The sequence below is a fragment of the Rhineura floridana genome, chromosome 3 (genome assembly GCF_030035675.1).
Source record: "Rhineura floridana isolate rRhiFlo1 chromosome 3, rRhiFlo1.hap2, whole genome shotgun sequence".
NCBI classification, from domain to species: domain Eukaryota; kingdom Metazoa; phylum Chordata; class Lepidosauria; order Squamata; family Rhineuridae; genus Rhineura; species Rhineura floridana.
Window position 1 is genome coordinate 150554452 of NC_084482.1, and position 55391 is coordinate 150609842.

At 44.5% G+C, this 55391-nt stretch overlaps 1 long non-coding RNA gene and 1 pseudogene across 1 annotated transcript; one reads left to right on the forward strand and one right to left on the reverse strand.

Moving 5' to 3' along the window:
* Positions 1-4152: 4152 nt before the first annotated feature.
* On the forward strand, positions 4153-54192 carry LOC133382332 (uncharacterized). The gene is made up of 3 exons (XR_009761907.1): positions 4153-4293; positions 52085-52175; positions 54120-54192. It is a non-coding gene; the product is annotated as an uncharacterized LOC133382332 (long non-coding RNA).
* On the reverse strand, positions 19656-19772 carry LOC133382576 (5S ribosomal RNA; annotated as a pseudogene).
* Positions 54193-55391: the final 1199 nt, after the last annotated feature.

The following is a 55391-nucleotide window of genomic DNA, read 5'->3' on the forward strand; positions in this document are numbered from 1 at the left end:
GTAATTGACCTGAAGGCACATAACACCAACAAATATATTGATGGATTTGAGCAGGGAAATATATAGTTAACAGAATAAGGTGGGAAACAGGAACAATCTCTCAACAATGGGATAGGATCTGGAGTCAGATTGAAAGATTGACATTAGGTTTATCAATTCAATGAGGCACAATATAAATTATTAGTGTGGTGGTACCTAGTGTCTGCAAGATCACATTCACTCAGTGACCCACTTCAGATGCTGGAAATATGAAGTAGGGAATGCACATTTCTTATATATGTGGCAGGAATGTCCAGTTGCAACTAGTTTCTGGAGACAGATAGTAAGGCTCATCTCAGTCGTGAATGAGGCTACATTAAAATTCACCCCAATGCTGAGCCTCTTCAATGTGACTGAAGATGAGGTGTCTATGAATTTGAAATCATTATTAAGGATATTGCTTGTAGTAGCTAAGACAGTGTGGGAAAGAAAATGGAAATGTTCTTAAGGCCCTTCTGATTGGGAATGGTTAATGAAGCATCTGGAATTAGCTGAGATGGATAAATTAATTGAGTTGATTTAAAGGAGAGAAGGAAGCCTGGGAAATTTTGTTAAAAGATGATCCTTTGTTGATTTTTGGAAGGTAAGATATGGAAATGTACGGCTTGAAAGAATTCTGTTTTTGTAATAACTAATATAATAAATAAAATCATATATATTAAAAAGCTCTTGAAAGGTGGATTGTAAATATAATTATAATTTTAAAACAATTTTTTTAAAAAACCTAGTTAAACTCTATTGCAGTCGGACTAGACATGAGTGTGTTTTTCCCAGGAAGGAAAAAAGATTCTGATAGCTAGTAATTATAATCAAAATACACAGAGCCCTGCCAGCTTTCAGCTACAATTATTAATAATTTATAAATGTTATACATTATAAATTTTGTTTATATATTTATTACTATCAGTTCCCTATAAGATGCTGTGGGATCTAAATATCATCATCCAATTATATAGAAACAGGGGCAGGAGGAGGCTAAAGTCTATACACAAGCTTGCCCCCTAAAGGAAGTTGATACTATAGTGTCCCTCACCAAACAGCATTGCACGTATGCATGCATTAGCACGTTTCTTTCCTTCAAGGAGCTGAAGGTGGTGTGCTTGGTTCTGTCCCCCTCCCCATTTTAATCTCACAACCCTGTGGAGTAGGTTAGACTGAGAGGGAGAGACTGGCCCAAAGTCACCCACTGAGCTTCGTGGCTGGGTGGGGTTTTGAACCCTGGTCTCCCAGTTCGTAGTCTGACTTTCTAACCACTACACCACACAGGCTGTCCTCAATTGCCCATTGTTGAGCTGGTGTTAGAGCAGTAGCGGTCAGTGAAATGAACTGCTCTCCTTTCCCAGGTGCGATCTTCACTCTCTGTGTTTACAGAGCACAAACCCCAGTGAAATGTCTATAAAGGAGCATTGTGTGTGCAGGAGGAGGAGGACCAGGGGCCTCTGGGCCTTTTGAGTTTTTCTGAAATCTGCTTTCTCACACCAGTGCTGAGAAAGGAGAGCGCTTGTATGCTGGCTCCCAAACAGCTATAAATATGGCTCTTAGCAGTTAGCCTCCAGCTCAGACATGGGAATATGTCAGGACTTGGTTGTGGCATCTGAAATGCAGGCTGGTGTCATGGCACCGGACATGAAAAGGCAGAGATTGTTTTGCTCAAATAAGGCAATCAGCTCACATAGGGCAGGACCTCAGGAAGAGCTCCAGATTCCCAGGCTCATGACCAGTAAGTCGTGATGGCTATGTTCTACCTCCAGTGTCAGAGGCAGCAGTGGCTTCTGAATACCAGCTGCTGGGACTCACTAGTGAGGAGAGTGCTGCTGCTCTCGGGGGTCTGCTTTATTATTGTTACTACTTCTGCTATTACTACTATTATTAATAAATAATATACTGCTTAATGCCAAGAAGGCTTCTTGTGGGTTTAACATAGGCATCTGGTCAGGCACTGTGAAAACAGGGTGGTGGACTACGAGATGGGCCATTAGCTTGATCCAGCTGGGTTCGTCTTATGTCCTTATGAAGGTCTGTTGAACACTTAAAATTCTGGAGTCCATTTTCATTCTTCTCCTTGCTTACACTTTGAAGGCATCCTGTTGTCTTCCTCTCAGACTTTTTCATTCATTCACTCACCTAACTGATTCCACATTGCTTCACCATTCAGTCTGCCCCCTTTCCTCACAGCTCTCTCTGTACATCTTCTTTGCCCTGTCTGGAAGGGAATGTGAATAAAAGTGAGGCTGAAAAATAAACCAATACTCACAACGTGTCAATTCAAATTCTTGCCAGCAGGGGGCACAACAGTTTGATTCATGGAGCACTTCACTTGTTACAATCAGTAATGTCGTGGCAAATCCAGAAGTGCAGGGTTCCTTCATGATAATCATGACACGCCTCCTCAGCCACATCCCCTGCCTTCCTCTCTTGCTTGCTCTTCGTTGTTATCTCCACACTCCTCAGTCCTTCTCGCATGTGCCTTCTCCCACAATAGCAGATGCCCCAGGAGTCAAATCAGCATGAAAAGGGAACCTGTGTGTTATTACTGAGAAGAGTCTTCTCAGTGGCTCACTCACCTCCCTTCGCTCTGATTGGTTCCAATCAGCACAAAAGGGCAAGGAAGCATGTTAGAAGGTTCTTCTCAGTGGCTAACACACTTCCCTTTCGTGCTGATTGACTCATAGGATGCTGGAGACATAGAGACCCTGCTGGGACCCTGCTCCCAAAAACGTAAAGGGTTTAAGTCCCCCCAAGACCCTGGATGACCACCTGTGATTAAAAGGTCTCCTTGGAGGAGGGTCCACACACATTCCCTGTTGGGGGGGGCTTGGCTCTCAAAGTGTGGGAGCACATTAAAAAATAAATATAAAGAGTTAACATCATTGCACAAACTGATGCTTCACACACCTAGGAGGGCTGTGGCTGAGTAGCAGAGCACATGCTTTGCATGCAGAAGGTCCGAGGTTCAATCCCTGGCACCTCCAATAGGTCTGGGAATGTCCCCCGCCCCGAACCCTGGAGAGCTGCTGCCACTCAGTGTACATAAAACAAAGCCAGATGGACCAATGGCAGTCTCCTATGTTCCTATGGAACCCTAGAGACTGCTGCCAGTCAGCCTCGACAATACTGAAGTTGATAGACCAATGGCCTGACTTGATATAAGGCAGCTTCCTCCATTCCACTGGGCCCAAGATAGTCTTAGAAGCCACAGAAAAACCTTGGTAGGCTGAGACAATCCTAGCTTGATCCAGCCTGTACATCATGGCCTGCAGCCTGCCTTCCTCTTCTTGCCACCAACTTCTATCACATGATCCTATGGCAATGGAGATGCCCCCGTCCCTAAAACAATTCCATGTTACTTCACAAAACAGACATTCAGACCTGGTGGATTCTCTTGTCTTTACACCAGAACTCTCATACGCCTGATTCCTAACCAGTAATAGGCTTTCTACTTTGTCCAGAAAAAAACAGTTGCTCTGACCCACTTGCTTCTTAGATTGACTGTTGTGAACCTAGGAAGGGCCTATTGGAGCCTGCAGCCCTCCAGATGATGCTGGACTGTAGCTCCCATCATCCCTGACCATTGAGGCAGATGGGAGTTGGAGTCCAATAACCCCTGGAGTCTTTGCAGCAGGGCATGAGGGAAGGCAGAGCACAAAGCAGCCTGTCCGGCATGCCTGTGAGTGCATCTACTCCGGGCAGTCCTCTTCTGTTTGGTTTGAGCTGTAGCTCGGTTTATAGCACAACCATATGGCTAAGTGTTCCTGGAGGCAGTGGGGGATGATTTGGCTCATGTGGCATAAATATGGGCTGACCTGCTGTTTGTAACTTTCAAAGGCAGAGAAGTCTGAATTTGTCAACAGCCAGATGCAGAGTCCCTCCCACATCCCCTCTGTTCAAAGAGATCCCTGTGAAACTTTTGCCAAGGTCTTTTCAACCCATCAACCCCCCCAGTTATATTCCTCTGCTCCAAATGGAGCAGCCCCTTTCCTGGCTCGCATGGCCTAGCTGCTTTCTCCATTAAATACCTTTGTAATCTCCATTTATCAGCCACACATACACAAACACACACAATCTGCCAAGTGCAACATCCAGTTTGGCTTCTTAGCGACTGGCCTGTCTGAGGACAGGGTCGCCTTTGGCGCCAATGTGAGAGAGCTCTGGCTTATGGATGCCTTTGAGGTTCACAAGAGAAGGAAGTGATAGCTTGATGGGGATTGCCACGCTGAGGGCCAGAAAGAAAACGTCCAGAAGCCCAACTAGCTGGTGAGCCTGCCTGTTGTTTATTTCCTTCCCGTGTAGCACTTGCCACATCCCCTTTGTTGGAACCATCTGGATTTGCTTTACAAAATGTATGATTTGCCTGTATTAGACATCTCCGACATAATGCATGATGCTCGCTTGTACTCTGCTTGCTGCAGATGATACTCCTGATAATACAGGCCAATTTGTTCATGGTGTTAAGGAAGGTTTTCTTTAGTTGGAATGCATGGGAATAGGTTGACTGTCAGATCCCTTCCATTTTTACTTATTTATTACTACATTTATATCCCATCTTTCCTGCGAGGAGCTCAAGGTGGTGTGCATAGTTCTCCTCCCCATTTTATCCTCAGAACAACCCTGTGAGGTAGGTTAGGCTGAGAGACTCGGACTAGCCCAAGGTCACTCAAAGAGCTTTGTGACTTTAGTGGGGATTTGAACCCTGGTCTGTCAGCTCCTAGTCCGACACTCTACCCACTACACAACAGCAGCTGCAGTTACGTAGTAACAGGGATATGGTTCACTGACAAAACTTTATGGAGTTCCATCAGAATATTTTACCCACATTCAATTGCTACATTGGGAGTTGAGAAATTAATGATAACTCCCAGCCCAAGACATTTTGCTGCCGGCAATGAAAGATAAGAATCCATCCATTTCTTCGTACAAAAGCTGACCAGAGTGGCAGCTGAATCTCACTTCACCACTGGTGTTGACAAGACAATAGTCACAATCCGCACCATACATTTAAAGCACATGGGAATCCTGCAAACTGTAGTTTAAGTGGGCTGGGAACTGTAGCTCTGTGAGGGGTAAACTACAGTTCCCAGGATTGTTTGGGGGAGGCCATGTGCTTTAAATGTATGGTGTGGATGTGACCAGTATCCTCCACCGCATTTGAGGGGAGCAGGATACTGGGTGATGTGGGGCACAGAGCACACACAACTTTGTCCTCTTATCACTGTCACTACCACCTGCCCTCCAACCAGGCCTATAGACGGGGGGTGGGCTGCAAAAACTAAATAAATTTATTAGATCCCCCCCCATTAAAGATTTTTTGGTGTCATCTACTTTTTTTGTCCCCACCCCCAAACTTTATGCTGGCTGCTGGCCTGCCTCCCGTGACTACCCTCTGAGGCAGCTGCCTCACTCTTCCTAATGGAAGGGACAGCTCTAATCAGTCATGTGACTTGTGCATTTATTTCATTCTGTTACCATGGTTTGTGAATGGACTGCTTTCATTCACGTATGCTTATGTCTTGATCTTTGTAAAAGGTGCCGAATCAGAGGGCCACCAGTTATATTGAAGATGCAATGTTCCTTGCTCCAGTGCCCTGCTAAAGTTTCAACATGAACTGAAGCTCCTTGTGAGCCTTCAAAACAAAGTTTCTGTCGCGGGATTTAGAGCAAGGAACCTGAGGGGTGGACTGCAAAGAATGAGCCATCACAAAGACACTGAGTGGGCTCTTAAGACTTTGCTATGTCAGCTCTGTGGGCCAGCTGCTCAATGGGACCTTGGTGCTATGACTCAGATCCTTGAAGGCTATTGAGTCATGCATTGCAGATGTTCAGCCGCAGCCCACCCAAACCTGAATAAATGCTTCAGGGATTCAGTATGGGAAAAGGTCAAAGCAGCCAGATGCAACCAGTCTGAGATTCAGGTCATATCTTTTTCAGTACTTCTTGCCTGTTTTTCTCCCAGTCCATCTTTGTGCTGCTTTTCCTGTGGAAAGGTGTGCGTATGGTGAGGGTATGTGGAAGCTGACCAATGTGCCACATGGGAATCATTCTCAAACAACAGAGCGCTGTGGGGGGTGGGAAGGCATCCAGAGATAGGGAACAAATTTTGTGCAGTCTAAACTTCCAGCCTAGTCAGTCCCTCCCAGGCCATTTATCTTAAATTAAAAGGCTGCATCACCCACATGCATTTTCCTCTTCAAAGCATTTCATGGCAATGCTGAAGTTCCCATTCCATCCTGTACTGGCTGCTCAGGGCTGCTTCTAAGATACATTTTGTCCTTGGAATCAGTTTCTGAGAAGACAACACATGTATATCATGACAATTACGGAAGGTACCCTCATTCCTAAATCCCAGGTCTTCCCTCCCAAAATGGTTGCTTAAAAAAATTATCTGAAAATGTGTATCCCATAGATACCTTATCCCAGATTTTATTAAGCCATAAACTGACTCTCAGGCAGTTTACTGGTAATTAACATACAATAAAACCAACAGGCCTGACCCACAGCAAACAATCAGAATGTTTATCCTTGATAGCAACTTCCTCACCAACCTTTTTATGGGAAGGGCCATAGCTCAGCAGTAGAGAATCTGCTTTGTGCACAGAAGGCCTCTTGGCATCTCCAGGTAAGGCTGGGAAAGATCCCCTGCCTGAAACCTTGGAGAACTGCTGCCAGTCAGTATAGACCATACTGAGCTCGGTGGACCAATTGTCTGACTCAGTACAAGTCAGCTTCCTATGTTCCCCAAAGGCCTGTGTGAATAATGGCTTTGCCTGCCTACACCAACTTGCAAGTGAGCTGCCTTGATGAGCCTTTTGTGGTATGGAATCCCACACAGAGGATGCCAACAGAGAGAAGGCCCTGCTCTTTACAGCTACCCAAGTAATCTTAGATGGCAGGGGTCTGCTGGGGGCAGTGACTTCCCGGATGACTCTGACGCATGTAGAGCAGGGATGGGGAACCTATGGCTCTCCAAATGTTGTTGGATTCCAACTCCCATCAGCCCCAGCCATCCTGGACAACCATCAGGGATGATGGGAGTTGTAGTCCAGCGATATCTGGAGGGGCACAAGTTCCCCATCCCTGAGGCAGAGGAACATTTGAGAAGAGATATTCCTTCAGATATCCTGACCCCATTTAGGGCACAATTCTATGGTCCCAAGGGAATGTCAGTTTTATATTTATTTTAGTTAGTTAGTTTTACATGGATATCCCACCTTTCCTCCATAGAGCTCGAGGTGGTGTACATGGTTCTTCTCCTCCCTCTCCATTTTGTCCTCACAACAGCCCTTTGAGGTAGGTTAGGCTGAGTGACTGAGACTAGCCCAGGGTCACCCAGTGACCTTCATGGCTGAGTGGGGATTTGAACTCTGGTCTCCCAGGTCCTACTCTAACTACTATAGCACACTGCCTCCCAATATCCTCCTCCAATGTCAGAGACAGAACTTCAGCTTCAGAGAAGAAGATCAAGGTTGGATCCCCCTTGCTTGCCTCTGATGACCTGGCCCAATCAACAATAGATTTCCAATCTCAGTAGGGCCAAAATGGAGGGACGTGCCAGGGGAGGAGGACAAGCAGCAACTTGGATCTAAAGTTGTCCCAGCCACTTCTCTCTCTCTCTCTCTCTCTCTCTCTCTCTCTCACACACACACACACACACACACACCAAATATGCTAAAGAACACTCACTACTAAATCTCTTCCACCTGCTTCTTTCCCATTGTTTTCAATGGGAGATTTAAAAAGTTTAAAAAGAACTTCCACCTTCACTCTGCTGGCTCAAAGCCCAAGAGGGCACTGGATACTGTGGCTGAAATGCCTTCAGATTTTGCACCCCTTCCCCCGCTTATAGGATTATAGCCTTAAGGTCTTTAAAAATTACCACCAGAACTTTTCATTCTGTCTGAAACAATGCCATTGTATAAATCTATGGTGCAGCCACATTTGGAATATTGTGCACAGTTCTGGTCACCTCACCTGAAAAAGGATATTGTAGAGTTGGAAAAGGTTCAGAAAAGGATAACCAAAATGATCAGGGGGATGGAGAGACTCCCTTATGAGGAAAGGCTGCAGTATTTCGGGCTTTTTAATTTAGAGAATAGATGAGTAAGAGGTGACATGATAGAAGTGTATAAAATTATGCATGGCATGGAGAAAGGGGATAGAGAAAAGCTTTCCTCCCTCTCTCATAACACTAGAACTCATGGACTTCCAATGAAGCTGAATGTTGGAAGATTCAGGGCAGATAAAATAAAGTACTTCTTCATACAGTGCATAGTTCAACTATGGAATTCACTCCCACAAGAGGCAGTGATGGCCACCAACTTAGATGGATTTAAAAGAGGATTCATGGACAAAAAGGCTATCAATGGCTACTAGCCATGATGGCTGTCCTCAGCCTCCAGTTGCTGGAAACTGCAGGAGGGGAGAGTGCTCTTTGCACTCATGTACTGTTTGCAGGTTTTCCTTGGGAAACTAGAGGTGTAGTCATCTGGGGCCATAAGAGGTTGTAGACCCGTTACTTTTTTAGGAGCAGGGGTCCCTGCCAGGTCTCTATGTACAAGCCAATGAACATGAAATGGGACTGTGTTAGCCACTGGGAAGAACCTTTTGTGTTGATTGGAGCTGATAGATTCAGAGTAAAAGGTAGTTAGCTTCTGAGAAGACTCTTCTCAGTAGCTAACACACAGCCTCCCCTTTCATGCTGACTGGCTCTTAGGGACGTCTCTTGTAGTGATGGATAACAAGCGCGAGGAGGGAAAATGGAAAAGGGGGTGTGGCTGTTAGGGATGGAAAGATCTGTCAGTTTCAGCTCTCTCTGTTTCTCATTTTTCCAATCTTAAATTCAATTCTCCACATTTCTGCAGCAGTTTGGTTTTTTTTAAAAATCCTCATGAAAATCTCCAGCGTTTTAGTGAAAATTTCTCCTAATAAACACATTTTTGTAGGCAGTTTTGACTAATGTACACATTTTTGCAAGCAATTTCTCACCATACAATGCATTTTTGTATGTTATTTTCACTCATATATTCATTTTTATGCACACTTCCCCCTAATTACGTATTTTTGGAAACATTGCTTGTTTGGAGAACTTCATTGTAAAATTTGGGTAAGTGCGAATTTTGAAGGATGGTTGTGTTTTGGTTCTCATATTGTTCAGAAAGTGCAAATTTGATAGATTCTGTTTGAAATGCAAACTGAATCAAAATTCTCACCCATCCCTAGTGGCCATGAGGGGGCATGGCATGACTATCATGAAGAGACCCTGCACTTCCGAATTTGCCATTACACAACTGTGAGCAACTGCTTGGCCACTGTGAGAACAGGATGCTGGATGAGATGGGCCATTGGCCTGATCCAGCAGCTCTTCTTAAGTTCTTAGACTGGAAACCAGTGCAGTTGTTTGAGCGCCCATGATGTGTGTTTCTGCCGGTTAACATATCTGGCAGTGGCTGAATTTTCCAAGCAGCCTTCAAAGGCAGCTTCGCATAAAGTGTGTTGCAGCAGCCCAGTCTGGAAGTACTGCATTAACCAGATGCTTATGTGAGCAGCAAGGTTGGGGAGAAATTCAGTTTTGTTTGCGTTTAAAGCCAAATCTAGAAAATCTAGAAAATTGTCTCATACTGTCTCTGACTGAAACGCAGGGAACCTTCAAAATTCACATATGTAGTTGGCTCTCCAAACAATGTTTTATAAAAATGCATATATTATGGGAAGGTTTGCATTAAAATATATTAGCGAAAACAACATACAAAAATTCATTACATTAGGAGAAATCCACCCTAAAAGACTGAAGAATTTTCATGAGGATTTATTTTTATTCTTATTTTGCTGCAGCAACATGGAGTTACGAGTTTAAGATTGGAAAAATGAGAAGCAGTGGGAACTGAAATGGATAGATCCGTCCATCCCTAGTGAGCAGCACACCATCCCAATCCTTCCCAAGTGTGTGCCTATTTTGGAAAGGAAGGGCCATACATCTTCAGATCCTCTGGATGCTTTTTGTAAGGGACCCATAATTCCTCTTTGGTAGCACAGGGTGAGCATAAGTTATAAATGAGGTCAGGATACCTGAAGGAATATGTCTTCTCAAATGTTCCTCTACTTCAGGGATGGGGAACCTGTGGCCCTCCAGATGTCCCATCATCATCCCTTGCCATTGGCCATGCTTGTTGGAGCTGATGGGAGTTGTAGTTTAACAACATCTGGAGGGCCAAAGGTTCCCTACCTGTGTTCTAAAGAGTTTCTCTCCCCACCCCCGTAAGATTAATATGTCCAGGGTCTAAAATTACCTCTGTCCACCACTGCCTGTGCTTGTGGCCTGGTTTTGGAGGCTTTGTCTTGGCACCTTTGACTGCCTGTAATGCAGCTCCATGAAGCATGCCCGCTTTCAGAGAGACAGGGTTTGCCTGCGATCATTCTAATTCAAAGTTTGCCAAAGTGCCCTCAAGGGGCTAGTAATTAAGCTGCCTTTCTGAAGAGGCATGAAGTTTCCTTGTTACAGTTTGATAAGTGCTACATTAGTCATATTTAGATCTGGGCCAAGTGGAATCTGCTGCGGTTGAACCCAGCTGTTCCTGCCCTCCAGACACCGCGCAGCAGAGTTCCATGCCTGCCTCCTACTGCAGATCTGACCCCACCTGGTGAGGCTGAGACACCGCTGTCTGGTACATCACGTAGCCCTCACATGGCACATTGTTATTCAAGGGTGGCAGGTGGTGGTTTTTCAACTTTTGAAGACTGCCATCAGCACAGGCAGCAAAGCAGCTCGTTCTTCTCCCTCCTCTGTCAAAGATTCTGTGGAAGAGGATTGGTACCCAAAGTCAGTTCTTAGGATTAACCCAGAGTGCTGAGAATGTGGGTTGAGCTGACAGGATATGTACAGGGAGGAACACATTCTGTAGGAACTGTGGGGTTACTTCAACATTCATCTGGCTCAAAACATAACCCCAATTTCCTATGCAATCACTCGATTCATTTTTGGCAGTCTTGCAGTGTATGTAGATTTAGCTCCATGCTAAATATGTGATGAAGCAATTGCATGGCTAACAAACTGAAACTTAATCCAGACAAGACGGAAGTGCTGGTGGCCAAGGGGAAAACTGCCCCAGGGATAGGGTTGCAACCTGTTCTGGATGGGGTTACACTCCCCTTGAAAGAGCAGGTCCACAGTTTGGGAGTTCTTCTGGATCCTGCCCTGCTGCTAGAATATGAGGTAGCTGCGGTAGCCAGGAGTGCTTTTGGCCAACTCAAACTGGTCTACCAGCTGTGTCCATTCCTGGATGCAGCTGACTTGGCCACAGTGACACATGCATTGGTGACATCGAGGCTTGATTACTGTAACACACTCTCTGTGGGGCTGCCTTTGAAAACAGTTCGGAAATTGCAGTTGGTCCAAAATGCAGCAGCCAGAATGTTAACGGGAGCACAGCGCAGGGAATATATCACCCCTGTACTTTATCGACTCCACTGGCTCCCAATTTGGTCCAAGCCCATTTCACAGTGCTGGTTTTGACCTTTAAAGCCCTGAACGGCCTTGGACCAGTGTACTTAAGGGGCCGCTTACGTCCATACGTTCCTACCCTGGATTTAAGATCATCTGCCTCTGGTCTCCTCTGTGTGCCTGGAATGAAAGAAGTTAGACTTGACAGGCATGCGGGAGAGAGCCTTTTCAGTTGTGGCTCCCAGACTGTGGAATTCCCTGCCTCAAGAAGCCCACTTTGCTCCCTCCCTGATGGTTTTCTAGAAACTTGTGAAAATATCTTGTTCCGGAGAGCCTTTGGGAGGGACTGATGGGTGACCCTGACACTGTTTTAAGTTTTTTATCTTTTATTTTTATCTTTTAAGTTCTTTTATTCTCACTCCCTCATATGTATATGCACATATACATGTATGTATGTTTGTATGTGTATGCATAATGCATTTTATGTATTTTAATTGTATTCTATTCATTTTAATTTACTGTTTGTGTTTTTATTGTGTACTTTATTATATATGTGTGCAATTTTATTGTAGCCACCCTGAGTGCTTTGTAGGGTAGAAGGGCGGGATAGAAATATTTTAAATAAATAAATAAATTACCACACCATCATGGGCTAAATTAGGGGTAACCAACGTGGTGCCCTCCAGATGTTGTTGAACTCAAACTCCCATTAATTCCAGCCAGCATGGCCAATACAAGTTGTAGCCAAACATCTGGAGGGCACCGCGTTGGCTACCCATGGGTTAAATTCTAAATGAATATACTTAGCACACCTTCTTAGGACACCAGTTTGGTTGTGTGAATTAAGAACACAAAGAGAGTCTGCTGGATCAGGCCAGTGGCCCATCTAGTTCAGCACCGCGTTGTCACAGTGGCCAGCCAGATGCCCATGGGAAGCCCACAAGCAGGACCTGAGAGAAAGAGGACTCTCCCCTCCTGCAGATTCCAGCAACTGCTATTTGGAAGCATACTGGCTCAGACTATGGATTGGCCCTTGATTCTCATTACTCAGAATTCAGGCATTCCTTTGACCCCTGCCATTTGGCAATCAGATCACTGGCACCATTAGTATAGATCTACTGATTTGGCATATTCTTTTGGCCCACTGGTAGATCCCTATTGTGGAACACACATGTATTTCAGTCTGTGAGCCTAGGATAGGGACAGAATAATGTCATGCACACTGACTTCACCGAGTTGTCGGATCATATATACTCCCTGCTCTGAAGACTGTGATTCCACTGGTCAGTTTACCACTGATGTTGACCAATGCATGAAAAGAGAATTGTGTGACCTATAGTTCATTTGCATGTTGCAGAGTTGGCCTGTTGCAACCCTGCTTAATTGCTGTGCAGACAGTTGTTCTCCAGGGTGTGCACATCTTCAGGAAAGGCATCCATATTCTGTTGCTACCCAGTCCCTAGCTCCTGAAGTCTACAAAGTACCCTTGTCTCTTGTCCAGCTGTGTTGGAGCTGTGACAGGTGGAAGGGCAAAGGAGACAGGAAACTAGAGTTGCTGCTGGTGTACCGTCTACCCTGCTATCCAGCAGCTTCTCTCACCGAGTTGGCGGAGGCCATCTCGGCTGTGGTATTGGAGGAGCCCAGAATGATAGTCCTGGGTCATTTCACTGTCCATGCTGAGGCTCCCTCTAGTGTTCCAGCTCGGGATTTCGTGGCCTGCATGACAACCATGGGGCTGTGTCAAGTTGTCACCGTTCTGGCACATAGGGCAGGGCACACCCTCGACTTGGCTTTTGCTCCAGATGGAGGAAGGGGTGGTCTGGAGGTGTGCGTGTGGATGTCACCCCATTGTCATGGTCAGACCACTTCCTGGTGAAGTTCAGACTTACAGCTCCGATATTCCTCTGCAGGGATGGTGGACACATTAAGATGGTCCACCCACAGAGACTAATGGAATCCACTGGATTCCTGAATGCTCTGGGGGAGTTTCCAGTAGATAGAACAGGTGACCCAAAGCCCTTGGCATGCTGTGGAACAGCGAGGCACGCCAGGCTCTTCACAGTTGCCCCTGAGCACCGTCTTCAGCATTGTGGAGCCCAGTTTGCACCTTGGTACACAAATGAGCAAAGGGCAATGAAGCAGGCTAGACAACAGCTAGAGCGCAAGTGGTGAAAGACCTATGAGGCTGATCGGGCATGAGTAAAACATCATAAACATGATTATTGTGTGGCAGTGAGGGCAGCGAAGAAGGCCCATTTCTCCGCCACCATTGCATCTTCAAGTAGCCGTCCAGTGGAACTTTTCCATATTGTCAGGGGTCTGTTGACATGAATTACAGGAATGGAGTTTTAGACCCTTCAGAGGCCCACTGTGAATTGTTTGCAAGGCACTTTGAGAGTAAAGTTGCTTGCCTTCGTAGCAATCTTGATGCCCCGTCCATATCTACTATAGCCCCCAGTGAGGCGTCCAGTGCAACATCTGCTGCAACTTCTTGGGATCAGTTTCTGTTGATGCGGCCTGATGACGAGAACAAGTTGCTTGTGATGACGTGGCCAGCAACGTGCCCTCTCCACCCTCTCCCTTCTTGGCTTACTAAAGCTTGACTGAGTGGTTCCAGGTTGTGGTCAACGTGTAATTGCAGGAGGGAGTGGTTCCAGCCACCCTGAAAGAGGCGGTGATCCGACCGCTTCTGAAGAAGCCCACTCTGGACCCATTGGTTTGTGACAACTACCTCCTGGGTGCAAATACCCCCTTTTTAGGGAAGGTGATCAAGAGGGTTGTGGTGTAGCAATTGCAAGTCCTCTTGGATAAAACAGATTATCTTGACCCCTCCAACTTGGGTCGCCAACATGTTACCCCACTGCTGAAAGAATTGCACTGGCTACCTATTAGCTGCTGGGCTAAGTTCAAGGTTCTGGTTTTGGTGTACAAAGCCCTATACAGCTTGGGACCAGGATACCTGAAAGACCCTCTTACCCCTTATGTACCCAGTTGATCACTACACTCTGTAGGTGAGGAGCTCCTGCAGATACCATCTTATCAGAAGGTCCGTTCTGCACAACATAAGAAGCGGACCTTTAGTGTAGCGCCTCCTACCCTTTGGAATTTCCTCCCCTTAAATATTAGACAGGCACCATCTGTTATCTTATCGGTGCCTACTAAAGTCCTTCCTCTTTCAACAAGCCTTTTAAGCAGAGACCTTATCCCAGTCTGCGTCTGTGTTGGAGCTTTTTAATATGTTTTTAAAGCTTTGCTTTTTTTAAAAAAAATGTTTTAAAGCTTTTTTTTTAAAAAAACTTGTTTTTAAACATTTTCATTTTAACATGTTTTTAAGGATTTTTTGTTGTAATATATTTTAAAGTCTGTTTTTATGATGCTTTAGTGTTTTTAGCACTTTTGTTTGCTGCCCTGTGCTCCTATTGAGAGGAATGCCGGGATATAAATCTAATTATTATCATCATCATCAACAACAACAGCAGGTCAGATGCTAATCCCTTGGCACCAATGGCTTCCAGGGGGGATTTTTCTCAGGACTGTGGTGTGGAAGAAAAGGATCAAACACACTCCTCCCTGTGTCTGATGGTCCCAATCCTAATCACACACATACGCCAGCAGAAGCTGTTAACAACTGAAAAAGGATTCAAAGAGATGGGTTATTGGGTCACATGTGGTTCAGCTTGAGACCTCGTCAGAGCAGGCTGTGGAGCCTGTAGGGTAAGGGGAAAGGCCATAGCTCAGTGGGAGAGCATTTGCTTTGCATGAGAAGGTCCAATCCCCTGACATCTCCAAGTAAGGCCAGGAGAGATGCTAAACCGAATTCCTGGGGAGCCATTGCCACCAGTGTAGACCATGAACCTTGTCGGACAGGGGCCACATCCCAGTGCTAAGGAGGCCAGAGGCAGAAACGACGGTCAGTTTTACCTTTGTCCGGTAGTTTCATTTCTACATACACTCACACACCCCTCTCTACCCTCCATCCAGGCAACCACGTCATTATCCGAATTGAGGGACACAATCCAGCCAAGCAAAAGGGCATGGTGAGGAGTGTGGCTAGGGGAGAGTGGCTGTGGCGTGGGCGGGGCCTGAGGAGAGTTCCAAGGGCCAGGTAAGGAGCACTGGAAGACTGCATCTGGCCCCTGAGGTTCCCCACCCCTGGTGTTGTAGACAATAACTGAGTTAGATGGACCTGACTCAGTATAAGGCACCTTCCTATGTTCCTAGGATCAGCACAGAACTCCCAAACCCTCTTGCATGTCTCCTACTCCCTTGTCTCAATGCCTGCATTTTGTTGCTCTTAGTGGCCTTAGCCTGCTATGAAGCAGAAAGGCTCTTCTTATTACCCTGTGAGTGCCCACAGGCAGCCTGGCCCTGATGCCTAATAAGTGCTTCTTATTTTCTGCTCCCTCCTGCTTTCTTAGCCTCTCGCCTTTCTTCTTTGGCTTTATTGCTGCAGACATGTCCCCCCCCTCCCCCCCGCAGGGACAGTTGCAGGAAACAAAACGGTGGGCACGCCTTGGCCTGTTTCTCCTGCGAGTCGGGGGGGGGGGGGAGGAGAGTCTGCGGGACAGGAGGACACAGCTCTCTGGCTGACTTTGTTAATATACATTGGATTCCTTGGGGATGAGGCTGGCTCTGCTCGGCCATGCCGGTGGTCGCTTTGCCTCGTCCTCCCAGCAGGAAGATGGGGAAGGCCTGGCTTAGCAGTAGGATCGCTCAAAACTGCAACCTGCTTTCGCCAGACCCCAACAGCTGCCTCCCTCCCCCCCCCCCCGCGGCTTTTCAGTCCCTTGTGGAATCTCACCCTCCCGCTTCCTTTCAGGAGGCCTCAGGCAGCACGCAGGACGTTAGCTGAGCTACTGTTGAGTGAGCAATGGTGACATCACGCAGAGGGATCAGAAAAGGAATTTAAAGGCGCTGGCACGCTTCAGCAGAGAGATTCCAAGTAGGGTGTGCCCATACATTGTACCCAAGAACCCCCCCCCCCAAGTAGGGATGGGTGAACCTATCCATGTCGGATTGTCTCCTTCTCTTATTTTTCCATTCTTAAATGCTATTCTCCACATTTCCATATCAAAAGCCCTCATGAAAATTCATCAGCATTTTAGTGGTGAACTTCTCCCAGTATACCCATGTTTGTATGCAATTTTTCCTAACATAAAGCAATTTGCTATTTTCACTAAGATCTGCATTTTTATGCACACTATATCCTAGTATATGCTTCCTTTGTACTGCAAATTTCAAAGGATAGCTCTTTTTCAGTTCAGGTATTGTTTTGGAAATGCTGAATTTGGTAGATTTACCGTAAATGCAGACTGAATCAAAAGTCTCCCCCATTCATAGTCCCAAGTATGGGTTTCCCTATTTATCTACACAGCAAATTCAGAGAATTGGAAGCTGTGCAGTTGCTGTGCAGTGATGGCCCATACGGAGGAAGCAACGGCATGGTGAGCGCCGGGATCAGCCCAAGGCATTTTGCTGCCTGAGGCAGAGATAATATCCCCCCTTCCACTTATGGAGTCTGTCTAGAGACTGACAGTTTAATCTTATTTCATTACCTGCTACAGGCCCGATAGCACACTCCACTGCACCAGGCGGTAGGCTAGCTTAGGTGATGCAGAGCAGGCCATGTGTGGTGCACACAGCTATCACCTCCAATACTGTCCCACCACTCTCTTCCTCTCAGCATATGCTGCCTGAGGCAGCTGCCTCACTCTGCCAAGTAGTAGGGCAGGCCCTGGTTGGTACTCTTCACAGCCAGCCTCACAGAAAGGAACCTGAAGCATTTGCATCTGTCACATTCTAAGAGGATCTATACTCCTGCTTCCAATCTCCATTTCTTTGAGGGCTTTTTTCTTAAGAGTTTCGGTCCCAAACAGGAGTGGGCATCCTGACTTTTTGCTTCTGGACTGGAGCAAAATAAAACATACTTAAGGCTGGCACTGACTATCTGTGCTTCCAGTTACACGTTACCTGAGAAATCCCTTCTTCCTTACAAGCCTGCCCATTAACTGAGATCTGCAAATTAGGATCCCTTGCTTGCTCTGCTGCCTGAGCAGGTACATCTTGCAAGAGCCAGCAGGTGGGCCTTTTTTGCAGTGACACCCAGTCTTTGGGATCACCTTCCCCCTGAGGTAAGACAGATGCCATCCATTGCATCATGTGGGCACCTTTTAAAGACCCACCTGTTCACCCAAGCGTTTGATGATCTTTTATTACATAGCTTTCAATGACAACTTTTCTTGATCTGTTTTAGCTACCAGTGGACAGTAGATACAGATGTAATGTACTATAATTTGGGTTTAAATGTATCCTTGTTTTGATATTTTCTTGTACATTGTCCTGAGATTTTTTTTTTAATGAAGAACCATATGGAAATGTTACAGATAAATAAATAAGAGCACAAACACAGAGATGAAGTGTTGCTTCTGCTGACATGTCTTATTTCAACCACACTTTTTATTTCATTATGTTATCATTTTATTTCATCCCTGACTAGTGTTGTGTGCAATATCTGCCACAGATCATCTGTTGTCTAGTGTTGAGACAGACAGACAGACAGACAGCTAGACAGCTAGACAGCTAGACAGGGAGCCCAGGGCAGCAAGCATATCAATACAAACAATTGAACAAGAAAAAGAAAAGCATTCTAAAAATGGCTTAAAACATTCGAAAACACAATCGGGGTAGAGACACACTTACTGTTGTGCCAGTTCCAGTGCATTTCCACCTCTGTTTTCTGAAAACGTGTCATGAGCTCTGTGGATTGGGCTTGGACCAATGAGGAGGAGGAGGAGGACTGTGTCTCCCGATGCAGTTGAGCTTGAAGGTTCCCGCACCACTGACAGTGATAGCTCTGCCCCTGTAGATCCAGTTACCACTGAGGAGATGCTACCAGGTCAGGAAGTTGTCTTTCCACCTTCCCTTCACCCATCGTCCTTGCTCATTCTGCCATCACCACCGCTCAGCCCTCCTCCTGAGGAGGAGGACATTGCTGAGGTAGTCCAAGTGCCCTCACCTCGGACATGTAGGCTGTGGCACTGGCTGGCCCAAAGAGTTCCCACTGCCCCTCTGAGGAGTGCTCACATGCATGCACACTCCCAAGAGTGACACTTCCCTCATGCAAGTAGGGAGCCCACTCATTCTTACTAAGGCTGGTGAGGAGGTATGTCTAATTGCTGTGACAACATTTTAGTGCAGTGTAGTTGTGCCTACCTATTCCTAGTAACGATGCTGAATCCTGTGTAAGCTGATTCTTTAAGTGCTCTGAACTGAAGCTTTCTAGTAAATCCATTAAAGAAAAATACATCTGCATGTCTGCGTCTGTCTTCGACTGTTTCAGGCAGGACAAAATGGGGGCACACAATGTCAACCCCCCTTTTTACTCTAAAACCTGGTCAGATCAGTTCCAGTGCAGTTTTTTTAAAAAAATTCAGCTTCAGGCAGATTTTGGAACTTATTGGTAGATCAACCTATTGACCCTCCAGGTGTGGCCAATGGAAACGGTTTGCTGTAGGCTCAGGCAGAGACAGTGATTGGACCAACACTTTGCTGTGGGCAATCCTGAAAGGCCTAAAGTCAGCAGTGGGGAAGAGAGCTGTGTCCAGCTGAGGGCAGAGTCACTTCAAACCACAGCCAGAAAAACCATTCTCACTGCTTTTGAAGCGACTAGTGTGCCCACAGCCACAGTCACAGTTGAAAACCTTCTTTCATCAGTGATCTTCCGGTCACCAGGAACAGTCCTGTTCAGCCATCAAATGTAGTACCTATCAAATAAATTGGTGGACAATTGCCCCCATGGAAAAATGCAACTACGTACTTATTAATGCAGCAAAATGGATGAAGCCAGAAATCTCACAAATGTTGTCCCAGTTCTTCTTAACTTATTCTAGTTTCAAGGAACTGTCATGCTCTTGAACATAAGACCAAAGGAAGATGCTTAACAAAGGCATAGGTGCTTCCATGGTAGGCTTTTCTTCTGGTAGAGATCCAGGTTACTCCCTTCTGCTTGCATGCAGAAGGTCCCTGGTTCAATCCCTGGCATCCCCAAGTACGTCTGGGAATTTATTTTTTGTTATATGCCTTCAAGTCAATTACGAATTATGGCGACCCTATGAATCTTTTTTATATATATATGGGTTTTCATGGTAAGAGGTATTCAGAGGTGGTTTACTATTGCATCCTTCTAAGCCTATGGCACCCGGTATTCCTAGGCAGTCTCCCATCTAAGTACTAACCAGGCGTGACCCTGCTTAGCTTCTGAGATCAGACGAGATTTGGCCTTCAGGGTAGTACGGCCGTAGGCATGGCTGTAATACCTCATTTAAAACCTTGGAGAACAGATGCCAGTCAGTATTCTGAGCCAGACAGACCAATGTTCTATCTTGGTATAAGGAAGTTTCTATGTTCCTCTGTATCAATCTCCTGTCAACATTCCAGATGCGGTTTCTCCAAAAATACCATAATGATTTCCTAATTTTGCCAAGCGTAACTGATTGGCAGTAGATTCAAGACAGATAAAAGAAAGTACTTCCTTATCTAATGTCTAAGGAACTTCTGAAATTTGCTGCCACAAGATGTGCTGGTCACACTGAATTAAATGGCTTTAAAAGGAGATTGAACAAGTGCATGGAGGATAAGTATATTTGCTTTGTTTAGTAGGAGAACTAAGTGTCACCTCCTTGAGTTCCAGATACTGGGGAATACACAGCAGGAGATAGCTGCTGCCTTCAAAAACATCCCAGATGCCTCTGGTTGGCCACAGCTAGAAAAAGGATGCTGGGTGACTAGGCAGACCCTTGGTCCAATCCAGCAGGGCTTCTCTTATATTCTTATTGCTGAAGCTAAAGCGCACAATGTCAGAGATCAACAATGCCCAACACAGTGTGTGAAGCACACTGTGATCACAACTGACGTCTTTTTGGAACGAGGCTCTGCCTGAACAATCCCAGTGTCTATTTGTGAGTTATCCTCCCAAATCTTTGCCAAGAGCTGACTCGCCTCCCTCACCCACTGGCTGGCAGAAGTTCTGAGGGATTTGTACAATGGCAGGGGGCAGCTCAAATATTCATAGACAGGGGCCCAAACTGAAGCCTTTCCCATGCTCTGGGGTATGAATTCACCAGTGATTTGGACAAACCGTACTGCAACATCTATATTTTCTTTTTCTACAAGAACTGCTTCCTGCCTTACTAGATATTATTTTTCTCTTCTACCTGTTGACCAGGAAAAAATCTAAAATAATTTATGGGTATATTGTGTTTTTCTGTTAGGTGTGATGGCTATATGCAACATTCAGGATCAGAGGCAGTATGCCACTGAATGCCAGCTAATGGAGAAGGCCTTTGCTTTCATCTCCTGCTTTGTGGCTTCCCAGAGGCATCTGGTTGGCCACTGTGGGGAAAGAACTTGGACTACATCAGCCTTCACTAACCTGGTGCCCTCCAGATGCTGCTGGATTACAACTCCCATCATCAGCCCCATGTAGATAAACCTTTTGGGGCTGCTTTTATGTTCTTGAATTCTGGTTCTTTCCTCTGTAGCTGCAGCAACATCATAACTAGGGTTACCAACCATACTCTTTTAACCATATTCTTTTTGAGATGGTGCAACAGCATACTCTTACTTTTCACTTATCGAAGCCAAATGTACTCTTTTTGAAATGACAAAATGATGGTAACCCTAACCATAATAGGTTATGTTGATCTGACCTATTGCTACTACCACCAGCCAAGGCAATACTGGCTGTACTAAAAAGTCAGATTTCAGAGAGGGTGCCATTTCCTGCTCCTCTCTCTCTCTCCCTCCCTCTCCCTCTCTCTCTCTCTCTCTGGCTCCTCTTCTGCTGCTGTTCCTCTTCTGCAGCCACAAAAATATCTAAAGCACTTTACCAGGAATAAGTGGAAAAGGTAGGTTGTCTGCCCCCTGAACATTTTGGCTGGGGATGGAATGGATTCATTTGTCTCATTCCATGCAACCCCCTCCCCCCATTCCATGCACAAAAGCAGACCAGATCAGCAGCTGAATCTTACTTAAGATTCATCTTAAGTCCTCCACCACACCTGAGGGCAGCAGGCTAGCTCAGGAAGCACAGAGTAGATTGTGTGGTGGCACACACACAACTTTGTCCTCTAACACCTTGCTGCAATTCCCCCTCTCAAGCATCTGCTGCTTCAGGTGGCTGCCTCACTTTGTCTAACAGTAGGACTGGCCCCTTCATCTAGGATTCACACCTTAATCTGGTGAGGGAGTAAGAGTGTTGAAAAAGCTGAGAGCAATGCCGTCAGGAGTCTAGACCAAGAAGCTAGACTCCTAGCAGGGGCACCCAAGGCGGAATGGTCAAAGCTGAGACACCAGACTAAGATGCATCCAAACTCAGAGGAAGGCAATGGTAAACCACCTCTGAGTACCTCTTACCACGAAAACCCTACGAACAGAGTATCCAAAATGCAACACGAGATAGTCCTGGAAGATGAGACCCCCAGGTCAGAAGGCACTCACCGAGCTACTGGGGAAGAACAAAGGACAAGTACGAGTAGCGCTGTGACTAATGACGCAGCTGGGTCAAAGCCGAAAGGAAGCCCAGAGGCTGCTGCTCACAGATGCAAAAGGAGAGTCCAGAGTTGTACGATGTACACAATAGGAACATGAAATGTGAGAACCAGGGAGCGATAGAAATTGTCAAGCAGACATGGAACACATCAACATTACAATACTTGGCGTGAGTGAATTAAAATGGACAGGAATGGGACATTTTCAATCAGGCAGCTACAAAATATTTTATGCAGGAAATGATAAATTAAGAAGAAACAGGGTTGCTTTAATAGTGAGAAGTGATGTAGCAAAAGCAATTAGGAGATATAACACAAGGTCTGAGTGAGTGATATCAATGAGATTAAACGGGAAACTTATTAACATAACCATCATCCAAGTCTATGCTCCAACAGAAAACGCAGAAGAAGAGGAATTGGAGAGATTTTACACATATGTACAGGAATAAATTGATCACACACCAAAACAAGATGTTCTGATAATCATGGGGGACTGAAATGCAAAAGTAGGGAACAGAGAAGAACTAGAAATTGCAGGAAAATGGGACTTAGGTGATAGAAATGAAGCAGGAGAAAGACTTATTGAATTCTGTGAAGCCAATAATTTGTTTCTTGCAAACACATATTTTGAGCGACCAAAAAGATGACTGTACATGTGGATATCACCAAATTGCCAATATAGGAATCAAACTAATTATATAATTGGTAGCAGAAGATGGAGAATCATAGAATCATAGAATCATAGAGTTGGAAGGGGCCTTGTAGGCCATCGAGTCCAACCCCCTGCTCACACCAGGAAATCCACAGCTAGAGCATCTCCCGCAGATAGCTGTCCAGCCTCTGCTTGAAGACATCCAGCAAAGGGGATCCCACCACCTCCCTAGGCAGTCGGTTCCATTGCCGAACTGCCCTTACTGTCAAGAAGTTCCTCCTAATGTCCAATCTGAATCTACGCTCCTGCAACTTAAAACCATTAGACCTAGTCCTACCCTCTGGGGCAGCAGTGAACAAATCTGTACCCTCCTCTATGTGACAGCCCTTCAGGTACTTAAAGAGTGTAATCATGTTGCCCCTCAGCCTTCTCTTCACCAGAATGAACATGCCAAGTTCCTTCAACCTTTCCTCATAAGACTTGTTCTCCATACCGGCTATCATCCTCGTCGCCCTCTTCTGAACCCGCTCTAACTTGTCTATATCTTTCTTAAAATGAGGCACTCAGAACTGAACGCAGTATTCCAGATGAGGCCTGACTAATGCAGAATATAGTGGGACTATTACTTCCCTCGACCTGGAAACTATAGCTCTGTTTATGCATCCCAAAACCACGTTTGCCTTTTTTGCCGCAGCATCACACTGCTCGGTCATGTTCAACTTGCGATCCACTACAATTCCAAGGTCCTTCTCACACTTTCTGCGAAAACAAGACCAGGAGCAGACTGCGGTACAGATCATGAACTGGTCATCAAAAATCAGAGTAAAGCTAAAGAAGAAGAACAAAGCAATCATAGTGCCATAATATAATTTAAATAACATCCCAGAAGAATATAAAGATCAAACAAAGAACAGATTTGAGGCTTTAAACTTAGTTGATACTGAACCAGAAGAACTATGGATTGAAGTTATGAGACATTATCAGGGAAGAATGCAAAAAGACAATACCTCTAGTTAAAAAGAGAGAAAGACCTCAATGGATGACTGATGAAACTCGTAAAATGGTTAAAGAGAGTAGGAAAGCAAAAGCAAGAGGAGGCAGAAACACGGTCAGAACCCTAAATGCAACAATACAGTGACTAGTATGTAGAAACAAAGAGAACTATTACAATAATTATTGTATAGAAACGGAAGAGGACAATAAAAAAGGTAGAACAAGAGCCCTATTCCAAAAGATTAGATAAATTAAAGGGAAATTTAAACCAAGAGTAGGGATGTTGAAACAGGGGAACACACTGACTGACCGAGATGAAATAAAAGGGAAGCAATACATTGAAGAACTCTATCAAAGAGATGCAAGGATGAGATTCATTCATGGAGGAACCATATGATGAAGAACCAGACATTTTAGAATGTGAGGTGAAAGCCGCTCTTAAAATCCTAGGAAGAAACAAATCACCAGGAACAGATGGCATACCAATAGAGTTATCACAAGTTACTGAGACTGAATCTGTCCAAATTTTGACAAACAATTGTCAACAAATATGGAAAACTAAACAATGGCCCACAGACTGGAAGCGCTCTATATATCCCAATTCTAAAAAAACAAGATCCCAGAGAATGCAGTAATTATCACAGTATTGCCTTAATATCCCATGCAAGTAAAGTAATGCTCAAGATTCTACAACAAAGGCTCTTACCATAGATGGAGCGAGAAATGCCAGATGTCCAAGCTGGATTTAGAAAGGGAAGAGGTTTTGCAAACATACTTTGGATAATGGAACAGACCAAGGAATTGCAGAAAAAAATCACCCTGTGTTTTATAGACTACAGCAAAACCTTTGATTGTGTAGATCATGAAAAATTATGGAATGCTTTAAAAGAAATGGAGGTGCCACAGCATCTGATTGTCCTGATGCGCAACCTATACTTTGGACAAGAGGCTACTGTAATGACAGAATATGAAGAAACTGATTGTTTCCCAATTGGAAACAGTGTGAGACAAGGGTGTATTTTATCACCCTATTTGCTTAATCTATACGCAGAACATATCATAAGGAAAGTGGGATTGGACCAACATGAAGAAGGTGTGAAAATTAGAGGGAGAAATATCAATAATTTAAGATATGAATACAATACCATACTACTAGCAGAAACCAGTAATGATTTGAAACGAATGCTGATGAAAGGGATAGGGAAAGCACAAAAGCAGGACTACATCTGAATATCAGGAAGACTAAAGTAATGATAGCTGAAGATTTATGTAACTTTAAAGTTGACAATGAGGACATTGAACTTGTCAAGCATTACCAATACAGTTATTAACCAAAATGGAGACAACAGTCAAGAAATCAGAAGACAGCTAGGACTGGGGAAGGAGGGCAGCTATGAGAGAACTAGAAAAGGTACTCAAATGCAAAGATGTATCACTGAACACAAAAGTCAGGATCATTCAGACCATGGTATTCCTGATCTCTGTGTCTCTAAAATGATGAAATTGAGGTTATACTTTGGACACACAATGAGAAGACATGATTCACTAGAAAAGACAATAATGCTGTGAAGAACAGAAGGGAGTAGAAAAAGAAGATCAAACAAGAGATGGATTGATTCCATAAAAGAAGCCACAGACCTGTATTTACAAGATCTGAAAATGTAAATGTACTGCCTTCAAGTCGATTTCGACTTATGGCGACCCTATGAATAGGGTTTTCATGAGGCTGAGAGGCAGTGACTGGCCCAAGGTCACCCAGTGAGCTTCATGGCTATGTGGGGATTCAAACCCTGGTCTCCCCAGGTCGTAGTCCAACACCTTAACCACTACACCACACTGGCTCTCTCAGGGTGGTTTATAACAGATGCTGTTGGAGGTCGTTGATTCATAGGGTCGCCATAAGTCGATATCAACTTGAAGGCACATAACAGGGCTGGCACTATTCAGAGTGAATTACTGCTGTCTACTTTAGGCTAGGCTTTTATGTTCCAAGCAGGCCATGATATTTTTGCTCCTTTGGAGCACAAAAGGCCTCAGAGCTGATATCAGAAGAGCCAGAGAAACATCGTCTGGACTACTCTAGATTGAACTGAGGCTTTTGGAGCACCAAGTAGGCAGTAATATATCTGCCCACTTGGGATCCTAGATGCCACCAGGCATGATCAGTGAGCACAGCTCCATAGGGTTGCCATATTCCAGTTCCACAAATCCGGGCAGGTTAATTTGCATATTATGCAAATTATTTGCAAATTATTTGCATACTATGCAAATATTTGTATATTAATCTTTGGATTGTCCAGTTGTTTTGTTTTTGTGCCTAGGAATTACCACCAAAAACTGGGGAAAGATGTGAGAAATCTTTTTTTTTAAAGCAACATTTTCAGCCTTAAATGCCTAGACTCTAGTTTCCAACACTATGGAGTATTTATTGATTGATTAAGAGAATTTATATCCTGCCCTTTTGCTGTTAAAAACAGAGCTCAGCACAGCTTACAAATATAATAAAAACAATAAAAATACACAATCAATATAAAAACATAATAAAAACACAAAATAGCAACAAACATAAAGTAAGTCAGGGCAGCAGCACGGTTAACCATAACATATACAATATATTTCAGAGATGTGGTGGGTGGAGAAAAACAAGCCAAAATGTTAGGAAAAGGAGTCTTTCACACCACATGCTCGGTTCTAAATACTGTTGCAGCAAGTTTTACAAGTTTCTCCAGTATTCCACTGGTGCAGGCACTAAGACATTCAAAGTATCTGTATGTTTCTTAGGTTTTATAACAGCAGAGCTTTGCTTAACTCAAAATTTCTCAGCCACATCTACACAGGTTCCACCTCCATACTCAAAATGAAACTGGGCCTGGAAGTGTGCAACAACCCCACACATACCTTGCTAATTAGATTACCAATGCCAGGATGTCTGTCTTATCGACTACTCTCCTGCTCCCCCCCACACACCGGGCATCATGAAAGACCCAGTCCTGGGCTCAGAAAGAAAATAAATATCTGGTCCTCTTCAAAGTATTGATAAGCCTCTTGTTTTAATTGAAATAATAATTATAAATTCTTGTTCTTATCACTAATGGGAGTTAATTATCTTGTATATGCTGCTGTTGCTTCTATGGCTGTAACCATAGACTTTAACCGAGTGTTAAAGATAAGTGAAATGCAAATAGGAAAAAAAAACACAGAAGGCAGTAACACTTCCTAAATGTAATACCATACCAACCACAACAAGATTCCTATGAGTAAGGCAAAAAACTAAGCATCTCACAACCAGTCAGGATTCCTAACCAAAAACCAGAAATATGATAAATGAAGAAATATGTATATAAGCATGACTATCAAATATATTTATTATTTACACAAACTGTAAAGATATTTATAGTGCAATCCTAAGTTTATTTATTCAGAAGCAAGTCCCAGCGTATTCAGTGGGGCTTACTCAAACAGGGACAAAACTGCAACCTCAAGTGATAAGCAACTTCATTCACACAACCCAAAATTCCGAATCATGCCACTTTATGCTGTTTTGCAACTGTTTATACTTGTTTTATGGTCATTGGATTTTAAATGGCTTTATTTCTTGTTGTGAGCTGCATTGGTTTCCAACCCTACCTCACAGGGGTGTTGGAAAGACTCCATACACGCACATGCACACACAGCAGATGTATAAATACATACAGCCCATATAATAGTTTATTGTCAAACCAGTTGGTCATTGCAGAAAAATCAGAATTAGTTTTAAAAAAATATATTACTTTCCTACAGAATAAAAACTGTAATACCTAAGTAAGCCCTGCCTACTTGCTTTAAAATTGGACTGGAGACAGAAAGAGTTTGAACACAAACATAATTCTTTTTTACATTCACTCCAAAGTCCCATTGATTTTCAACACATTCATAACCATGTCTACTCAAAGTAAGTCCTATTGAATTAAATGGGATTTACTCTTGGCATATGGGATTAGCATTGCTTTTACAAAAAGCAAGTATTGGGAAGGTTTTCAAAACACTGCCCAAGCTCTGACTCCTGCACACAAGAGGAAAAAAAACTGAAATGTATATACTTACCCAATTTATGAGATTTTCAGATAAACGGGGGTGGGTGGGTGAAACCACCATTTTGTTTTCTAGACACTGCCTAAGGTCAATGAAACTGAAACACAATCGCTGATTGGCTGCAATGCTGAACGGGCGGGGTTAAAGCTACAAAGTGCTGTAGTACAGTACTGTTTAAAGAAAGATTTAACAGTCGAGGGGGGTGGCTGACGTTTTTATGTATATCTCGAGAACCGGACCACCTAGAAACTTAATTTTTTTTTAAATTAAAGCTGGGAATCCGGGCCACATAAGGGGCTAGCCGGGCACCGGGTGGCATGCATAGAATCCGGGTAAAACCCGGCTATCCGGGCAAATATGGCAACCCTAAGCTCAGAGCAGTCCTAGATGAAGCTGTGCTCAGCTTGCCTTCCATATATTTCCAAAAAGAGCCAGAATTCCAGTGGAAAGCAGGCAAGTTTCTGACTGGGGCAGAACTCTACACTGCACCATAGGACAGGCCGCTGCCTGACTGGAATAGTAATGTTCAGGACCTGTTCCGCACTATTTGACAGAAGTGATCAATCTGTGGTTATCAATCCTTGTTTTTGTTTCCATGTGAAGAGCCAGCTCTAGTTATTGGCTCCACCAGGCCTCTGGGAGGAAAATTGCCAGTTCAAACAAGCCTGTGGCTTGTTGCCATTTCTTTACTGTTCTCCTCAAAGACAAGCACTGGAGAACCCCATAGTCTTAACTGATCCAGACCCAACAGTATGTCTGAAACATTAGATGGTTTTAATCTGCTTTATGATTTCTGTCACTCAGCTAAATCTTTCTTAATTAGACAAAGCAATCTCATATGATGCAATCACATCTGTTGTGGGGGGGGAGGGTCTGGGCAGTGATGATCTGAAGATTTTTTTTTAGGTGTCAAGGGGGTCATTGGACCTGGAATTGTTGTAGGCTTGTCTAGGATATTGGTTTGGCCTAAGATACAAGAGCCTGCGGGGAGAGAAAATGTTGTGTCATGGAAATGTCTAACCTACTGCTGAGTTCAAAAGCACAAACTTCATCCCAACTGATCTGAGGCCTTCATAGGAACATAGGAAGCTGCCTTATAGTACCATTGATCTATCTAGCTCCATATTGTCACTACATTGACTGACACAGCTATTAGGGTTTCAGGCAGGAGTCTCTCCCAGCCCTACCTGGAGATACTGGGGATTGAACCTGGGACCTTCTGTATGCAAAGCAGATGCTCTTCCACTAAGCTACAGACTTTCCCCCATTCAAAGCTACTAGGAAAGGTCTACTTCAAGTTTCTGTCATGGACTCTTTTCATCCTGTGCATGCTCCCAAAGGCAAACCCCCCCACAATAAACCAGTTCTCAGTTTAACAGAGCATTACATTCCCTTAGGCTGCAGTCCTAACCATCCTTATCAACAGTTCCTTCTCAAATTGGGCAGAAGTAACGAGCGGGGTACCACAGGGCTCGGTCCTGGGCCAAGTGCTCTTCAACATTTTTATTAACAACTTGGATGAGGAGGTACAGAGCATGCTTATCAAATTTGCAGATGATACAAAATTGGGGGGCACAGCTAATACCATGGAAGATAGAAACAAAATTCAAAGGGACCTTGATAGGCTGGAGCATTGGGCTAAAAACAACAGAATGAAATTCAACAGGGATAAATGCAAAGTTCTATGGATAGGAAAAAGAAACCAAATGCACAGCTATAAGATGGGGCAGCCTTTCCCAACCAGTGTGCCTCCAGATGTTGTTGGACCACAATTCCCATCTTTCCTGACCATTGGCAATGCTGGCTGAGGCTGATGGGAGTTGTGGTCCAACAACATCTGGAGGCACACTGGTTGGGAAAGGCTGAGATGGGGGATACTTGGCTCAGCAATATGACATGAGAGAAGGATCTTGGAATTGTCGTTGATCACAAGCTGAATATGAGCCAACAGTGTGATGTGGCTGCAAAAAAGGCAAATACTATATTAGGCTGCATTAACAGAAGTATAGTTTCCAAATCATGTGAAGTATTAGTTCCCCTCTATTCAGCACTGGTTAGGCCCCATCTTGAGTACTGCATCCAGTTCTGGTCTCTGCACTTCAAGAAGGATGCAGACAAACTGGAACAGATTCGGAGGAGGGCAACAAGGATGAAAAGGGGTCTGGAAACAAAGCCCTCTGAGGAGAGTCTGAAAGAACTGGGCATGTTTAGCCTGGAGAAGAGAAGACTGAAGGGAGATATGATAGTACTCTTCAAGTACATGACAGGTTGTCACATAGAGAAGGGCTAGGATCTCTTCCCGATCGTCCCAGAGTGCAGGACACGGAATAATGGGCTCAAGTTGCAGGAAGTCAGATTTTGACTGAACATCAGGAAAAACCTCCTAACTGTTAGAGCCATACAGCAGTGGAACCAATTACCTAGAGAGGTAGTGGGCTCTCCAACACTGGAGGCATTCAAGAGACAGCTGGACAGCCATCTGTCGGGAATGCTTTGATTTGGATTCCTGCATTGAGCAGGTGGTTGGACTCAATGGCCTTGTAGGCCCCTTCCAACTCTACTATTCTATGATTCCATGAAATAAACCTCTAATAGGAATGGGCTCAGAACAGTTCTGTTGCCCCAGGAACAATAAATTTCCTGTCTCCTTCCTTGGTGTGTGTTATGTGCCTGCAGGTCATTTAAGACTTCTGGTGACCCTATGAATCAGTGATCTCCAATAGCATTTGTTGTAAACCAGCCTGTTCAGATCTTGTAAGTTCAGGTCTGTGGCTTCCTTTATGGAATCAATCCATCTGTTCTTTGGCCTTCCTCTTTTTCTACTCCCTTCCGTTTTTCCTAGCTTTATTGTCTTTTCTAGTAAATAATGTCTTCTCATATGTCCAAAGTATGATAACCTCAATTTCATCATTTTAGCTTCTAGTGATAGTTCTGGTTTAATTTGTTCTAGCATCCAATTTGTCTTTTTCCTAGTCCATGCATGGTATCCGCAAATCTCTCCCCCAACACAACCTTTCAAATGAGTTTATTTTTCTCTTATCCACTTTTTTCACTGTCCAGCTCTCACATCCATACATAGAGATGGTATTAAGGCGCAAGGCAGACAGTGATATTATATTAGGCAAAATTGCATGCAAAAATGTTTATATTAGGAGAAATTCTCACTAAAATGTTGATGAATTTTCATGACTTTTTAAAACTTGCAAACTGATGTGGAAATATGGATAATTGAAGTTGAAAATGGAAAATGGAGAAACTGAGAGGAAAAACAATTGACAGATTTGTCTATTCCTCCCACAGGATTAATGTTGGTTTCAGCATGGTTTGCTTGGCTTGCTTGAGGCCCCCAGTAAATATTTTGTAGTTTAATAGGAGACCCTGGATGCCTTGAACCCTCCTGTTCCAACACTTAGTCTGAACCATATTCAGGATGGCTGCCATCCTTTAGTTGTCCAGGGCCTTTCAGATAACAATACAATTATTGACTGTAGTTTTTTAGAAGCCACTTCCATATCCTTCAGTGCAGCAACCCTGTGAAGTAATGCCCTTCTCGCTTTCTGCTTGTGTTACTGAAATTGAGAACAGTTATTTGCCCAAGGCCACTCAAAAACATCAATGGCACAGCTATGACTGAAACAAAGATTTTCCCTGTCTTAGATAAGACTTGCGGCATTGAGTCACTGCTGCTGCCGCTTCTGTATGCTGAGGGAAAATGTGCAGCACTGCTGAAGAGCCGTTTTCTGGAATGGTGCTCTGCAGGGCTGTCGCAACCTTGAAAAGAGTATTGATCCTGTCCCATGTGTTGGCCCATAAGTGTGCAACACCTACATGCCAGGTAGCCCAGGCGACAGCTGCTGCAATGGCAAGTACCCCTTTAAACATTACAAGTGCAGTGTGGAAGGCTGCCACTGCTGAGAGGTTTTTGGCAGTGCTGTGCGTGGTAGTAGCTGTCAGCAGACGCAGGAAAATACTTAAGCTGGCACTTGGTCCTGGAAAATGAAAGATTCCCAAAACATCTCAACATCTCCTGGCTTTATTATTATGATCTTTTGGTAAGTTACCTAAGGAAGCAGCCTTATACCAGATCAGACTGTATATCCATCTAATCGATTCACGGTCTACTCCAACCGGCAGAAAATCCCCAAGGTCTCAGGCAGGTCTTTCCTATCACCTGCTCCCTGCCCCATCTAAGTGGAGGTACCAGGGATGGAACCTGAAGCCTTCTGCATAGAAAACATGTGCTCTGCTACTGAGCTGTGTTACTTGATTGCTTTCTGCTGGCTAGAAAATGGTCTGTCGTCTAGTCTGTGTTTAGATGATAGCTCAGGATGTTTCCTTAATGAGAGATCTAAACAAAGGGTGGGATCTGGGTTCTGCCAGTGTGTGTGGTAGGAGAGAAAGGGGTTAGTTTTGCAGACATACAGAGACCCAAAAAGTGAGAGGGAAGAGTTTAGCAGGGCTAGCTAATATGGAAACACCCTTGAGAAGCAGTGTGTATATTGGGGAGAGGGATTGATAGTGCTGCTGCTGTTACAATTTGGAGATCTAATGCAAAACTAGCAGCTGGGCTGCCTTGTAGTATTTGTATGTAAATAATAAATTTTACAAAGGTGCTTTAAGACACAAATGCTCTTCCATTTCAAGGAAACAAACCCTGCAAATAGTTACTCCTACAACTTTGGATTGTTCAGGGAAGTTGGAGAAACCCTTGGTGGCATGATCGTAATTCTGCTATGCACTCTCGTTTAAAAAGTGACTTCAGAGTAAGGATAGGGGAGAAATTCAAGTAAGTTTGCATTTAAAGGTGAACCTACCAAACGTGCACTTTCCAAAAACATGACACAAACTGACACACAGCCAAAATGGTTATTTCACCATATTTTGCAGTGCAGTTCTCCAGCCAAGTAATGTCTATATATACCAGGGTACAGTGTGCATAAAAATGCATTTATTTGTGAAAATAACAAAAATGCATGATATTAGGGTAACTTGCATTGCAACAATGGTTTTAGGATAAATTCACACTAAAATACTGGCACATTTTCATGAACCTTTTTCTTTTTTTAAGAAAATCACAAATTGCTGCAGAAATGTGAAGAACTGAATTTAAGATTGGAAAAATGAGAAACTGAGAGAACCAAAATTGTCAGATTTGCCCATCCCTACTTCAGAGTCAAAGATAGGTGGGCATAGCAGCTCACTGTGCCTGTTTATTTTAACCTGGGACACCTCCAGATGACCTGTTTATGGAACATTCATCCTGATTTGCTTGCACTGAGGTTGTAAGTCATCCCTTTAATCAATAGTTTAATGATAGGAAGGGCATGTGGTGCATGTGTAGTTCCTGCACAGGGTGAGAGCCACTGCAGTGAACTGAATGATAGAAGAAAGTTGCCAGATGCCTTCAGAGTGAGAGTCTGAAACTGGCAGAAGGCTGGCCCTCCCTGGGTGTGAGACAGGAGGGGGAGTATATGGGCCCTGTGTGAAAAAGTTTGAATGGGTATGACTGTTCCCAATTCCCGCAGAGGTCTACAGGGATAATTGGCTCTGGGAGGTTTTGTTGGTGGGCTCGACTTGGGTCCATATCAGGTGTTTAGGAGGAGTCTTAGTACGGAGAAACATGGGTGATGTCACCCAAATTTCAGTGATCACGGGTAGAGGAAAATATAGCCATGGGGAGGTGGTGAATTACCATAGAAGACATAAGAACATAAGAAGAGCCTGCTGGATCGGGCCAGTGGCCCATCTAGTCCAGCAACCTGTTCTCACAGTGGCCAGCCAGGTGCCTGGGGGAAGCCCGCAAGCAAGACCCGAGTGCAAGAACACTCTCCCCTCCTGAGGCTTCCGGCAACTGGTTTTCAGAAGCATGCTGCCTCTTGACTAGGGTGGCAGAGCACAGCCATCATGGCTAGTAGCCATTGATAGCCCTGTCCTCCATGAATTTGTCTAATCTTCTTTTAAAGCCATCCAAGCTGGTGGCCATTACTGCGTCTTGTGGGAGCAAATTCCATAGTTTAACTATGCGCTGAGTAAAGAAGTACTTCCTTTTGTCTGTCCTGAATCTTCCAACCTTCAGCTTCTTTGAATGTCCACGAGTTCTAGTATTATGAGAGAGGGAGAAGAACTTTTCTCTATCCACTTTCTCAATGCCATGCATAATTTTATACACTTCTATCATGTCTCCTCTGACCCGCCTTTTCTCTAAACTAAAAAGCCCCAAATGCTGCAACCTTTCCTCGTAAGGGAGTCGCTCCATCCCCTTGATCATTCTGGTTGCCCTCTTCTGAACCTTTTCCAACTCTATAATATCCTTTTTGAGATGAGGCGACCAGAACTGTACACAGTATTCCAAATGCAGCCGCACCATAGATTTATACAACGGCATTATGATATCGGCTGTTTTATTTTCAATACCTTTCCTAATTATTCCTAGCATGGAATTTGCCTTTTTCACAGCTGCCGCACACTGGGTCGACATTTTTATCGTGCTGTCCACTACAATCCCAAGGTCTCTCTCCTGTTTGGTCACCGCCAGTTCAGACCCCATGAGTGTGTATGTGAAATTAAGATTTTTTGCTCCAATATGCATAATTTTGCACTTGTTCATACTGAATTGCATTTGCCATTTTTCCATCCATTCACTCAGTTTGGAGAGGTCTTTTTGGAGCTCTTCGGAATCCCTTTTTGTTTTAACAACCCTGAACAATTTAGTGTCGTCAGCAAACTTGGCCACTTCACTGCTCACTCCTAATTCTAGGTCATTAATGAACAAGTTGAAAAGTACAGGTCCCAATACCGATCCTTGAGGGACTCCACTTTCTACAGCCCTCCATTGGGAGAACTGTCCGTTTATTCCTACTCTCTGCTTTCTGCTTCTTAACCAATTCCTTATCCACAAGAGGACCTCTCCTCTTATTCCATGACTGCTAAGCTTCCTCAGAAGTCTTTGGTGAGGTACCTTGTCAAAAGCTTTTTAAAAGTCTAAGTACACTATGTCCACTGGATCACCTCTAGAGAAGGGCAAAGCTATCTGCACCTTGTTCCTTGCTGCCACTCCTCTCATGGATGGGTTCCTTGTTGCTCGTCTGCTATGCCCACTGGCCTGTGTGTGTTGTTGTTCAACGCCATATCAGTACACAATATGACAACTCTCATCCATGATTTGATCATGGCTGAAGGTGCTGATTTGGTGTGCATTACTGAGACCTGGGTGGGTGAGCTGGGAGGAGTTGATCTGACCCAGCTTTGCCCACCTGGATACTCAGTGCAACGCCAGCACAGGCTGCAGAGACGGGGGGAGGGGAGGAGTTGCTGTGGTCTAGAGAACTTCCTTCTCGGTCACCAGGAAACCACTCTATCTTGGAGCTGGCTGTGAGGGCCTACACCTGGTGTTGGGCTGAGGAGACAGTAAACTAGGGTTGCTGCTGGTGTACCGTCCACCCTGCTGCCCAGCAGCTTCTCTGACTGAGCTGGCGGAGGCCGTTTCGGCTGTGGTGTTGGAGGAGCCCGGAATGATAGTGCTGGGTGATTTCAATGTGCACGCTGAGCCTGCCTCTAGTGTTCCGGCTCGGAACTTCTTGGCCTCCATGACAACCGTGGGGCTGTCTCAAGTTGTCACTGGCTCAACGCATAGGGCGGGGCACACCCTTGACTTGACTTTGTTTTTGCTCCAGATGGAGGAACAGGTGATCTGGAGATAGGGGGTTGTGGTGGATGCCACCCCATTGTCATGGTCAGATCACTTCCTGGTGAAGTTTAAACTTATGGCTCCGATCCTTCCCTGCAGGGTTGGTGGACAGATTAAGATGATCTGCCCCCAGAGACTAATGGAATCCACAGGATTCCTGAATGCCCTGGGGAAGTTCCCAGTAGATAAAGCAGGTGACCCTGTTGAAGCCCTTGTCACGCTGCGGAACAGCAAGGCGCATCGGGCTCTTGACACGGTTGCCCCTGAGTGCCCTCTCCGGATTGTGGAGCCCGGTTTGCCCCTTGGTACACCAGTGTGCTAAGGGCAATGAAACAGGCTGGATGACGGCTAGAGTGCAAGTGGTGAAAGACGTGCTGTGAAGCTGATCGGTCATGAGTAAAACATCATAACTGTGCCTACTGTGTGGCGGTGAGGGCAGTGAAGAAGACCCATTTCTCTGCCTCCATTGCATCCTCAAGTAGCCATCCAGTAGAGCTTTTCAGTATTGTCAGGAGTCTGTTGACATCAACTCCAAGAAATGGAGTTTTAGACCCTTCGGAGGCCCACTGTGAATTGTTTGCAAGGCATTTTGAGGATAAAGTTGCTTGCCTCCGTAGCAGTCTTGATGCCCCCTCCACATCTGTTGTAGTCCCCAATGAGTTGTCCAGTGCAACATCTGCTGCAACTTCTTGGGAACGGTTTCAGTTGATGCGGCCTGATGACGTGGACAACGTGCTTGCGATGATGCAGCCAGCAACGTGTCGTCTTGACCCTTGCCCTTCTTAGCTTATTAAAGCTTGCCGAGGGGGTTTGACCGAGTAGATCAGGGGTGTGGTCGACTCATCATTGTGGGAGGGAGTGGTTCCAGATGCCTTGAAAGAGGTGGTGATCTGTCCACTCCTGAAAAAGCCCACCCTGGACCCATTGGTTTGTGACAACTACCGACCGGTTGTAAATACCCCCTTTTTAGGGAAGGTGATTGAGAGGGTTGTGGTGCAGCAATTGCAGGTCCTCTTGGATGAAACAAATTATCTTGACCCATCTCAGTCTGGGTTCAGGCCTGGTTATGGGACTGAATCGGCTTTGGTTGCCCTGATAGATGACCTTTATTGGGAGAAGGACAGGGAAGTACAGTCCTGTTATTCTTACTTGATCTCTCAGCGGCTTTTGATACCATTGACCATGGTATCCTTCTAGGCCGACTTGCTGAGATGAGTATTGAAGGCACTGTTTTACAGTGGTTCCAATCCTATCTCCAAGGTCGCTCTCAGAGAATATCATTGGGTGATTGTCTTTTGGCCCCCTGGCAGTTGTGCATGTCCCCCATGCTGTTTACCATCTATATGAAGCTCTTGGGAGTGGTCATTAGGACATTTTGGGCAAGGTGTCAGCAGTATGCTGACGATACCCAGCTCTATTTCTCCATAACATCTGAATTGGGAGAGGCCATGCAAGCCCTGGACTGCTGCCTGGACTTGGTGGTGGGCTGGATGAGTGCCAATAAACTGAGTCTGAATCCTAGCAAGACGGAGGCAATGTGGGTTGGTGGTTCCCGACTTCGGAGAATTGGTCTGTTGCCTAATTTGGATGGGGTTGTATTCCCCCTGAAAGAGCAGGTTCGTAGTCTGGGGGTGCTCCATGGATCCATTTGTGTCGCTAGAGGCCCCGGTGACCTCCGTGGCTAGGAGTACCTTTTACCAGCTATGGCTGATAAGACAGCTGTGGCCATTTCTGGACCGGGATAGCCTGACCACTGTTGTCCATGCACTGGTAACCTCCAGGCTGGATTACTATAATGCACTCTATGTGGGGCTGCCCTTGAGGTTGGTCCGGAAGTTGCAGCTGGTGCAAAATGCGGTGGCGAGACTGCTCACTGGGGAAGGGTATTGCCAACATGTCATCCCGCTGCTGAAAGAACTGCACTGGCTGCCCATTTGCTACCGGGCCAAGTTCAAGGTTCTAGTTTTGGTGTACAAAGCCCTATAGAGCTTGGGACCAGGATACCTGAAAGACCGTCTTACCCCTTATATACCCAGCCGATCACTGCGCTCTGCAGGTGAGGAGCTCCTGCAGATACCATCTTATCAGGAGGTCCATTCTGCACAACATAGGAAACAGACCTTTAGTGTGGCAGCACCTACCCTGTGGAATTCCCTCCCCTTAAATATTAGGCAGGCGCCATCTCTGTTAACTTTTCAGCACCTATTGAAGACTTTCCTCTTTCAAGAAGCCTTTTGAGACCTATCCCAGTCTGCGTCTGTGTTGGAATTGCTTTTTAATATGTTTTTTTAAAAACCTTTTTCCCCTAAACGATATGTTTTTAACCCTTTTTATTAAAGATGTTTTTAAAGCTTTTTAAAAAATGTTTTTAAAGTTGTTTTGTTTTAATGTATTTTAAGGTCTGTTTTTATGATGTTTTAAAGTGTTTTTAGTGCTTTTGTTTGCAGCTCTGGGCTCCTGCTGAGAGGAAGGGCGGGATATAAATCAAATAATAAATAAATAATAATAGTTTATCCCACACTTTTTAGTGCATTTCCCTGTCACTTTTATTTTTTATTATATATGCAAAAAGAAAGCACAAACATAAATAACAAAAAGAAACCCCAAAAAGGGTAGTGCAAGGTGTTGTTGTTGTTATGTGCCTTCAAGTCAATTACAACTTATGGCGACTCTATGAATCAGCGACCTCCAAGAGCATCTGTCATGAACCACCCTGTTCAGATCCTGTAAGTTCAGGTCTGTGGCTTCCTTTATGGAATCAGTCCATCTCTTGTTTGGCCTTCCTTTCTACTCCCTTCTGTTTTCCCCAGCATTATTGTTACACTGATAAAATCATCCTTACGAACAGAGCCCATATGATAAATCAACTATATCATGACATCCAGATTTCCCGCATTAAAGGAGGTAAGGAATTAAACATCTCATTATCAACAGAATATGAAATGAACTCCCACCAAATTGCATAAAAATATTCCGGGTCTTCCGACCTATTAGATAACTGGGTCAGCTTCAGTCATGGGTCAGCTTCTCCAAAATTTATACCGCAAAGGTAAATGAAGGTCTTGGGCCATTTTCCATTGTTGTGCAATGGAAATCCTAGCTGCAGCTGGCATTCATGTAAGCAGTTCTTTAATGTGAAAGCTTGCCGTCTGGGAGTCCCATAGATTCAACAAAGACAGTTGCAGTGTTATAAAAATATTTTTGAAATTTCCTGAAATACTTCTACCCAAAAGTTGTGAACAGGGGAACACTCCCATTTCCCAATCACTTTTGTAATTGCAAAAAGGGCATTTTTAAAACTGGATTTGTTATGCCAGGACAACAGAGTAGTTTAATTCACCTTAATTGTGCAAACCTAAATTTCCAGTATGCAATTGACCTCCTGCGAAATGCTGACAGTCTGGAGGCAATCCTTTTGTGTGGGGGGGGGCACTCGTGTGTGCATGCACGCGCATGCTTATCCTCCTTGGCTTCCCCTACTTCTGCCTGCAGATTTTTGTTCTTTCCTCAGCATGTGCTGTAAGGAGTGGGTATAGGTTACCATTTCACCACAGTTACTACCACACATATCACTTGCACATAGGCATGTAGTAAAATTCCCCTTGTCACTTGGCAGGATCAGGCTTGTCTAGGGTGAGAGAGCTCTCCCCAGGATAATCTGATAGTCTGGATGGACTCAAGGCAGCAGTCTGGAGGAACGTTTACTAATGCTTTCCAAAGCACCCACATTATTTATTGCTGATGTCACTTTTCCCCTTTGGCTGCTAGTCTCCTACAGGGCCTGGTTTGAGACCAAAGGAGCTATCGGGAACAATCCCAACATTGTGGGGGAACTGAGATCCTGTCAGTTGATGCCCTGGCACTCTAGGAACATTGCTGGAGCATGTCCTGGCAGGCTTGGGGCAGGACAGAAATTATACAGCTCTTATCTGCCTATCTCCATCCGGGGCACTGAGGTGCTCCTTGCTTCCTCTGCTTGCTGACCTTTGCACAAGGTCATTCTCTTTCCCTTCTAAGCTGATTGGCAGACTCCATCTCACCCAGGATGATGAGGACATAAAGAGTTTCCATGTCAGGACAGGTCAATGACCGCTCAGCCCCCTTGCCTGCATGCATAAGCAGCCAATATCTTCCATTTGTGTGTATCTATGGAATCTACAGGAGGAAACCCTTAAAATGCATAAGCAGAAAAATCTCACTCCCCTGCAGGATTTCCCAGCGTCCTTATAGACATGGCTCTAAGGCCAAGTTCTTAAAAAGGCAAGGCAAGCCATCAAGACAGCTGTCTGAGGAAAGAACCACTGGGCAAGAGCAGTCCTGCTGTCCGCCTGGCCTGGATGCTGTCATTGCTTTGCTCCCAGATCTGATCTGAGGGAGGGGGAGTGCCTCTCAGGAAGGGTCCCTCTTTACCAAGCCCAAAGTCTAGTGTCTTTAATAATAATAATAATAATAAAATTTTATTTGTTAGTCGCCCATCTGTCTGACTTAACAGACACTCTGGGCGACTTACACAATATAAAACACAATTTAAAACATATTCATACAACAGTAAACCACCTGTTAGTAATAGCCTAACCCACCCCAGAAATCCCATAGGCCTGCCTGAATAACAAGGTCTTTAAGGCTCGACGAAAAGCCATCAGGGAGGAGGCATGTCGAAGGTCAAAAGGAAGCAAGTTCCAGAGGGTGGGGGCCACGACCGAGAAGGCCCTCTCTCTGGTCCGCACCAGCCTAGCTGTTTTCACCGGTGGGACCGAGAAAAGGTCTTGTGAGGCCGATCTTGTTTGGTGGCATATTTGGTGATACTGGAGGCGTTCCTTCAGATAAACTGGGCCGAAACCGTTTAGGGATTTAAAGGTTAATACCAACACCTTGAATTGGGCCCGGTATACAACTGGCAACCAGTGTAGCTCCATCAACACTGGGGTGATATGATCCCGGCGACGGCTTTGCTTTATTAAGCGTGCCGCCGCATTCTGTACCAGCTGCAATTTCCGGACCGTCTTCAAGGGTAACCCCACGTAGAGCGCATTACAGTAGTCTAATCGAGAGGAGACCAGGGCATGTATCACTCGTGGAAGCAGATGTAAAGGAAGGTAGGGTCGCAGCCTCTGTACCAGATGAAGTTGGTACCAGGCTGCCCGACTTACTGCAGATACCTGGGGCTCCATGGACAGTTGAGAGTCCAAAATGACCCCCAGGCTGCGGACCTGGTCCTTTAGGGGCAGTCTCACCCCATTAAGCACCAGGTCAAAGTTTCCCAACCTTCCCTTATCCCCCACCAGTAACACCTCAGTCTTGTCGGGGTTCAGCCTCAGCCTGTTCTCTCCCATCCATCCACTTACGGACTCCAGGCAATTGGACAAGGTTTCCACAGCCAACTCTGGTGAGGATTTAAACGAGAGATAGAGCTGCGTGCCATCCGCATACTGGTGACACTGCAGCCCAAAACTCCTGATGATAGCTCCCAGCGGTTTCATATAAATGTTGAATAGCATGGGGGCGAGGATAGAGCCCTGTGGCACACCACAATTAAGGGGCCAAGGGTCTGAAACCTTATCCCCCAACGCTACTCTTTGATATCTGTTGGAGAGATAGGAACGGAACCACCGTAAAACAGTGCCTCCCATTCCCAATCCCTCCAAGCGATTTAACAGGATACCGTGGTCAACGGTATCGAAAGCCGCTGAGAGATCCAGGAGGACGAGGAAAGTATGTTTTCCCCTATCCAACGCCCTCCTCATATCATCCACCAGAGCGACCAAGGCTGTTTCAGTTCCATGTCCAGTCCTTTACCACTGACATAAGTGATGGAAGAGGGTAATTCCATCAATCGCCTTCCTGGGAAGATTCTATGTGTTCTGCTCTACGATCTGGTGGGGATTTTTTTCTGGGGAAGGATTACCAGAGCCAGAACCTGCAGAGACAGAACAATGTAATGTGTTATATGAACCATAAATTTTAAGGACTGGTGCCTGAGCTTGCTTTTTCCCTTCTCCCTCCTATCCCTTTTTCCTCCTGTGTCGTGTCATTTTTTAGACTGTAATTCCGAAGGCAAGTTGACAGAGTCCTTTAATCCACTTTAACTGCACAAACTGAAATTCCCAGTATGTGCTTTAATCCCTCCCAGAAAATACTGAAAGTATGGAGGCAACCTAAATCTCTACCAAACTCCAGCTTGAGGAACTCCTGTGCTCATGAATTTTCATTAGCCCTCCTGAAGAAAGGAAAAATCCCTGTAGCAGCTGTGTTTTAAATATTGCAGGCACAAAGGTCAGAACCTCCTACTGGAAGGGCAGGATATAAATCAAATAATAAACCAACCAACCAACCAACCAACCAACCAAACCTTGGGCTCTATAATATAAATGGAGTAGAAGGGGGCTAATAAATTAATGCGATGGAGCCAGGACAGAAGTGCTTAAAGCTTAGCAGGCCATGGGCAATAATGAAGTTCAGAAGACTTGGGGTGCCTCCAGCCGCTCACTATTTTGCAGGAGGGATTCAAGTTCATACTGGAAATTTAGGTTTGCGGATTCGGAGTGGATTAAAGTGCTCTGTTGCCCTAGCACAACAAATCTACTTTTTAAAATAATCAGGGCCCCTCTAGACTGGTGTTTTTCTATGGGTGTATTCTGCAACATGTCATTGACACAATAATAATACATTAATGGTGGGTTTAAACTTGATCATCCATATATTTTCCATTTTATTGGGTGTTCTCTGATACTCAATATTATTGCATTTTTGCTGTCTGGAGGGACACTCCTGTACAAAAGTGGGACAAAAAGTTGGACATGGAACATTTGTGGTAAAAAAAAAGTTACAGGATTTCAGCAGGAAGTGACAGGGCATGCACTGACTTGAAACAAACCAGTATGTCTTGCATGACACTTTTGCAGATGCAAACAGCATTGAAAGCGGAATCTCATATAACTGCCCCAATATCGTCGTGAGCACAAATAATAATGAACCCATTTTTGGAAAAAGGATGACTGGAGGGGCCCTCAGACTTTTTTGCAGTTAGGAAAATTATGAAGAAATGCACTGAAAAGTCTGGGATGAATGAATGACTAACAGGAAGACATGTACTATCACACAACCATATCAGGATGAATGCTCATTGCTGTATAAACTCTCTACAAAAATATCTGAACAAATGCTCGATAAAGACTAGATATAATCTAACCTCAGCATAAGCTTTATGCAAGCAAATATGACAAATGCTCAATAAAGAGGTTGTCTGGAGGAGCCTTCGGTTGTTCTAGAGCATCCATCATAAGATTTCAATATCTGTTTTTGTAGTCCATTGCACTCTCTGGTGTAAAATATGTGGCTGTAGGTGAATGATCCTCTGTGGGTTGCTGGTGTTGTTCAGGGGTTAAGGACTCTATTCTGCTCTAGGGGAAAGTCTGCTTGGTGCCCTCTTTAGCTTACTCATCCACATTCCCTGAGCAGATGTGTCAGCAATGTTTGTCTGATGGCAGGAATCCCACAAGGGCATCGCAGTAGCAACATCCAGCCACATTCCTGCTTCCTGGCATGAGTCACCACCTGCCTACTTTCCTCCAGCTTCAGCCAGTGCCTCTGGGTGTTGGCTTTTTGGACTCTAAAAAAAACCCCCACAGGTTGGGTGGCTGATGGATCAGCACTTGGCTCCTTCTCACTCCACCTATGACCATGCAGCATTGCCAGGAAATGGAATTTGCCACTTAGTGCTCATCTACATGGTGACTTAGTGTGTGTTTGGTGCTACTCACATCCCCTTTTAAATTGCATGGTTCACATGACATTACTGGCAAACAGAAGCTATCACACAGTTTTCCCCCTGTAAATTTGTACTAACCCAATCCTCTGATAATACAAAAAGGGAAGGAAAAGTCTTCACTCCATATCTCTAGTGCTTGCAGATGCTGTGCTCCGATGCTTTTAGGTGAATGTGTCAATCATTCCCCTCTCCACGCCCATTTCCTCCTCCCTTCGTTCATTTTGTTTCCTGAGGGCTGAAGATCAACTTCCAGCTGCTGTCTCCCTGTTCTGCTAGCATTTTTATGTTGCAGCAAATGGTGCCTTTATTTTCTCCCCCCCCCAACTTGTGCGCAAAAGCATAACATTGTTCAAACAAAGATTTGTATTTCAGCTGTATTGTACCAGTGAAAATCCAAACAATCGCACTTCTGGGTTGTTGTTGTTTTTAAATGAAACTAACTGGTAGAACAAACTGAGCATGCTCGGTTGCCAAGTAACCAGAGGGAGTGGAAATGATAAATTAGAGGGCGCTATCATTAGGAAACTGCATGATTGATCCTTTCCCTCAGTGTGAATAGAAAACACTGTGTTTGCAGCTCACATTGAGCCCTTACTGTGGATGGTGCAAAAAAAAAAATGGAGGTAAAATCAGTGTTTTTAATACTAAGTAATGCTCCCATATGGATAAGCCCTAACACTGGGGTGGGCTGAGTAAAGTTGGTGCAGAACAGGCTATGGATCAGATGTGAAAGACTTAGGTGCCAGGGAAGGCCTCCAAACCGGTAAGGATAATGGCAGCCCAACTCTGTTCTCTAACTGAAGGGCTGATTGGCAGTGATTTCAAGCCCTGCTTTTGGCAGGGATTGGTTACACTCAGGAGCTTCGATTGGGACCTTCCTAGTGGAACCAACCTTAGGAGGGGAAATTGTAAACAGTGGGGCCAAAGACCTTTGAAATGAAATGAAATGACTTTCTTGGATATCAGTCCCATTGTACACACTATAAGTACATGAAGGCTTATCTTACAAAATGTGGTGAGACTTAAGTCATTTGTGTGATTCTCAAAATATCTGCCTATGTGAGAAGAGAAGCAGAATTTACCTGACCTTGATGTTATCTACCCCATTCTAGCATATGCAAAGCTTATGTTCCTACTCAACTGAGGACTGAATATATATTCAGAAGAGGTGGGAAAATGTAGTAGTTCTTCTGGGTATTGGTGAAAGGGCTAGACTAGGATGCAGGAAACCTGGGTTCTAGTCTGTCATCATTCATGATGCTCACTGGGTGACCTTAGGCGAGTCAGTATCTCTCAACCGAACTATCTCACAGGGTTGTGATAAAACAATGGGCAGAATCCTGTACACCACCTTGTGCTCTTTGAAAAGGTGGATGTTGCTGCTGATGCTAATCAGGATTCCAGCCATTACATTCCATTTGTGTTCTATTATTTCCTCTAGCTGTCACTCAGCATTCTGTGGCCACTGAGCACACTCAGCCCTCATCAAGCTGGTTTTTTTTGGGGGGGGGAGGGAGGGTTCCCATGCCCTCTGATCTTTTTTTCCTCAGCAGATATTTTGTACTTCTGCAAATCTTGGGGTTCCTCTGCACCTGTTGATGTCTCTCTCTTGTACGTGGATGGTGCCACTTTGGATACATAAGCCACATCACTTGTCCCTGAACATTGGAAACAGATGGAACAATAGATCCTTTTTACAAAATAATACCTCTGGTTACTACATGCAGCAGAGGATGGCCATCTTCATTTGCTCAGAACTTCCTGAGAGCTTCTAGTTAACCATTCATGGAGACAGGTTGCTGAACTTCAAGGAAATATACATCAAGGCATAGTCACTCTCAGAAGTTCATGGAATCTGTGAGCAACCATCCACCCCTGCCCAGCTGAAACCAAAGGAATTTGATGGGGAATAGGTTTTTTAGCACTTCCCAACTGGATCACTTCACATTTGTTTTTGGCCTAACCCACTTTGGCCTGGTATATGTGCTTACTCCATTAAGAACGTTCTGAAAAGATTGGACATGACTGCTCATGACCTCTGTGTACAGGAAAAGCTTCTATTGTTTTGAAAGAGCATTGTTATGGACTGACATGGGGAAAAAAACTTCTTAGTCCAGTTCTGTGTGTAGGCCAATAGACCCAAGGGCAAATTGTGAACAGTGCCGAGATGTCAGATGTGTTTTCTTGGGTGGGAGCTATCTCCCATTTCAGCCAAATATCTGCCACCCAGTGCAGTTAGGAAAGTTTCTCTGATTCTTCACTGTTTTCCTCCCCCAAGAATAGGCAGTCTTCGCATTCATTTAGTACATCTGCTAGAACTAAAGGATTAGAAATGGAGTCAGGTTTTGTTTTGTTTTCCAGGAAGGAGACACTGCCTCTGTGCAGGACCCAGGCTATGCAGAGATATATGGTTCTTCAACACTAGAATCATGATCTGAACCTTGAAGCTAACCAGTATAGTAATCACCAAATGTGTGTGTGTGTGTACTTGCTGCTCTGTGTTTATGATAGATTGTTGCAAGTTGTAACAGATGGAGCATCAAGTGAAGTCCCATATAAATCACATTACCATAGTCCAGTCCCATTACCTGGTGCCCTCCAGATGTTTTGGACTCCCATCAGCCCCAGCCAGCACATCAATGGTCAGAGATGATTGGAGTTGTAGTTCAAAACCAGGTTGGGGAAGGCTGCCATAGACAATCCTTGAGGTTATCAAAGCATGGGTGGCAATTCCCAGAACCCAATGCCCCAAGAAGGGGCTGCAGCCAGAGGATTAAATGAATTTGGTTAAAGATGCTCCTGGCTGCAGCTGCCACCTATGTGTCCAACAGTTAATTCTAGGAGAACACCCCAGGCTGCAAATGGAGATTGGTAAGTAGCTCAATTCCATTCAGATCACTAAGTGGAATTTCCTAATCACCATCATTCCTCTCATCTCTGGATTCCAATTCAGTTTGCTTCTCCACTTCCAGTTGGCCACCTCTGCAAGGCATTGGTAAGGAAGGTACTGCCCCTGTGGGTGGGGAGACAGACCTAGGTGGTTGTGTCATCAGCATACCTTTGACACTTCTCTCCAGAACTGCAGACTGCAGGTAACTTGAATAACAATGGTGCAATAATGGGGTCTTGTTGGCACCCCACTGGAAACCTTCCAAAGCTCACCAACCTGAAACATGCAATTCATGTTTGCAGTTTGGTAGGTAAGTGCCTGTGTGCAGACAGGCTTGCTCAGCCCAGCAGTGTGTGCAATTTGCACAGTGTATCTGTGCATACTAGATTATGCCTTGTTTTCTTTCACTTACTAAAATCTGGTTTATTCTTACAGTTCATTCCAAAAAGATACAGAAAATCACAGGGAGATTTTTTAATAACTGTTTTCTGTACTGGTGGAGAAAGGGATGGTGGGAAAACTGCAGCATTGTCAAGTTGTGAGTTCCAAATAGCTTGTTATTTATTAGTACCTGTCTGGGTAATGATGGTTTTTAGCTAGCTTTGGATCCTAGGCCCAGGGGTAGGCACAGGGTTTCCACTTTCTTTTTCAGGCAGGGCTTATTTGCTCTTAAGAGCTTTATGATACATTTTGCCTGTTAACTTGCTTCCAGCCATACAGCTTGCCAGAACAAGAGTGGCAGACCTAGAAAAAAGGGGGAGATGTAGCAGTCCAAAGTAGCTTTTTTGTGCCAGTGAGCAACACTTCATCCAAGAATACCAGACCATATGACTACTAGCCATGCTGGAAACTGCAGGAGAGGAGAGTGCTCTGGCATACAGGTCTTGCTTGTGGGATTCCCGTAGGCAACTGATTGGCCACTGTGAGAACAGGATGCTGGACTAGATGAGTCATTGGCCTGATCCAACAGGTTCTTCTCATGTTTTTATAGCCAACATTTCCACACTTTGGAGCTGCAGTGTCTGTAATATTTGGGGGTAAGCCACAACTTTTTATAAGAAGGTGTTATCAAGAGAAAGAGGTCTGGTTCTTGTGACTGTCTCTGCCTCTTACCCCTGTATCATCACCATATCCCAGCAGAGATGGAGAGCCTCAAGCCCAGGAGCTAAATGTGACCCTGCTAGCCTCTCTATCTGGCCCTTAGGACTCTCCCCAGACCACACCCTTCACTGGTCCTGCTTCACACCCTCGTTGAATGTTTTTCCCTGCCTAGAATGCATCCTTGAACACTGATCATGTCTTTTGCTTGTCTGGATGGAGAAGAGAGAGTTGTGTGTGAGTGAATTTAGAAACTAGTCTACTATACAAAGGCAAAATCTACACTCATAGCTGTGCCCACTTTTGCCTCTGATCATGGCCACCACTGGCATGTGGTCCCTAGAAGGTTGCCCAGAAAGGAATGTGGTCCTTTGGGCTGAAAAGGGTTCCCCATCCCTGCAATGTCCGGATCAACCAAAAATACCCGGTTGAAAAGTTGGTACCCATTTGCCAAGTCCTGGGAGCATAGGCACCCCCCCACACACACACACAGTCATGCTCTTGACTGGCCATGACTGTGAAAATCTTTTCCACTGAAAAAGGGAGTAAAGCCCAAGGCTTTCAAAAGTATTAAAAAACCTCTTTTTTAAGACCTTGAACTGGGTTATGGTGGACAGTGATACCTTTTATAAAGTTACATTTCAGTGTCTTTGTTTGTTTCCTTTGATTTGAATGCATATTGTAATCTGTTCTTTTCACACTGTAAACTGCTACAAGCCCTGGGGATGGGATGGGAGTGAAGAAGTAACTCTGAATTATTCAGCCTCGGGATCCTGCTTAATGCCCTGTGGCTTGCCAGCATCTTTCATACAGACAGTGCAAGGATGCTGGTCCCAGAATGAGGGGCTCCATCTGCCATTACGCCTGCTGGGAAAAGACGGAGGGGCAGAAGGAGAGTGAGTTGCTGCTGCCGGTGCTCAGAAGAGATGTAATTAGGGGAGCCACCTCTGCAAAGAGGACGCCAATGTCTGTCTGTGGAGCTCCCTTTAATTTTCCTGCCTCACTCTGCCTTTAAGCTAATTAGCACTGCTGAGGCTCTGCCTGTGGCACCACTATGGAGCCTTGCTCAGGGCTTCTTCCTTTCTTGCATTCTGTGAGCACAACCTCACAGCATCCACACTGAGCCACGTTGCCTGTCTTCGTGAGGGATCGGCTCATTGTTTTTGAGTTCTTTATATTTAAAGGCTTAGCACAGAGTCGTCTAGTCTCCTCAGCCTATTGAGTGCAAAGTAAGCCTTAACCTTGCTTATCTTGAGAAGAGCCACATGAAAATATATTCCCTTCTCTTGTCTTGGAACTGAAGGCATCATATGTGGATCACTGGCAAGGCATATAAAAATATTAGTAAACAGCATGTACATGTGCATATATATCTGGGGGAAAGCAAATTTCAGGGCACACCTTCCTCCATATGAAGTTCCCACTCCCAGCCTGGTCTAAAAATAATATTGCTGCCTCTGCAAATTAGAATGATTGTCTTCTGTGGCCTTAGGACAAATTCACACAATCATTTGGCAGGTTTTTTCTCAGCCTGAGATAACTGTTTGAATCAGCTTTTTCAGTCAGTCTAAACTGAGTTTGCACATGGTGAACCAGCCATCTGAGTGACTCACAAAGAACACAAACCACCCACACTAACTGAGGCTGCACTCAGTATTGTGACTTGGGTGCAGTCCAACTCGCATTTATGCTGGGCTGAGGGACGTTGGATGCAGTGGATCTCCTGCTGAGCCAGCTGGGTCCTGTCTCAGCTGAGCTATGCAGGTGTAAGTTCTTCAGCCCGGCTCAGCCAGCTCAGCTGAGACTGGGGTAAGTGAAGCCAGTGTAAGTCCCCAAAAAGGAGCATTCCGAAGATGTGTCAGGGGAGGGGCTGAGGTGAGGGGACTTAGTCCTTATCCAGCTCATGTATAGAGTGCTCCGGCAGGTCCCAAATTAGGCAAAGGTTACGCCGGGAGAAAGGTTGGTCTAAGAAAATAATTACAATAGAAGTCAATAGAAAGGGCTTACTCCCTGGTAGGGATATTTGGGAGAGCAGATTTTTACTTTCTGGTCCCTACATGCAGCTCCCAGCTGAGCCAGTGTTCAGCCCACCCAGAGGCTCTTGAATGGCAACTGGATACAGCAGAACTTTACGCCGCCTTCTCTTGCTCCAGCACCACTTACGCCGGGTTCCCCTGAGTTGGATTGCACTGCCCAACTGACACATGTTCACCAGTAAAATCTGCTTATCTTACAGTAAAAAACTGACTGAAGTTGCTTCCACCCTAAGATCCTTTAGTGCTCCTGAGAGATTGCTTTCCACAGCTGACTAGGAGGAGAATTAAAAATGCAGGTCCACACACCACTTAAAATAGCACTATATTCCCTATGGCAAAAATCCCACAGGCAACATCCTAATATACGTTTATGCGGAAACAAGTCATGTTCACCAAAGTCTTGCTTCTCCCTGCAAGTGATCTTTTAGTTAGTAGCTCTTTTCTTTTAAAATAGCATTTACTTCTCTACTTCGGGTCCCTGAATTAATTGCTTCCTGTTCACTCACATGTCTATGGTGCAGAGAAAAGTTTTTCTCCCTCTCTCATAACACTAGAAGTTTACATCCAAGAGAACTGAATGTTGGAAGATTTGTCAGGACAGACAAAAGAAAGTACTTCTTCACACAGTGCATAGTTAAACTGTGGAATTCGCTCCCACAGGAGACAGTGATGGGCGGCCACCAATTTAGATGGCTTTAAAACAGGATTAGACAAATACATGGGAAGATAAGGCTGTCAGTGGCTACTAGCCATGATGGCTATGCTTTGACCCCACAGTCAGAAGCAGCATGCCTCTGAATGCCAGTTGCTGGAAACCGCAGGAGGGAAGAGTGCTCTCCTACTCAGGTCCTGCTTGTGGCTTATGGCTTTCTCATAGGTATCTGGTTGGCCACTGTGAGAACAGAATGCTGGACTAGATTGGCTACTGGCCTAATCCAGCAGGCTGTTTTTATGTTCTTATATTCTTAATCTGGCCTTAAGTTGTTGGTTTCTGTTCCCTGACTAGGGTTGGGAAGCTTTAATCATTTCCTCACAGCCAAATCAGCTGCTTATATTAAAATAACAACAACATAATTGTGCAAGTATGATCATGGCCATTTGAATAAACAGGAACAAACTAATTAAAGGGGCAGAAACCTGAAAGCAGAAGTCATGTTAAAAAGGAAGGGATAAAGAGGAAACCATTAATGAAAGGGCCAGTTGTAGGGAGAAACCTCAACAATATTTTGCCAGTCCACAGTGGGCATAGCAGACTGGCACTGCAGGAACATTTTAAGTTGAACAAAATCACCACAAATCAGGCTTGAAGAAAGAACAGAGGACAACAAAGAAGAGATTGGAATGCAGTGGGTTGGCCATAGGAATGGGGCTTGTTATCTGATTCTGTTCTGTTTTTTAATTCATCAAATGAGCTGCCAGTTCTTATTTGCTATAAATTGTGTTTGCAATTCCCGGTTCTCCCTTTTTTTGTTATTTTTTTCTGAAAAATTACATAATTTTCTCAGTTATTCCTTATACGGCTGTATATTTATATAATGTATACAACAGCAGCAGATTACAAAAATAATTACATAAATACTGTAATTATGTAATTCTCACCATGAATTTTTTTAAAAATAGTGTTGCTAACAGCCACGAACGCACGCAAAGAGTGGGACCCTTTTCAACAGTGAGACAAGCTTGTGGATTATCCCAGAATTCAATACCAAATCCAATTTTGTGAATATACTACACCATCCCTAGTTGGCAACGCCATTGTCTAGATCGGGGTAGCCAATGTGGTGGTTACTGGCCATGGTGGCTGGGAGTGATAGGAGTTGTAGTCTAAAACATCTGGAGGGTACCACATTGCTACCCTGGGTCTAGTAAATTCTCTGTAAAAAATAAAAATGAACATGAGTAAATGAATGATGCCCATTCTGGAGAAAACAGCTTGTGTCAAAACAACCTGAGAGGATTGGTTATCCACATAAATGATCAGTCAAGTCTTAGTAAATCCAGCTTAAAAAAAATAAAAATAAAAAGCTGTAAAATGATTGTGTGAATTGGCTCTTCATATCTCTGTAAACTGCTCTACTGCCACCATATGCGATGTGATATTCCTGAAGCAAAATGTGTCACCTAACCTTTTACCAGGGCAGTGGGATGCCGCTTCAGCCCATGAATGCCAGAGACAGAAGCACTGGAGGCTCCGTTGGAGTTTGCGGCTAAGTAAGAGGCATTGCATGTGTATCCCTTTGGGCTCTAGACAGCTGCTCTGTATCAAAACTGCCAAGTCCTGATGCTTTTTCCAGTTGGGCTGTGGGGAACAGAGTCTGCTGCTTGAGAGGAAGCAGTTCCCGAGAAGACTGAGCAATGATGGCTTTTCCTTTGCAGAGGTTCTCCCCACCACTATTGTCAAGGAAAGATAACCAAAACATTCTTCCTCCTTTCTTAGATTGAGCTGAAAATCTCTCTTCTACAACTTTCAGCCTTAGGCACTGGGAGGGGTTATTATTTGGTGGCTGTCCAGCATTCAAAGCTCAAATGTTCTAGTATCCTCCTCATCTGATACTTCCACAGGGAAATTAATTTGCTTCTTGGCTCAACCATTAAATTGCTTCTGCAGAGAAATAATTCTGCTTCCCATTTCCTTCAATGCTTATCCCCTCTTATTTGTTTGATCCTTTCCTTCTTTCCTCATCACTATTTTCCCCCTTATATCTCTCCTTAATGGTTGTTTTCCTGTTATGGCACATAACACTCACTATATATACTTCTCTTGAATAAACCCCTTAATTGGATGCCTGGGATCACTGGGACAGATGATCACAGTCTATGAAATTCAGCATCTCTTTACCTGGGTTATATTGCTGTCTGTGTTGCTTCACAGGATAATGGTTGTGTCCATGGAGACAGCAGAGTGATTGTCTGTGAGCTACCTGCAGCCTCAGATTCCAGAAGTTCCTCTCGTAAAGATGTTTGTGAGTGAAAATTTGTTTCCTCTTGGGGAGGGAGGACTGGAGGGCTTCTTTATGATGATACCCTGATATAGATACACAGATATGAGGTCACATTCATTTCACTTACGTTGAAAGCTCAGTTTTTCCTTGAGGCCAAACTCACACATCATCGTCATCCTTATTTAAATTTATATCCCACCTTTCCTTCCAGAAGGAGCCCAAGATGGCAAACAAAAACACTACAAACATCTTTAAAACATCTTAAAAATAAAACATCATTTAAAAAAAATCTAAAAACAATTCCAGCACAGATGCAGACTGGGATAAGGTCTCTACTTAAAAGGCTTGTTGAAAGAGGAAGGTCTTCTGTGGGCACAAAAAAGAGAACAGAGATGGTGCCTGTCTAATATTTGAGGGGAGGGAATTCCAAAAGATAAGTCCCACAACACTAAAAGTCCACTGCCTATGTTGTGTGACAAGATGGTATCTGCAGGAGGCCCTCACCTGCAGAGCGTAACTGGGTATATAAGGGGTAAGATGATCTCCCAGGTAGTCTGGTCCCAAGCTGCATAGGGCTTCGTACACCAAAACCAGCACCTTGAACTTAGCTCAGTAGCTAATGGACAGTCTGTGCAATGCTTTCAGCAGTGGGGTAACATGTTCCCGTGAGCAGTCACGCTGCTGCACTTTGCACCAGCTGCCGCCTCCAGACCAACCTCAAGGGCAGCCCCACATAGAATGCATTACAGTAATCCATCCTGGAGGTTACCAGTGCATGGACAACAGCAGTCAGGCTATCCTGGTCCAGAAATGACCACAGGTGTCGTACTAGCCAGAGCAGGTAAAAGGCATTCCTAGCCACTGAAGTCACCTGGGCCTCTAGTGACAAAGATGGATCCAGGAGCACCCCCAGACTACAAACCTGCTCTTTCAGAGGAAGTATGACTCCATCTAAAGCAGGCAACTGACCAATTATCACATCCATTTTCAAGCATTTTAAATATCCACTTGGGAAACCTTCCTGCTGCAGTCAGTGTTCATTACTGCCATTCACAGGTTTTCCCTCCATTAAAATAATACCACGAACACTCTCCAAGTAGTGTAGGAAAATATGCACTCTTGCCTACACTGAATGCTGGCCCATACTGCCCTGTGACTGGGCTTAATTCCATCATGGTGTGGTTGGTCAAAGTCTAAAAGTGTGGAACTCTTTCTCCTTTACCTGTGCCTCCCCCCCCCCCACCATTTTCTTCACCATCCTCCCTCCCTGGTTTCTAATGAAACTGGCAAGAATGAGGGGAAGTCCTGTCATGGACAGAGCTTTGTCATAACATTGCCCATTTCATCAGGGATGAGAAGTGGGTATGGCAGAGGAAATTGAAAAGCTTTTGATGCCCCTAGAACTGATCAGGGGAGGGCACTGTAGGTTCAAGAATTGTAATGCTTCCATGAACTGGAGGCCACTTCTAAGCTTTGAAACATTAAAGTATGTGTGTGTGTGTGTGTGTGTGTGTGAGAGAGAGAGAGAGAGAGAGAGAGAGAGAGAGAGAGAGCACGCACACACAAAGAAACATGAAAAAAGTATTTCAAAAATTTCAAGTAATAATAATAAAAAATGAATGTAGGCCCATTTTGCCCACATCATTTATTATTTATTTATTACATTTATACCCCACCTTCCTTTCCATGATAGAAACCCAAGGCGGCTTACATATGGTTCCCAAGCAGTCTCCCATCCAGGCACAGACCATACCTGACACTGCTTAGCTTTAGCAGGAAGCTGGCCTTATGTGCCTTCAGACCATAACCCGGGACATCAAAACATGACATCCAGAAAGACCAAAAGAATGAGCTCATGATTTACAAAAAAAAGTTCATCAATTGTATTAATAAATAAATTACCAATTATATTTGCATCTGGGTAAAAAAAATAGTTCTGGAGTAAGAAGCTTTCTTTGTTTTTAGATGCTGCACAAATGTCATAGCTGGCATCATCTTAGAAGAGGCATCCCCACCCATATGTGTGAGAAAAGGGAGAATAGCCCTGTTAAGATGGTGCTTGCCATCTGTATTTTTTATGAGTACTTGCATTAAAAATGTTTTTAAAAATCTACTGCTTGATTAATTGAAGACCTTTTTAGTCAATAAGTTTGTTAACTGATCAATCTAACTGATTTATCAATTAAAAGTTGTAGTCCTTAAAAATTTAACCATACATAAAGGGGAAATAAGGAAATTGCTACAATTAAGTGTTACACATGTATGTTTCACAACGTTCTAGGAAATCTGACCAGATTCTGTGAAATTTGGCGCTTCCTTCCTGCCTCTTCTATTCCCTTGGTGTCCAACATGGTCACCACTCACCACATTTGGCAAAATGGGTATTGACCTATGGTGAATTTTTAAATAAAATTCTTTTATACATGTACCCACCCTTAACACTCAGATTCATCCTTGGGTCCTGTATGCTTTTCCAATTTTGAAAAATACAGAATAAGAGCAAGATCCATTTCACCCTGACATTTAAATTTCACCTTGACATCTAATTCTCAGCTATCTCAAGAGCTTGTGAAGCTTCTTTCTTTGGAGAGGCACCTTTTCGAGTCAGATCTGATTTTACTTGAAAAGAGAGAGTCAGTGTGGTGTAGTGATTAAAGCAGCCTTTCCCAACCAGTGTGCCTCCAGATGTTATTGGACCACAACTCCCATCAGCCTCAGCCAGCATTGCCAATGATCAGGAAAGATGGGAATTGTGGTCCAACAACATCTGGAGGCACACTGGTTGGGAAAGGCTGGATTAAGGTGGAACCTGGGAGACCAGGGTTTGAATCCCCGCATAGCCATGAAGCCCACTGGGTGACCTTGGGCCAGTCACTGCCTCTCAGCCTCATAAAAACCCTATTCATAGGGTCGCCATAAGTCGGAATTGACTTGAAGGCAGTACACATACATTTACTTCAAAGCACTCAACATCTGAAAGATGGTTCAATTGTTACAATGTGGACTCATATTTTAAATCAAATTGAGTTTGTGGTTCTAAATACAGTTATTCCCAAACTGTTTTGAATTTTTGACTCAATATGGCTCTGCAAATCAACTTTTTCTGTGGTAAAAATGGTAAAATCAAAGTATAGGTTGCAGATACTGGATGAAAATTTGGAGGTGGAGCTGAGATGAAGTCTAACTGATTTTATGCCAGATTTCCCCGCACTATTTAATGAAAAGATATGTCAGATT